This window comes from Phytophthora infestans, genomic scaffold (genome assembly GCF_000142945.1).
Source record: "Phytophthora infestans T30-4 supercont1.33 genomic scaffold, whole genome shotgun sequence".
NCBI lineage: Eukaryota > Oomycota > Peronosporomycetes > Peronosporales > Peronosporaceae > Phytophthora > Phytophthora infestans.
This window is the reverse complement of record NW_003303726.1, coordinates 406,720-476,655: the sequence shown is the minus strand read 5'-3', so window position 1 is coordinate 476,655 and position 69,936 is coordinate 406,720. Positions and strand designations below refer to the sequence as shown.

Genomic DNA, 69,936 nt, shown 5'->3' with positions numbered 1-69,936 from the left:
CTAGCCGAGCGCCGCCGCTACGCGGCGGTAATTTATGTTTAGTTCTACTTGTTTTGGCCTTCCCGTTTCCGCTACGCTTCGGCGGGATAACTATTGAAAAAAACGCTGAACAAATGTGAATTTTAATCGATTCTTTTTAATTTCATTAAGTTGGGTCAGCATGATGCTTACCGGGTTTAAGAAATAACTATTCTAATGATCTTGAATCACGATTTTTGATGCAATCTCTTTTTCCACCTGCACTTCAAATAACATTTATACAAACGCTACACAATATGTTTAGTTTAGCGTCGTGCTCGATATCACATAAACCTAGGTCACATGATAGTAATGGTCTGTTAGCTTGCACTACTTATCCGCTTGTACTGCCTATTTGAACTTGTAAGCAGATTGTTCACTTCACACACAAAACTAGAAAATATTCAAATTGGAATATTTTTTATGCGTTCATTTTGTGCTGATTCAAAATTAGTCAATAGACTATTAGTCATGATTAAAGCATTTGGATAATGTGTCGCAAGACGCCATGCTGTTGTTGTTGTTGACGGTACAGTAGTGCTTTCAATTTGATAGTTTAACGATAATTTCAGGATGGTTAACCCTTTTACAGCGCTATTCTGTATTCTACAGAATAAGAATTATGACAGGACATAATTTCCAGCAAGCTTGTAATCGTCGCAATTCCTCGCATGCTTGTGTTTGTAAAGGGTAGAGATGGGTGGTTCGATCTTGAAGGATCTACGAAGGGAAGATAGCCGGGGATAATTCGAATTGAATAGAAAAGACAGTATAAGATGACTGGAGGTTTTGAAAATTCAGTTTCTTGCTATTTTCGGCAGTTGTTGGTGACCACAGATTTCAGATTTATTCGAGAATGAACGCTCCCAACGAGAAACCGTTCAAGCAGTTATGGCGCGAGCTATCCAAGGCAGGATGGAAAGCGAGGAAGCCTAAAGGACTGAGTGTGGACTTCACGTACGTGATGCCCAGTGTGACTGGCCGCTTGGATGCAGAGAAGCGCGGAGTTAAATACTTCGTTGGTACGTTCTGCAGACAGCTCGGTATATATACTCACAGTACTGACAGATATGTGCAGGCGAACAAGAACTCATGACATTTGGACGTCGTCAGGGGTTGCTGGAGCTCTCACCTTTGCCATCACTCCCAGCAAGGATCCCCATGGGAAAGAATGCGGCGTATGAGTTGGCCCGCCGTCGTGCGCCGGTTGAAGAAGTGCTGCCAGCGGAAGAACAAGCGGCACCAACTTTGGAGGTGACGCCTACTCCTCCAACTCCTCCTTCGAGTTTCCCTCCGCGTACTTCAGCTTCTACACCGTCGACTCAAGCAGGTCAAGCAATTCAGCCAGATACGGAGCAAGAAGGTGGGAGCACCACTACTAGTATGGAGGATCCGGAATACGATGTACGCTCGGGTCATGAACGTGCCGACGAGTCGAAGAGTGGAAGAGACGATTTCAACGGGATTGATGAGTTTGATGGAGAGAACTTCATGGATGCGCTACGTGGGGAGAAGCTGTTCGGGTCAGTTGCTGTAGATGATGTGAATCTGTGCGATGAAGCCGAAGATGACAACGACAGTATTGGTTGTGACTTCGATGATGAGCTGGATTTGCCCGTGTCGCCACGAGAGGACTACGAAAGCGAAGTAGAGTCTGACAGCGACTGTGAGGAGGACAGTGAGCTATTGGTGCAAGCCGACGAAGACATGCGGCGCTTGGGAGCTTCTGGGTGGAACATTTATGACGAGCAAAATTCTGGTAAGTCGGTCGTCGACAGAATAACTCTTTTGATTCTTTTCTAACTCTGTATTATATTGAAAACAGGTGATTTGACTCTTGAAGCCGCGCAGTTGTACGACGGAAACTGGGGGCCAACTAGATCTGCAGCAGCATTTGCAGAGTCCTCATTAGGAATGTTTTTCTACTTTTTTCCCAAGAAGCTCTGGTTTGTGACACAGAAGGAGACGAATTTGTATCGCGAGGCTTGCATCCCGCTTGTCGCACGTCAGCAACGAGAAAAGCAGCTTCAAGCACAAGCAAAGGATCCCCAAAAGAAGGTCGACTCTGTCCAAGAGATTGAAGAGAAGCTACGGCGAGTAGAACCTATCCAGGCTCACGAAATTATCCACGTGATTGGTTCCCTCGTCGCTCGAACCCTTTGTTCTCATACGGATGGCCTGGAAAAACACTGGTCTACTCGAGAAGATGGCGCAGTCCCTCGTGGAACGTTCTCCAGGCTTATGAAGAGAGACAGATTCAAGATGATCACTCGTTACCTGCATTTCGCTAGTAACAACGCTGCAGATGCGTCTAAGGACAAGGCATGGAAAGTCAGACCGGTACTGCAGGTACTCGAGAAAACATTTCGGCGTGGCTACCGGTTGGGGCCGCGAATCAGTTTTGACGAAGGCACCATTCCAAACAGGAGCAAGTTCAATCCGGTGCGCGTCTACAACAAGGACAAACCGCACAAGTACGGGACTAAGGTTTACATGACGTGTTGCGCGGAGACTGGCTACTGTTCTCGGTACGTTGATACAGAATTGCTAGTAGTATCAGTAGTATCGGGGTGTTTCTCAGTATCATACAGATTGCCAATTCCTCTTTTCACAGAATACGAGTGAAGTCACTTACAATATGCTGTATCTTCTTCTGTATGCTACAGAATTGAAGTTTATCTCGGCGCGGCTAGCAATCCAGCGGCAGCAAAGGGAACGGCACAGAAGGCAGTTATACGAAACGTGAACAAAGCCCTCGAAGGACAACCCGCAAAGCGACTTGTTGTCGCTGACAACTTCTACAACTCGTGTGCACTGGTACTGGATTTACTTCGGAGGGGTTACTACTACGTGGGAACGCACCGCAACGACAGATTGGGATGGCCAGTCAACTTTGCGTTCACACAGAAAACGCGGCCCAAGCGTATGCCCCGAGGGACGTATCGCGTCGCTCAAGCCAAAGACTTCCCTGAGCTCATTGCTGTGTCCTGGATGGACTCGAAACCTATGTCTATGATTGCGACTGGATGTGCAACGACGATGACTAGTGTGAGACGCCGAGTGAAGGGTGAGAGTGTTCGTGCAGACGTACCATGTCCCCAGCTGGTTGCCGATTATCATACTGGTATGAGGGGTGTCGACCAGCACGACCAGCTGCGACTGCAGCGATATTCGATACAGCGATGTGTGGCTTTCAAAAAATATTACCGCCAGTTATTCTTGGGGTTTGTTGACATGGCGATTGTCAATGGGTTCATCCTGCACAAACTCAATTTGAAGAAAAAGGGAGAACGCATACCGACGCACGCAGAGTACATGCGAAGACTGCAAACGGAGCTTTTAGCAACAACAGAAGCCACATTGCGTGCAAACACCAACGCAGAGGATTTGATTACGGAGCCAATTCGAACGCAGCCACACGCCCTGCAGAATACGAACGACATGTATGATGGAAATGGGAAGAACAAACGTCGTCAGCACCTTTGCAAGGTATGCTCGGCAATGGCGACGCCCCAAACGAAAAGCTTTGAAAGCAGCTACTTCTGCCCCCAGTGCACTCAATCCCACGCCGGCTACGTACCTCTATGTAATCGCGTTCGGAGAGAGGATAGCGGCAACACGCTCACGTGCAGCCAGATTTGGCACCAGGTCTGGCGAAACGGAACTGCGATTCCAGCACACCTGAAGAAGCGCATACGCTTTCGCAAGCGTAAGCGCGCTGACGAAGAGAAAGAAGACAGTAGTTAGCTAGTTAGTAGTCAAATCAATCGACTGTTCGCTCACCAAACTTTTCGGCCAGTTCAAGCCTAGTTCTTCTTCTACTCTTGCTAGTCTAGAACTGGCCGAAAATTTGGTGAGCGAACTTCTGCCGCGTAGCGATGAAGCTTCGGCGGCCATCCAAAATGGCGCGAAGCCGCCAATCTCACTTATCGTTTTGGAGGGGAAATACCTTACAGAAGACATTGCGATCTTTTTTTATTTCGCAGTAGCCAATCAAAACCCCAGATAATAGCGTATGGTGGATACATTGCGAAGTTTTTGTCCGTAGAAACGATGTCTTTGCACTTTTTCGCAGTGTCTACCTCACATGATTCGCGAGACAGCTACCATTAGATAAATTGTTGCATTCTTCTGTCAATAGTTTAATCAAGATAAACCTTTATTCTGTATAATACAGAATAAAACCCCGCTTTAAAAGGGTTAAACGTCATTTAGGCTCCAAGTTTATTAGCGTTTCTTTATGGTGTCTACTTAGCCAACTATAGTTAACACCTCTCGTGTTTTGTTGTTGTGTTGCCGCTCCATTTCAAATCGTATCGTACGCCCCTGTCGACGACAGGTCGGCGACACGTCCGCCAGTTAAATAGTATCGGATATTGCTGTCTAAACAACTCTTAGAAAACAATGATTTACAGCAGTAACACATATGAGTTCATTTTATTCAATCTAAAACTATCTATCGTTATGGATCAAGTGACAGCGTTTATAAGTAGCGGCCAGCTTCTGTTGCTCAGTCAGTTACTTCACTCTTAGATAATTTATTAATGTTTCTACAACAAAACATTTGTAGTTATTACAGTCATTGTAACTTGCAGAAACTATTAAGTACAGAGTATTACGTATATTCCTCATTCCTACGTGTACGCTAAAGCACCTTGCAGCTTATAATAGTTTAGGTGCTATTTCATTTGAGAATAAGTAGCTCTGTCTGTTTATCACTCAAATATTACAAGCAACACGCATTATTAGAATAGTAAATACTTCGTAGTATAAAAACGATGCCGCCTTCGGATAATGGATAGCCTGGTGCAAATCTCCATATGAGACAACGTCAAACAAAATCATACTTACGAACCATTTAGATTTATCGAGATAATCGAGCTTAAAGTTGGCCAATTGATTTTCGCACTTAACCGAAACAGTGACATTTATTGTAAACTTCCATAAAAAAAACTGTAAAACTACCCTTATTCAATTGCTTTTAACAAAAGCTTTTAAATAACACTTAAATCTCTAAAATTGAAAAAATCACAACACTTCTAAACGTATCGTCATTTCGAGGGCCCATAAATGAAGATAATATTTTTGCAACTTCTTCAGTTTTAAGCATTCTGCAGCTTATAAGGGCTCAAAAGATAGAGGAGACGCCCCGCTTTCGTTTAAATGTGCTTAAATCGCGATTCGTACTTAGGTTCATAAGTATCATTTTGGTTTGGGTTGTCTACATATGTGCTCTGTGAATCACATGAATTTGATGTAAGCTACATATTTCAGTTTTAACCAATCGAAGCAGCCTTCGCTCCGCTCGGCAGCCAATGGGAAGGCTCAAAAATCTGAGCGTTTCGTGTGACGGACGGACGGACACCGAGCTAGTTTTGATAGTTTAGGATAAATGTGTTTTTATCCTGGTAGTGCTTCAGAATGAAGTACGTACAGACCAAAAAGCTTTAATTCCCCAAGTAAAATGTGTCTCGTATACCACGAAAAGATTTAAGCTTGGCAGCTTACTTCCTCCGTCCGAAAATATAAGCAGGATAGGCGGGCAAACTTATTTTTAGAATCCTGTAGAGATGTAGCGCGTGCGATTCTCTACTGAACGGTGCCACGTCGAGTGCTTTAATGTCTCTAGGGTCTGGTTTGCAGCGGCCGACAACAACAACAGCATTTGTATGGGCGTACTTAGGCGAAATACGAAAGTATTTTCAAATGACTTAGTTTGTATGCATACCACTTATATTTTCGGACACAGATTAAATAGATGCCCCGCTAATATTTTCGGACGGAAGAAGTACAATCTGTAAGTCACCTATAGTGAAGCCATGTCATCAGCCAATGGTTGGCCTCTGACGACCCTGGTACCATGTACCAGATATCCCAAAGTGTGACGTGACACACTTCATGAAACTGTGGAGTACACTTGGGGTTACGTACCCCGTTACAGAATCCGTAGACTGGCGAGGACGTACGAGGCTGCGAGACCTGTATGCGGCAATTGGTATCGAAGACGCCAACAACAGCAGCATCGATGATAGCAGAGACGAGGGTGCGTCTGCGAGCGAGGAGGAAAGCAACGCATAAGGGGAAGATTCCTTTTCAGAGTCAGAGAGTGATCAATCATTCAATCATTGAAGGCTGGTACGCACATTTGCTGTCATGTTAATTTTTAGCGATGGACATCTACCTATAATCGCTTTGGGGGGAGGTTGCAGCTCGCGTGCAGCGCAAGACGCTCCCCAATACAAAGAAGACGAGAAACGAGAAGACACACGCATGTAAAGTTGTTTTAAAGCGGTTGTGGTTGCTTTAGCGAACGCAATTTTTATTCTAATATGTTATCTTAGCCTCACTAAGAAAGAGAAGCTTAGCCGCAAATCACCGCACCTACAGTCGCCTTCAAGAAGCAGAAATTGTGGGACAGTCAGGTCCGTCGGAAGGTACACAGCGTGAGCGATTCAGACTTACACACCTGCCCAAATCCACTGCAGATTACACGCCTAGAATCCGAAAAAGTAAGCACCTTGAAGAGATGGATTCCATGAACGGTGGTGGTGAGGACGGAATAGTGAACGTGATGGAGCCGTTCAGGCCGAAGGCACCACTTCTGTCGTGGATTGATTTTAAAAAGGAATTCAAGAAATACATGGAGAAGAAGAATTCAGAGTTTCGTAGTCAGGGCTCCGAATGAACGGCGTCTTACACCACGTACGCTTGATTTTGCTGGTGTTATCTGTCTAAATCTATGAATGCTCTTATTCTGTTTTAATTTAGCGCGCATCAAGCACAAATTTTTACTTCGTTTGAGTACTCGGAAAGAATCTACCGGAGCACTCACGGTGTATCCCACCTATCAAGGTCCAAGGGGCATCGCAACCGAAAGCAGCGGTACGGCAAATGCACGGCACATTTAACGACCAGTGTGAGTTGCGTTTCGGGCAATCACTACGAAATCGTGCTACGGAACCAGGCTCGAGACTTATTATTAATGTGCGTGTGATAAAGAATCCAACTGACATCTATGAACTTGTTGCTGTTTCAGAACCATACACATTCGCACGACAACAGCAGAGTACAAGCTTCAAGCCACTTGACAACGGCGACGCTGCCGCTGGACGAACAAGATCTCGAGGATGTGAAAACATTGGCAGATGCGCGTGTTTCTTTTGCCCACATCACCAATTTCTTGAACGACAGCATTGGTTAGTAGCTTTCATTTTTTATCATGTGTGCGATTACTCAATCTAGCCGACTGGTATACGATATCTTACACTGTAAAGATTGTAAAGTGACACTGCAGCAAACCGGGAATCTTCTTCGAAGTATCATGGGGCAAGATTCCACTCAGGGTCGAATGAAGGATTTGCTGCATGCTCTTCGCCGTATAGAAGGTAGCGATGTGCTCGTTATCCAGGACCAGATAGACATCCCTGTGGAGCTATCATGCAAACGAACGTGCAAAAGATGATGTCTGAGCGGTTGTGTGGTGTAGTGCTTTCTCCAGAGTTGTGGATAATCGCCCGTCGACAAAGATGCGGTATCGCCCAAGATGTTCAAGCGACGAACCCTCGGTCACGTGATGTACCGTGATTCCAACGTGCAAGAGACTCGACGGCGTCACTACCGAGCTCTCAACGGATATTGGGTACGGTCTAGGTGCCACTCAATCCACGCTGTCTTTATTAATAATAATGTATGGCCAGATTCGCATTCAGTGGCTAAGAACTGACCATCTACGGTACGAACCCTCGGTGGCGGTTGGGATGAGTTCGCGGAAGACTCCGCGACCCATTGAAGCCACGTTCACCGTCTGGTACAGGGGCTGTTAAATATGCTCATGCGACGGTGCAGACGACGCTTGGCGTGCAAGAAGATCCATAACGGATAATTGTTCACTTGATATTTGTAAACTTGATTAGGACTTCTTATTAGGAATAGACCCGAAAGTAAAAACATAAATACAGAACAGAATTTCCACTCAAGTACACAGAGCGACGTCCGGCTTCAAGGTAAGCGTCGGGTCAAGATTGTTTGAGTGTGTTATGCCTGTCGGTGACTCGAAGCTCTGTAGCAAGGGTTCATTCGGCAAGGCCAAGAGACTGTGTGTTTTGGCCGATTACTATCGGGAGGTTTTACGTGACGGCTTATTGTGCCTATTTGCACGACTGGGATTGCTTGTGTTGCATCCCTTTTATTCTTCCAACCGAGTGTTGAACACTCGGTGCCCTCGTAAAAGGCTTACCCGTGCCTGGTACCCTACCGCCGGTGGGACCACGAGTTTAATAACACCTACTAGCTTTGCTCGTGCTCGTAGCGTGTTCTTATTTGTATTGGTTGGCCCATACAAGTGGTTTATAAGGTCCAGTCTGCCACGGTGCAAGGGCAGAACTGGGGGCTTCAGGTCCGCCCGAACGTTCGTTTGCTATCCTAGTAGACGGATTGCTGTGGGAGCATCCTAACTACATTTGTAGCTGTAGTCCACGTGGGAATTCCAGCACCATAACTGGTGCCGCGACCCGGGAACAGAGTGTGACCATTGTGAACTGTTTGTATGGCCTTCCAGTTTACGAGCTACCAAGAGAAAAAGAAGAAAAACAAGGAAACAAGAAATATGGCGAAAGGACAATCGACGGTACCAGCTACGACTGCCAAGTCTGGCGGAGCTCGCAACGAGGGTTCAAGTCCAGCTGCACGCTTTGCAGTCGCCACCGAGGTTTCGGTGAGCTTTGACGACGATGCGGTCATCGGTCCTGACGCCCACGATTATGAGGACTACGAGGACAAGACGCTGGCTCCAGAGCTAGACGCAGACACCAGAAACGGCCACGCTATCATCGGGGCTGAGCGGGGCGACCAGGTCCCTTTCGACGAACCTCGCCGACGAGCTAGATGACGTTGCGGGGCCAGAACCGGTCTATGAAGAATATGACGATGGGACTGAGGGTTCTAAACTTTCAGTGGCGAGTGCAAATCAGTCAGCATTGCTGAAAGCGCCTCGCCCACCAATCATCGGTGATACATCAGCCGCCAAGCGCGTTTACGAGCGCGTACAAGCGCTGATGAAGAATGATGAGTGGATGCATCTGCTTAAGTCCATCCCCTAGAGAAAGGCCGACTAGCCCGCGCTTGCTCAGGATTTTCAATACCCAGTCAACTCGGTGTCGACTAGCCAAGTTGCAAAGCATATGCGGGAGCTCTTCGACCATTTCCCAGAGGTCGTGATGATCGACGCCACGCACGGTACAAACTTGTCAAAGTACAAGGTTTTCTCGATTATGGCACACGACGCATTTGGGAAGGGCCAGCTCGTACAGCATGCTGTTCTCCAGAACGAGCGTAACCCAACGCTTCTGACGGCTCTGCAGTGTTATACATGTAGCTACAGTCTAACATCAGCATAGAAGGTTAAACAAACGACGGCTACACAGTAACAGCAATAGTGTTCATACCTTATCATGGATTGAGTCGACAAAAATGCCTCCAACATTCCCTAGCTCTTGCGTGAACTCAGTCATCCGTTGCTTCAATCGTTTTGCAGATGTCTGAGCTGTATGGGTCTGTTTCTTCAGCTTGCGCACCAGATTGTGTACGTCCTGGCTCGTTGGGTAGCAGCTAGAATTCTCGTGGATGAACTGCAGGATGCGTTTCTTCTTGGCTCCGGCTTTGACAAGCTCGCTAACAGTCCCGGCCAGCTCAGACTCAATAGCTGTCCGGTTGTGTGGATAATGGTCGAAAGTATGTCTGGAGAGCGGATGGTTATGCTCCAAACGGGCAACAGTAATTCGCAGCAAGAAAGTGAGATCTGCTGCAGCCGAGTCGGTCACTTGTTCGCAGGCATTGATCTACGTAGCGATACAATTGTACGTGAGCACATGCATGGCCAACCAACAGCACCATTCAAATCCATTTCAGTCCATCCGAACCCAACTGAGCACAACTGAGCCCGACTGAGCCCAACTGAGCCCGACTGAGCCCGACTGAGCGTCACACACCTGCGCGTCACACTCGAGAGCTCTCGACTCTTGCCGCTTTTTTTTGCCATGTCCACGCGGCTTGTACTTCCCTGCGTGGGTGCAGACGAAAGTCTTCGAATAATGAGTCCACCCCTCGGGAACAAGCGGCTTCGTAGACCCGGAGTCTCGAATCTTCTTATTTCTCGTCACGACCTTGTTGTTAGTGCGAACGCGGAAGCTCTGTACGCAGCAATTGTACGCACAAACCAGTTAGATAATGCGATACGGCTCCTGCTACCATATGCAGTGCATCAAACGTTACCTGGTATGTCTCGGCTGAATAGACTTTTAGATACGCGTCTAAGGCGCCCCAGGAATTAAACTCTTTCTTTTCGAGTGGCGGAGCTATAACCACTGGCTGCTCACCGCTCTGGATTGTCTGGAGACTGTCGGAAACATCCGATCGACGCTGCTTGGACGTGGAGCTGCCGGTACCCGACGACTCCGCTGACGAGTCGAACCACTCCTCGTCGCTGTCGACCCCCTCTTCACTATCACTCGCCCCTCCTCCGTGGCGCGGCGGTCGCACCGCCGCTTTGGCGCGCAGGTCGGGCGCCATGGCTTCCTGGCTGCTGCTGATTTGCCCCCGCTGCAAAAATGAGTGGGGGAGAAAAAAGTATACGCTACACGAGGTATACCCGCAAGCCGGATGCGGATCTCAAGCCCTCTAGCACTGTCTAATGTGCACGAGGTGGGTGCAGCACTCACTCCCAAGAAACAAACCACACAGAGCGGCCTTTTTAATTGCACAGCTCGGCACATCATCCTTTAGGAGACAAGACCTAAAGTGACACTGAAGTAGTAAACTGAGGTAATCATGAAGCTGCAATCAGAAAAGTAGCAGAAGAAATACTTGGAGAAGTAGCTATATTGTCTGTTACTTTTGCAAACTCCTTGCAATTCAAACATTCAAAAGCTCAGCAGCGTCAAGAAGAGCGGAGAGTGGGCGCTGCGGTGTGCGATCCATACAGCAACATGCCGGGTCTCAGCGGTGAGGGGCTCCCGGTGGAGACCCTCGTGGCAGGCGAAGAGATCGAATACTACTCGAGGTGCTTCGTGGCTGGCGACCCACGAGGTCTTAGAGTAGCAGTGGTACTAAGTGTCGACGATACTCTTGGAAATGAGTTGCCAGTATCAATCGACACTGAAGACCCGCCGCCCCTCACAATCTTCATGCGTCGCAGACGCGACGTTCTGGGGTGCGAACTAAACCTAGAGCACGTCAAATGGCGCAAATTACGGTCATACCAGCTCGAGGCCGGCAAGGTAGACCGACCGACGCTGGCAAGCGCTCTGTTCAAGGCAATGTCGAGCGCTGTGAGTGATGCAATTAATGCCACGATGGGTCAACTGCGTTGTGAGGCCGAACACACCTCCGGTGCGACCTCAGTGGCTCAATGTATCGACCAATCACCGTCGCCAAGGGTGTCTGACTGTGTCGACGCTCCCAGAGCTATGGAAGCAGACGAAAAAGGCAAACAAAAAACTGCTGAAAGTGAATCAAATACGTGTATTCAACGTGTTACGTGTGGGGGAAATCCTACTGGAGACGGCAAAGCCGGCGAATTGTCTGTGATCGATCTTACGTCTGAGGTCTGTCATGGAGAGGTGAATGACCAAGCTACCCGCGCGAGTCCACTTGATGATGGTGCCTTACCTGGTGAAAAAGCTGACGAGTCCGTGCAGCCATCTGATGAGCCTAGTACGCATCCCAATCGTACACAATTTACCAATAGAGGGCTGGTTGAACCTGACGAGTCCGCCAAAACTGTTCCTACGCGGTGGGAGCGTTTGAAAATACGCAATCAGGCGAAGCGACGCCCTGGCCTTTGGAGTGTACCTCGATCTAGGAAGAGGCGCCACCAAGCGACATGCGGTGTAACTCGGAGCGGCACAGAGATTTATTATACACGCTCGCTAAAAGCGCGCAAGGTACAGGCTATCCTACGAATGCCTGGAGTGCTAGAGCGTCTTCGTAATCTTCACGAACGGCGTCCAGTCGTCTCGCAGCCGGACGAGGACAAAAATCACGTCCCCGCCGAGGTTGAGTGGCCCTGTGACGTTGAAAAGACTGACGAGTGCCTAAATCTGTCCAAGATTAGATACAAGGACGTGGGAGACTACGGATCGTGTGACTGCTAAGGAGATTGCTTCCTGGATACCTGCGCGAACGTGGGTTCGGCTGTCTACTGTACTAAGAAGACATGCAACTTCAATGCCCGACGCAGTAAGGCTCCTGTCGTGCAGTCTACTCTTAAGCTGTTTGATACCCATCGCGTGGGACTGGGTGTATTTTACAACTACTGATTCGGATGTGGGCGATGTTGTGGGCGAGTACGCGGGCGTACTGCTTGAGTACGATGGATAAAGGGCAGCCTAACCAAGCTCTTAAAAACACAACAGTGGCTAGACAATGCTCTACAACGTGCGGTCTATCAAAAATAAGTTTGTGTACGTCGAAGTAGTCAATGCTGGCAGCATTACCCGTTTCATTTCCCTTGCGTGCGAGCCCCGACGCTGTGTTCGTGGAGTTGCGCAGTAGGAGAAATGAGAAAGTAATAGTCCGAGTGAGTGAAAATCTGAAGGCTTGGGCACAAATAACGGTTCATTTCGGAGATGAGACATGGTTTAAATGCGCTTGTGATAAGTGCTGGGTGGAGGCCGACGCTTTGGACGATTGAAGTAGGAAAATAGCAAACGCTCACAAAACGTGGATAACTGAACACAATGTAAGTATGTTTTACTATCACAGTGTTGATAACATTCTATATCCGGCTACTGGAAGATATTGGTTTAAGGATGTGAAGCAAGGTCGATTGTAGGGGTAAGCTCCCCCCAAAATATATTTATAGTGATTGACCGATATACTCATAGCGAGGAAATTGGTTCTCGAGCCTCCTATCTATTTTCCGTGCTTTGATAAATTTGTTGCTACAACCGTAATGTTAAATGAAGCCTTATTGATACGGGGAAACCTACCCAACCAATAGAGCACCTTCTTAAGAATTACTGATAGCGATTGTTCCTATTTTCGATCCCAGAAGCTGAAAACGGCAGCAGTATCTGCAATCCTTACTATTGACGATCGAGCTGTGACCAAAGCAAAATCATGTTCCCGAGGGAAAGAGTTCACCGCAATTTAAAATCTGTAGAGCGGTAATTTGTCAGACACCCTCGGTGAATGGACTATTTAATGCAGCTCACAAGCTATTTAGAGAGTGTGAACTTTTCTAGCTTCACCTGGGCGGCTTCCGGACTACTACCTGGTCCAATAAGGCGAGGCCTTCCCACGAACGGCGCTTCCTCACCATCTTGACGCTTCTTTTTTGCTCCTGTCGACGAGAACGTTTCGTCCCCGAGCATCCACGTGTTCCGTAGATCGCAGAGCGTACACCACATGAACACACACTCCAAATGCGTAGCAATACCCACACGAACAGCAGCGAGCATCTAAATCTACCGGTCATCCACCAAAGGGTTGTCCTTGGACCTCCATGCGGGCATAATTGCTGCCCGTCTGAGCCGACACGGCGATTCCTTCCTTAGAGCATTTGTGTGACGCCACTTGAACGCGGTTTGCCAATGTAGAGATAACTTAAATTATGTTTTCATGCCCAGAACTCGGAGCAATCGTAAGAACTGGTACGCATACCAATAAGAGAGTTCTTGACCATTTCACGCACTCTGCGTGTGAGGGTTGGCTGTAGGGTGACCTCGAATCTAAATTGTGGCATTACAGCCGACACGTCATGGCAGCACGCAGAAAGTTCCCGCAAAAGAGTGCCCATTTTTAGGCGGCGCCGTAGCGTATAGTCTCGTTTCAATCTGGCGTTAAATGGTTCGTTGCAGCGAAACCGGCAGGTGTCCAGCATCGTTGCCATTTCCAGAACCGTCCTTTTAACCATCGTTCGTTCGCGTAACCAGCGAAACCAGCCAGGCATGGCTTCTCCAACCGGTTTGACAGAATCTCTCCTCGAACTCGGTGGTAGTCGAAATCGGTGCGTACAAAATGCAAATCGTACACATCTCGTAGTAGACTAACGACTATGAGCGAGGGAATACTCTTAATCGCGTTTATGACGTTTTTAACGACGTGAATTAAGCACATCTAAAACTGGAACGAGGGTGTAGGCTGAATACTGCGCATAGGGCGTTCTACTGGGCATGGTCAGCGTCGGCCATGGCGTTTTGAACGACAAGGTCCCTACTCGTAATGTAGTAAAAAAACGCCGTAGAGACCAAAATACGGCTTCAAAATGAGAGTCGTCTCTTGAGATACGATAAGCAGTGCCACTAGATGGAATCCTCTAGCGCGATCCGAGATTCCTACTACCACTACAAGATAGTCACGCTGATTCAACTTGTACGTCGTGTCCACGTGCAAGATGAAGGTGTCTGGTGTGAGTAGCATCTGCTTCATTAGACCTTCCGTAGTAAGACCGATAATGAATGGTTTTCCATTCGATCCGTTGCTCACTACGGGCTTGCCTTGGTTTTCCACCTCCCATCCAAAAGTGAAAGCCTGATCCTTAGACTCGCCTCCAGTAAAACGCTTCGCATGGATCCAGTCCGTTAGCTCGTCCAGCAGGTCGTGGTTGTCGAGGTGAGCGAGAGTAGTTGTTAACAAAGTTCTGGACGGCACTCAATTGGGGCAAGGCCTAAAAAGGAGTGGCGAATTTGCGAGGCATGGCGTGGCGGATTCGCAATGGGCGAAGATGATGCTCTGCCATCTCTCGGCAGAATCCTTTATGCGCAGACGTCAGCTTCTTTTTCTTTGGTGATGAGACTTCCGTCGTGTGCATGCCAAACTCGTAGATAGGAACGCGATTCGTATCTTGACTGGTAATGAGCTTCCCCCTCCAGCGGCATTGCACTCAATGGCCCCGTCACAGATCTCAGAGCTACAGACTAGCAGTCTGTACCGTATCTTGTGGTGCCCCCCCCCACCCACCCAGACACATCGTGCACGCCATGGTGTGGCTCTTGGTCACGTCGAAACTCTTCAGGGCCTCCAGGTACACGTCCGCCTCGGCCGCGTCGGCTGCGACGGCCTTCTCGATCCACGGCTGCCGCTTCGTAATTTTTGGTTATACGAGTTGTGGACCACATAGCAGTATCACTGGTGCGAGTTAGTGAACACCAATCTAGTTACTAATTTTGATAATTTATGATTTAGTCGTTGCGACAAAGCCTGACACGGTCCCGCGCTGCATTGTCATTGGGGGGGATGGATTCCATCCTGATTCTTCATCTTCGTGTACACCCATAGACAGGACATATTTTCATAGAGTCCACTTCTTTTTGTGCTGCTACCAAAACATGAGATGCTGTAACACATTTGATGTGCAGCCACTGAGATAGAGTGCCAATATGCGAGGAAATACCATCGGTCAGTAGAAAACTACTGATCTGTCCCCAACGCGGCGCAGAAAAGACGGCAATCAGTAGAAAATGATAAAGTTCGATCCGTATCATAGCTACATTTCTGCTGCCTTCAGCAAAACCGCTTTTGCTAAGCGTACCATGCCTCGAAAGCCGCCTCCGAATTATGGGAGTTCTCCCTTCGTGGTAGATCTTTCTGACATCGCTACAGCTATAATCATGGGTGTTTTGAGGGAGGACGCAAAAGTTGATACCTCAGACCGCTCCAGCCAAAAGTATGGGGGAGTATACGTGACGCGAACCAATATTGCAGACACTGAGTTTCCAACACAAATAAGGAAACTAACGACACAAACAATTGCAACTGATTAATAATTAAGGTATTTCTTTTAAATAGATTATCTTACTGATCCTCACTCTCAATAAATATCAGCAGCAAACGGACTAGGGAGTCAATCTTTGTGAGTAGATAGAACTCTACTAACGTACCCTAAGAGTAACCAGTTGGATACGTCGTGTACCCAGCTACTTCAACGTCAACATGGTTTTTCGGTGTACTTTTGTTTAGCTGCTCAAAACGCCTTTATTTATATGGTTGTTTTTGTGGAGTGCACTTCGGTGGCATTCGCCATTTTGGTCGATGCCTCCGCTCAACCCCCGACAGCGTCACGCCCGAACGATCCAGCGCCGTCTGGACGGCTCCTTCTGGCAGCTTCGTCTAAGCAAAGAAGTTAGCATACCGAACGAAGTCGACCGAGAGCTAGACGCCGAGCGTGCATCGTCCATAGGTGGTGGGCTACGTGACGTTGTCAGTAGAGGAGGAGGTCTTTTTGCAAATGAGCGCCGAGCTCGTAGAGGAGACAATGCTCAGCTCTTCGAGGTAGAAAGAATATTCGCCAAACGGTGGGTCAATAACTTCGTATACTACCTTATTCAATGGGTGGGGTACACAGAGTTGACGCGGGAGCCAAGTGCCAACGTGCCAGCGCGCCTAAAGATGGTGTTCGAACACGAGTCAGTCAATTTCGTCTGGGTCTATCAATCTACGCGGGGAAGACGAACCCAGCGTCGCGAGCAGCTAACTCGCCGGAGTCAGAGACTGATAGACCAAACGAGACAGGACTAAGAGAAAATGCAAATGCGAACTTAGCACCAAACGAGGCAGGACTATGAGAAAATGCAAATGCGAACTTAACAGCACTCCAGTAGCTGTGAAATCAGTAGTTGTGCAGGCAGCGCCGCGCTGGGGACAGATCAGTAGTTTTCTACTGACCGATGGTATTTCCTCGCCAATATGCACTATTACATTATAGGCCATTTGCAGCCCAAGTTGTAATTCTGAAGAATTCGAGTTCTGATTGGCTAGAGAATCAGTACTAACCATATTTGAGGCATGTATCACGCCTAAAATGGAGGTGCCCTTTGCAACCAATGTTGCGGGCACCGTAGGATGAACGGCTGCGTTTTGCAACCCTCTCTTACAAATTTTTAGTCAAATCGCCCATAGTATAACTAAGTAAGGTTGCAAACTCAGTGGTTCAAAACGCGTTGTGGAACGACGCACAACAGAATCCACTGCTATGAGCACCAGTCGCTACAGGGAAGAGCATGTGAAGCTCATGTCATTCAAGGACGCCAAGACTTACGACGCCGCCCATAGCTTCACAACGGAGGAGCTCCTCAGAGTCACACCGACCGTGGTGTGTCGCTGGATGAACAAGAGAGCCTACGGAGATCCAGACCCAAACGAAGCCATGAAGCCAATGCATGTAAGATCAAGTACACTGGAGTTCGCAAAAAAAGGCCGTTTCGCGTTTATGCCTCGACTAAATACGACGTGGGACCCAGTGACAAAGCAAGGAAACCCAACGGGCTCAGATGAAGTCAACAAGCCGATAAAGAAAGTGAAGCGTTTCGAAGTCCACCGGGAAGGTGTCGAGTCGAAAGCACGGCGATCAGTTGAATTTGATGAATTTGTTAATATTTTAAAAATAATACGATCGCTGAGCTCACGAACCAGCGCCAGCTGCATGGTTATCAGTGTTTTGACACTCCAATGGCATATTATTTCGCGAGTAGACGACATGATCAAACTCCAGTTTAGTAATTTGAGTTACAACTCTCAGTACCCGTCCCCGCTTCTATGTCAAATGCGGTGGTCGAAGAATATTTCTGAAGAAAGAGATGCACCCGAGCAGATGATTAGTGGTATGGATCCGAGACTGTGCCTCTGCTAAATCGGGCAGTCTGCATTGAAGAAACGGCAAATGTAGCGAGCTCTTTGTTTCTTTTTGGCAATCCGAAAGATGGTGATCGTGTTGTGAGGCGATTTTTAGCGGACACGTTTCAGAGTTCAGCGCTTAAGACTCTGAAGACTGGAAAGCTGAATACACACAGCCATCGTAAAGGCGCCGCTACATACGCAACTTGTAGAAGGACTTTGTGAATCGTCGAGGGCGGTGGAGAACTTGTAAGGGGGCGTTGATGTGTACATCGATAACACACAGCCCTATCCTGACGCCTACACCGCTGCAGTCTTGGCCGGTCCTGCTGGACCTTGCTTTTACTACGTAAAAGGTGGAATTAGATGCGTTACGCCAAGTTTTCTCGTCGACGATATTGCGCCTACTATCAAGCAGGTCATGGGTGAGGCAATTGCGAGGACATTGGCACACCCGCTGTTGTGGCCAGCATTGGAGCCAGAATCCAGTTTTAATTATTGCGTGCCTCCTGCGAATCTAGAAAAACGGATTTTACAAGCATACATAAATGCAGGTGGAAGCTCAGATTTAAATCCAATCCAAAGAGAGGGATTTTATGTGTTGTGTGATGGATCGCTTCTCAGCCTCGCAATTATCGACAGTACTCGAAATGGTGAAATCGAAAAAGGTAGTAATACTTCGCCTTCAAGACAAGTCGCGACTGGAAGTGCTAATGGGCGTGGTTATCAACACGAATTTACTGCTCTATAGGCTCAAATTAAGTCAGGCCGGCGGTACCTGATAGGGACGATGAATGAGATTCAACGAACCCGAAACGAATTGCTGCGCGAGAATTAAAAGGTTCACGCCGTGATTAAACGACTGGCCATGCAGCCAATCGCTCGCCAAATTACGCCTTCTCGCAGTGTGCTACAGCCAGCCACAGATTCTACGAGCTCTCAATCTCGCGCGAGAGCTACCTCCGCTCGTCTCTCGAAGGAAAATAAGGACCTATACGAGCTGTGGTACGAGCATCAGCTCGGATGCAGCGGGTTGAAAGCCGCTAAGGAATTTACATCAGCTGAACGAGACGCAAACAAGTTTGCGTACTCCAGAAGGAAATTCTTTTGGGATCTAATTACTAAACTCGTACGTTCGGGATGCACAAGCGATGCTGCAATAGACAGGGTGTATCAAGCTTATAGTAGGCAACTGTCGGTGTCCAGCATTTTGGGTGCTCTCCGCGCTGATAGCAGGCGTGGAGGGCATCCGAATCTACGTTGGCTTCAACCTGTACACCACAATAGCTAATCGAAACACTAAGTTCAAATAATAAGCTAATCAAATACTGGTTGCAAACAGAGCTGCACAATCAGCCAATCTTTATACAGTGCCACTGTAGTGTGAAATTGCAGCGTTCTCGTTTTTCTCACAGACGCGGTTAAAACATATGGTAGTAAAACGAGTACTACTTTCCAGTATGTTTTCAATTGAAGAAATAGAATGAGTTATATTGATGACTGATACTCAATAGTAATATGAGCGTTTAATACCAAAGTACGAGATACTATTACCCTCTTGAGAACGGTTTAATGAGATTTCAAAGTCTGTGGTGTGCAGTGATTGCTTGCTTCGGCCTTCGACGAACTTATAAAGGGGTTCCCCAATTCTAGCTCGCAGAAGACGTGGGTAGGGAGTTTCAGTATATGTTAGGTCACAAATTACTCGGAGACACCCTGCTCAAAATCCCCTCCTGATGGGCCGGCCCAGCATGACGCCATAGCTAATGCCGACACTGACTCTCCTAGCAGCACGTCGGCGATGTACTAGGCGAAAGATCTGTTAGTTTTGATCTGTGGAAGGACACCGTATATTGAGAAGTGAGGCTCTTTATCTAATCTTCTTACATGTGCTCTCGCGCTTCCAGCAGTGTTCTCACCATCCGCGGGAGTGGTGGTCGACTCCGGTTACGGGACCGCGGCTACACGAGTGTAACCTCAAGCACAATTTTAACACTCCTCCTCGGCCGTCGCTCGCTACACTTTCTTCAAGCTGAAGATATCCGCAGCTCGGTCATCATGGGCGCTGGACGCGCCTTTGTTAAGAGGTCCACCATCATTAGGCGCGACTCAACGTACTCGAGTTTCACGATCCTCTTTCTCGCGAACTCGCACACAAATTTGATGCGTATATATATACGCATTTTGCGCTCGCTGTGCTGTCCTCGGAATTCAGCTGCCTGATGGCTGCCTGATTGTACATGTACATGGCCATGGGCTGTACTGCCTCAAATTCTAGCTCACGCACGAGCTCCCGCAGGCCAAGCCGTTCTCGTCCAACGTATGATGCTGAGATAAACCCAGCCTCCATGGTGGAGAGCGAGACACCCGTCTGCTTATTGTAGATCTACTGTACTAAGGCGCCGTCCATGGTGACGACTCCTCCAGCTACTGACTTTATGTCGCTTTTGTCCGCAGCGAAGTCCGAGTCGATCCAGCTCTCGATCCGGATTTTTTGCTCTCCGGTCACGTCGACGTGCATCCCCAACTTGAGATGCTTCGTGTCTTTCAGGTAGCGCGCGATCCTCTTTGCGAGCATCCAGTCGATCGTCGACGGCTGGTGTGTGCGTCGCGTCGCCTTGTGAACGGTGAAGCTAATGTCTGGTCTTGTACACCGCGCGACCCAGAGCAGGCTACCTACGAGCCATCGGAATCCTCGGATCGTCGGTTGTCCGCGGGCAGCTACCTTCGGTTGCAGCTCCAGTTTCTTGGGCTCCACCTCGTAACTTTCCTCTCCGATTGGCGCTCTGGCATCGTTCGCCTCCGCGAGCTCGTGTTGTTCCAGCCGCTCCTCGATGACTGCTTGCTGGTCGAGGGGGTAGTCTCCCTGCTCGTCCAGCTCCACGCGCATGCCGAGGACTTCCCTCACCTCGCCCAAATCCTTGATGAGCACAGTACTCATTTCATTTCCGAGAAGAACTCCTCGACTAAGCCGGAGACGGACGCGGTGACCAGAAGGTCGTCCACGTACACGCCCACGATCGTCATCTCACTACCCTGCCTCTTGTAGTACAAGCACATGTCTGCGACGCAGCGTGCGAAACCCAGCTCCTCGAGTTTGGCGTAGAGCAGCTTGCTCCACAACCGTCCGGCTTGCTTCAAGCCGTACAGTGACTTCTTCCGCCATAGTGCCAGCTTGGTGCTGCCACTCACGCTGAACACCCGCAGTACTTCTTCCGGGATCTCCATTCCCTCGGAATGGCCGGGTAGATCGCTAGGTGCTGCTTCTTCTCGCAGGCGCGCCTCAGCGCCGCGCAAACACCAAGATCACCTTGACGGTGCTCAATTCCATCACCGTGGCGAACGTGAGCCCGTAGTCGATACCGAACAACTGCTCGTTTTCGCAGGCCATTAGCCGAGCTTTGAATCGCTCGATGGCTCCATCGGCATCCGTCTTGGTCTTAAAGACCCATTTCGTGTACATTACATGGCTGCTCGTAGGCGTTACCACCACCGTCCACACCCCGTTCTCCTCGAGCGCTCTAAGCTCTTCAACCATCGCGATGGTCCACTTGTTCCTGAGCTTGCTCTTCATCGTATGCACGTAGCTCTTCGGATCTGGTTCACGCACGCTATTCACCACGTCGAGGCTTGCGGGCCCGTTGCTGTCAGGCTCACCGTCTCTGTTGCTCTTCTCATCAGCTGCTGCTGCTGCCTTTCGAGATGCCAATCTAGTCTGGCGTTTCTCTCGAGTCCACCGATTCTTCGCACGACGCTTCGACTTTGGCTTCGGCGCCTCAACGGGTCCTTGCGTCTCAGGGGCGGCTTCTTCCTCCTTGAACTCGTCCGAGTCCTCTGGATGCACGCGCCCCAGCTGCTCGTTCTGCACGTCCGTGAGGGCCTTCATATTCCTGACATGCTGGGTGACGACCACCACTTTGTCCTTCGGGATATAGACCCTGTACCCCTTCATCTCGTCGCTCTTGCCGATGATCATACCGGGCTTACCGCGCTCACCCAACGACTTGTTCGTGGCGTCCTGGTGCACGGTGCACGGGGAGCCAAACACCACAATATTACCGAGGTCTGGCGTGCTCTTTGTGAACATCTGCAGCGGCGACTTCAAGCTTGCGCTCCCTTTGCTTGGACTCCGGTTCAAGATATATCCGGCGTACTCCGCGGCGTCCCCCCAAAAGCTCAAAGGTAACCCGCACGCAAACAGCATGCTACGCACCATGTTCATCATGATGCGGTGCATGCGCTCCGCCTTCCCGTTGCTGGCCTGGTTGCGCGGCTCGTTAACTTGTCTAGCAATGCCGGTATCCTTACAGAACAAGTCCAAAGTCTTGTACTCTCCTCCGCCGTCGGTGCGCAGCACGTGAATGCGACAGTTGAACCGCATTTCGAAGAAGACCGTGAAGTGTTTAAAATTTTGCGCCGCTACGTCCTTGTTCTTGGCTAGGAAAACCCTGCAATAGTGCGAGCGATGGTCAATAACGTTGATCATGTACTTGTTCCCAAGCCGTCATGGAGCCCTTCAGGTCGGAGCAAATTACGCCACCGATGACGTCGGTGGGCGAGCTGGTCCCCATGTCTTCGCGCGACTGTTGGTCCTTCGTCTGCTTGCCTTGCGCACAGGCCAAGCAGTTTGCGCGCTTCTCGCCCGTCAGTGAGATCCCCGACGCCGGTCTCTCGCCATGCGCATGATCGTGTCGTAGTTGAGGTGCCCTAGACTGCGGTGGAAGTGCATCAGCGTCTGTAGGTCTACTCCCTTCTCCAGCAGGCTTTAGTCATTTACGAGATGGCGTCCCGACCCCGGTGTCGAGAATCCACACGCCCTTGTCGTTGGCCGAGCTGCCCATTGCCAAGACAAAATCGGCGTCGCCTCGCCGACCACCCTCCCTGAGTCCGTCTGGGCACAATGCCTTCAGGTGGCCCACCTTGCCGCATTTAAGTCACCCCCTGTTGTCCACACTGGTTTCGCTTACATCGCTCACATCGTTTCGCCCCAGATGTTTGCCACGTAGCTCTATCTCAGTCGACTGCGCAAAGTGAGCCATCTCCTCCGCTTGCGGAAGGTAATCCGTGCGTCCGAGGTTTAACCTCGATAACATTGACGCTCTCATAGCAGGATCCGCGTAGTGCCGATGTTGTAGAGCACCAAATTACTGGCGCCTCCACACGCCTCGCTGACGGCCACTAGGTAAAGATAGTGCTCCGTCCAGCTACGCTTTGAGTTCATCTGCGCTGTGAGCATCTTCATGCTCTGCGCCGGCGTTATCTTCGTCGCGAAGGTGTGCAGCAGTCGCTGCATCGCGTGCTCCAACGTCGGTTCCTCGCCCCACCAGCCTTCGACCTGCTGGTTGTACCCATAAGCTCGAATATTCGCTTAGGATTTGTAGTGACGCTCGGACATGCCGGTGAGGTGGTGTCCAAGAATGCCCACCTTCACCTCCGCTGTCCATTGGAAACTGCTCGCGCGCTCCGCGAACTGCATCTACCGAACGAACCTCTTGCCCCACGACAAGAAAACGATACCGAGATCTTGGTAGAGCTCCTTTCCGTTGAAATGCCAAATCCCGAGCTTACGCTGGCGCGTGACAGGCACTCGAGGGAAGTTGGTCACCGGTGCATTCATTCCTTGCTGCATGACCGGCGGATGCACAGGTAGCTGGGGCTGCCGATGTGGCACGTAGTGCTGAGGTAGCGTTGGCTGTGATGCTTGTGCCATCTCTACGTTCGCGGCTGTGTTCTCGTACCCGTACACAAGCTGCTTCACGCCGAAGTACGTGGCCGAGGATACTGGCTGGTTTCGCGGTAGCGGCGTCTGGTCCAACGCCTGGCGATCCATCGCTCGTCCAAGCCCAATGGCAGAGCCGAAAACACTTGACTCGCGGTCCGAGAACCGCTGTTTGTCCTCTTGTCGCTGCTTCGAGGCTTCCAGTCGCTCCATGTGCCCCACCAAGTCTGTGAGCAGGTCTAGCAGCTTCTCCTGTGGGTTCTTGGGCTTGGAAGCGTTTTGACTTCTTCAACGTCTCCGTACTGGTCGTCGTCCCTCTCTTGGGCGACCTTCTTGGCTTCCGGAGTTCCTGGAGCTTTGCTCCCGGCAACGGTGTAAACTGTTGAGAACGTAGCCTGTTAGTTTTGATCTGTGGAAGGACACCGGACACTGAGAAGTAAGGCTCTTTATCTAACCCTCTTTCCTGCGCTCTCGCGCTTCCAGCAGTGTTCTTACCATCCGCGGGAGTGGCGGCCGACTCCGGTTACGGGACCGCGGTTACACGAGTGTAACCTCATGCACAATTCTAACAAGATCTGTGCAGATCGACATGGCAGTGGGCTCACCAGAAGTCTCAGGAGTCGGTGAACAGAAATGTGCAAGGCGTCACAAGCGATGCGGTGCAAACCGACTTACATGACTCCAATCAGCGGTAACTCTACTGTGACGGGGTCACACAGCACCTTGCGCTAGAGGAAGTTATCTTCCGAGAGTATACAAACTCTCAGTGAACGGCAGTTCACTGGTCCCCTCTTTAATTAAAGAGAGCGAAGTGACCTAAATAAGGTAGATTGTAAACTGAGTATATTTATAGGTAGGTTAAGTTTGAGGTTAATACAAACTATCAGTTACCTATAGAAATGCAATGTCATTTAACCAATGGTTGGTTTTGAATGACCTTGGTACCTTGTACCAAATATCCCGGAGTATGACATGTCATACTCCTGAAGTGTGAAGTGTCACACTTCATGTAACCAGGGTACACTTAGTGCTACGTACCCTGTTACATCCTCCCCCACTTAGGTTCGGTTTACCGACCAATCAGAATGAAGAGATGTTCGTCACAAACTCTCATTCTCAAAGTCGAAAACCATCGACTCGGCCGCGCGAGCGCGGCGGAGGCTCACTTTACAGTTAGAGCCTCGAGCAGCAACCTGTGCGCTCTTCGTCAAGGTCTCCAATTCGACCGTTAACATGCCTCGTGGCACTGCTAAGAGCGGTGCTAAGACACGCTCCAAGGCTGCAGCCGGTAAGGCGCAGGCCAAGAGCACTAAGCCTCACGGCAAAGGCTCTGCACTTAAGGAGGCTACTCAGGTGGCCTCCGAGGCGATCGGATCCTCGGGTGACGCGGCTGCGGGCAAGCGCGCAAGCAGGCGCCGCAGTCCGTCGCCCTCGTCTTCAGACAATCGTCCGAACCCTCGGTTCGTAGAACGTGAGTTCAACTCGGGCAGTGAGGACGATGCCGAGTCCGAGAGCACTCATGATGCTCCTGCGGGCTCTGTGGGAGGGCACAGCCCAGTGCCCAGTGAGCACAAAGAAGACAGCGTGCAGTCGTCCGCTAGTGATCACGGTGATCACAGTCCCAGGACCTCTGTGCGCTCTGAGAGTCCGGCCGTTAAGGCTAAGGGCACTCCCAAAGCCGGTGGCGATGAGGAAGGGAGTCCTCGCAAACGTCTCTCGCTTGCCGAGGGTCTTGCGCGCGCTAAGGCCTCTAAAGCCGAAGGCGCCAAGCCCTCAAAGAAGCGTACTGCCTCTAAGTCTCCACTCCGCGAGGAGAAGGAGACTCGACGCTCCTATCAGAGTCTCTTCGGCTCCTCGGATGAAGAGGAGGAGAAGGAGGAAGAAGAGGAAGAGGAGGGTGCCATTGTTGAGCCCCGGGAGGTCTCGAATGACCTCGACCAGCAGCAGGAGGATTTCCAAGCTGCCCAGCGTGTGCGTGGGGGTTCGGTGGCGGCATCCGTCAGCCAGGGAGCTGCCATCAACTCAAGAGGGTATTGGCCTCCCGAGGAGAGCTCTGGGGCTGACCTCTTCTTAGAGCTTCTCGTCGCTCCTCGTGGCCTTGTGGGCGGCCACACTTCTAGGGGCATCTATGAACGAGCCCTTGTTCAGAAAGAACAGTTGTTCGTCGACAACGTGGAGGCTGCTCGGTGTGTGCTTCTCGCGCCACACCGCATTCCCCTTAAGGACTTCACGACTTGTCGTAAGAAGCCCGAGACCCGGGGTGGTCTCTATCCTGTTTGGGGATACCCCTGGGTTATGCCCGAGAACTGTCCCACATGGAGTTCTTGTGAGGACATGTTCTGGGCGTGGGTGGAGACTCTCAAGTACTCGCCCACGGAGTTATGGGAACTCCATGAAGATCAGCAGCTGTCCCACATCCTGGACCAGCGTGATCTTCGTGTGAGGTTTGCCCACTTGATCAGCAAGCGTATGCTGCCAAGGGACATCCTGAAGCGCGCGGCTTCTAGCGCTCACGATGAGCGCGGGTACGGTATGTATTCATCATCCGTACCCCGTTCGGGCAAGAAGCCCCGGACTACTTATGAAGCTGCCGCCGCTTCTGTTCCCAGATTGCGACAGCCTTCGGGCAGTCAATCAGGAGCCGTTCAATCGGCTCCCACGAGTTCTCGGAGTGGGCATAACCCCTCCACTTCACGAGGAGCTGTCGCTTCCCGCGACACCGTTGCTCCTGGAGGATCCGCTCCACGTGGAAGTGGACTTCTCCATTCCGGTCAAGCAGGGGCGGAGGTGCCCTCGTACGAGTACGAGTACTCGGCGCCTCCCGAGAGCCACTCTCGTTCGAGTGCTCCGTCTGCGGGTCCGACACGGGACCCTGAGGTTGACCGCCTCCGTCAACGTCTCCTCGTGCTTGAGATTGCACTTGGCCTTGGGACTGGCGGTAATGCTGCCGCCCAGGCCGGGAATCAGGGCGAGCTCGCTCGTCTTGCGGGTCGCCTGGACCTGGTGGAGCGAGAGGTCGCGAGCCTGCACCTGCGGGTGGACCGCCGGGCCTCTTCGTCCGATCTGGACGAGGCCTTTCGCATGATCCGACGGATCGAGGCTTTGTTGCCACGTCCGGAGCCGCCTGCGGCACACTCCCAGACGTACGCGTATGGTGCGTACCCGGCGTACTCAGCGTACTCGGCGTATGGCGCCGGGGTCCGTTCGTATGAAGCCCCTCCGGCGTACGGTCTTGACCGCAGCCTTGCCGTCCCGACCGAGGCTTGGGTGCCTGCTCCGACGCCCTCGTCGACGACTGTGACCGGCCCTCGCTTCGAGGAGCTGGGTCAAGGGGGGTCTGCGAGTCAGCAACCCCCTGCGGGTCAAAGTACCGCTTAAGACGTCCGACATAGAACGTCGGGTGCGTCGTCATTGACTTTGGAAGGTCGATGGTGTACGACGCACCATGTCTGGCCAGGACTGCAAAAGGTCCGATGAAGCGGTGCTTCAGCTTGTTGCTGCCGACAGAGCTAACAGTGTCTAGAGGTAGGTTCCTCGTGTCTAGTAACACTAAGTCACCAATCTCAAATATACTTAAGTTTCCTCTTCCTTGTTTGTCCGAGTACTCCTTTTGTTTATCTTGGGCTGCTGCCATGGCATCGCGGACCCTGCTGACAATGTTCAGCTTGGTATCCATAAAGGATTCCACCTGTTTCCGCAGCGAAACTGGCCTCACATCCGAGACCTGGGAGGAAAGGGCTTTCCGAGCCTCTCCCCCACTTAGAATAGAGGAGTCAGTGTTTCCTCGAAGAGTGAGAGGCACTCTGGGGTGGCGGAAGCCGTTCAAGTAGAACGGCGTGAACCCCGTGGACGCGTGCACCGCGTTGTTGAGCGCAAACTCAACAACTGGAAGCTGCGTCGACCACGTACGTGGCGCTGCCGCGCACACACTGCGCAGAGTGTCCTCGAGCACTCGATTGACGCGCTCTGTTTGGCCGTCTGTCTGCGGATGATCCGCAGTGGACATCTGCAGACGAGTTCCCAGTAAAGGGAACAGCGTTTTTCAAAACGCAGCAGTGAACCGCGGGTCTCGGTCCGAGACAATCGTCTCCGGGAGACCGTGATAGCGGAACACGCCATCGACGAACAACCTTGCGGTTTGTTCGCCCGTCACAGTAACGGGAACTGGAGCAAGATGTACCATCTTGCTCAGCCGACACACGAACACCAAAATTACGGTGTTGCCGTGTCCGTCGGCGGGAAGCCCAAAGATGAAGTCAAGACTCATCGACTTCCAACAATCAGCCGGTACGGGCAGGCTCTGTAGTGGAGCCGAAGAGTGCCCTGCGGGTTTAACCCGCTGACATGTTTCACATGTCTTGACGTACCGGGCGACCCACTTGTACATGTGGGTCCACCAGAAGGACTGAGAGACCGACAGAAAGGTCTTCTCGCGGCCCAAGTGGCCGCTGGAGGGCGCGTCATGCGCCTCCGCGAGGATGTCGAACTTCAGATCCTCGTCGTTGGGTACGACCACCCGTGGAGGATCAGTGGGCTCCACCCGATAATAGAGGAGGCCCTCCTTCAACTCATATCGGTGGAGCCGTGAGCGCTGTCGCGACGAGAGCCAGTCGGACTTCGCGCTCGTTCCGGCCTTAAGGAACTTGACGATAGGCGCGACAGCCTCATCGTCCCGATACGCCATGCGTATCCGATCATATAGATCCGTTGTCACCCGCGTGATGTGGGCCAACTCATAGTCGGGACGCCTAGAGAGGGCGTCCGCAAGCACGTTGAGCTTGCCCGGCTTGTACTCGACGCGGAAGTTATATTCCGCGAAGAAGGACAGCCACCTCGCCATCCGTTGGGAGAGGTGAGGCGAGTTAGTCGCCGTCCTCAAAGACGCGTGGTCTGTGTAGATCACAAAGGGCGTAGAGCCCAGAAGGTGAACACGGAACTTCACAAGGGCATATTTCATTGCCAGGAGCTCCTTGTCATGGACAGGGTAGTTCCGCTCGGCGGCTTTGAGCTGCCTGGACTGGAATGAGATGACTCGTTCCTGTCCAGCCGTGTCGTCCTGCAGCAATGCACACCCGATGGCGTAATCGGAGGCATCGCAGACGACGCTAAACGGCTTCGTCTCGTCCGGCAGAGCCAGGACAGGGGCCTCTTGAAGACTAGCCTTGATGCTGTCAAAAGCATCCTGGTGCTCTTGCTCCCAGCGCCAGTCGACGTCCTTCTGAAGGAGGCTCGACAAAGGCTTAGCGAAGCCCGCGTACCCAGCGCTGTACTTGTGAAGGTAGTTGGCCAAACCCAACCACTTTCGAAGATCCTTCTGGGATCGGGGCGTCGGCCATGCTGCTATGGCCTTGACCTTGTCTGGGTCAGCCCGAACGCCCACGTTGCTTACGAAGCAACCGAGAACTTTGATCTCTGGTGACGCGTAAACGCACTTGTCGATGTTGGCGTAGAGCTTGTTCGCTCGCATCACGTCCAACACTCGACGGAGGTGTCCTAGATGCACCTCCATGGCCGTCTTGCCTCCCTCGGCACGGCTATGGACGAAAATGTCGTCGAAGTGCGTCTGTACGAAGGTACGCAAAGGGCGGAACAATTGCGTCACCAGGCGATTGAACGTCGCCGGGGCGTTAGACAAGCCCTGTGGCATGACGAGCCACTCCCAAAGCATGCCGCTTGGAGTGCTTACCGCGGTGAGCGGGATGTCACTCTCTCGCATCAGGATTTGGTAGTATCCGTCTACCAAATCCAGCGCACTGTACAGTACGCTCCCGGCCATGTTGTTCAACAACACATCCTTTCGTGGGATCGGTGTTTGGGCCGGCACCGTTGCGTTGTTCAGCTTGTTATAAGCGTGAACCAGACGCCACTTTCCGTTCGGCTTACGAACGCAGAAAGTCGGCGTCGAGTGCGGGGATTTCGACTCCCGCACCATGCCTGCCTTCGCTTTCGCGGCGAAGAAGGCATCAATGACCTCGCACTGTTCGCGCGGGAGAGGCCATTGCCTCGTGACACAATACTTTGTGCCGGGCACGAGATCAATCTCGTGCCGTACGCCTCGATCCGGTGGGAGTTGGGTCGGTGGGTGTTTATTCACCACGTCCGCATACTCCGTCACCAAATGATACACCGGATCCTTGGGGTTCTTGAGAATCTCAGAACCCAAGCGCGCCTGACGCTGCTTGTTCATGTCTTCCAGGACTATCTCGTCCAAGACAGAGGAGGAGTTCAGCTCCTCCTGAGTGGTCTCAGGTCTTATGAGTACCATCTCAGCGATCTCTCCAGCCTTGAGGTTGGCCAGGAAAGACTCAGCCGTCATTTCCTCGAGGTTCAGTATCTCTGCAACCTCTGGCAACTGTTCCAAGTGGACACCAGATGCCTTGACGGGTAAACCCGTCTCGCTATCGAAGATGTGATAGCACTCTTCCACCGGCCTTGTCGGAGGAGCCCGGGTCCTGGACTCCGAGTCGCTTGAAGCGACGTCGATCGGAACGAAGTTCGGATCCGACTTGAGGCGGCGGCGGCGTCTTTGCCGACGGCTTCTGTGACGGGGAGCTTTGCTGCCCACGTCTAGGGATGTCGTCGCTACGACATCCGAGGCACTCGTGGCCTCGTGTGGTACTGTTGTACCCACACAGGAAGCGTGTTCAACGCCTTCCTCTTCAGTTAAGGTCTGGGCGACCGCGTGTGGCACTGTGTTACCCACACAGGAAGCGTATCCGACGTCTTCCTCTTCAGTTATGGTCTGGGCGACCGTGAGTGGAACTCTGTTACCCACTCTGAACACGCTGTTCTCAGTGTTCATGACAGCTGCAGCTGTCTGCGGAACTAAGTTACCCGCCTGTGGACCTACGTTACCCACTTGGCCGGCGCCTCTTCTGGGCGCGGCCACCATCAAAACATCCTCGGAGTCTTCATATACGTCGACGACTCCCAAGCATCTGCCGGATGCTTTGGTACCCTGGCAGCCCTCGCGGGCGCCCCGGGTCCTGACAGAGGTGGGAACATGACTCACCAATGCTCTGTCGGACTGCGCAGGGCGGCTGGCACCGATTGCCTTGCCTCGCCAGTCGACCCAGGGCTCGTGCTTCTCAAGCCAGGGCATGCCCAGGATCATATCATATGGATCCATATCGAGAACAGTGAACTGTTCGAGGCTGTCAAAGTCTTTAAACTTGACAGCCAGATCCACTTGGACGTTGGGGACAGTGACGACCTTCCCGTCGGCCAGTCGCACTGACACCGTCCCGTTGCCCTTGCTTTCTCGCAAAGCTTCGGACAACTTGTTGCTGTTACGAGCAACCGTCTGGCGGCGTGCGAAATTCTTCGACGCCCCAGAGTCAATCAAGATTCTAAAGGGGTGATCGTACCCCCGTACACATCCGTGTACTACGAGCAACCCGCCGCTGCTCTTCGCCGATTCGAGAGTGCGAAGACTCTCAGGGGCTAAGTCCCCGTGGTACGCGCCACCCGCGCACCCATCACGAAGACTTAGTTCTTCCCCAGTAGGGCGCCCCGCCCCTACTGGTTCCCTGCGTTCCCCTGTCCCCGGGATCCTGGCTTCTGCCAGCGACCCTTGAGGACGGGCTTGGGGAAGGACCGTCTGCGGAGTCTTTCCGCGGGACAGTCGCGCTTGAAGTGGCCCATCTTCCCACAGCCGAAGCAGCGGATGTCACGCTGTTCGGCGGACCCGAGTTCCATGGGAACTGGTCCGTTGGGGCTTGTTCGACCGGGAGCCGACAAGGAACTCCCAGGCCACGCTGAGGCCGGCGTACGCGCCTGGCGATGGCTGTATTCTTCTTGAAGAGCCACTTGAATCGCCTCTTCAAGGGTGCTTGCCTGCACCCGGAACAGCTGAGTGCGTGCGGGGCCCACTCGAAGGCCGTCCATGAACACAGTCATCTTGATGTGTTCATTGAGTGGGTTTCCCACTAGGGACGCCGTGAGCTCCCGTATCTCTTGCACATACTCGTGCAGTTCGCGTCTTCCTTGTTTACACGCGAGGAAGCGCGAACGCTGGCGGTACTCGTAGTTCGCCGGGAGGAACGCGGCTCGGAGCTGTTCGCACAGCTGAGCCCAGGATGTGAAACATCCAGGGGATGTCGCTTCCCGAGTGTACACCCAACTCTTAGCACGACCGCTAAGGTTGGAGAGTGCAAAAGCAACACGCAGTTGCTCGGTCGAGATCAGAGCCGCGTCCATCGCGAGCTCTACTTCTCGGACCCAGAAGTGAAGGTTCTCGCCTTCCTTCCCTTCATACGGCTTTACCTTCAGTCGTATTGGCTTCGGGTGAGGCGGGTTTGCTCCCGCCGCCGGAGCCTGCAGGTTCTCCCGCACATGCGCGATGAGGCCCTGCTCGTACGCGTCGAATGCATTGACGCGCTCGAGCTGCTCAGCCGGTGTTGATACCACCAGGCTCTGCAGGGCCTCCATCCCGAAGATGCCTGCCATCTTCCGAACCGACTCGAACTGAGAGTCGTTCATATGGGAGAAGTCGTTCCTATCCATGGCAACGAACTTCGGAGGTTCAGGTAGTCTACCCGCGATGGCGTGGATTGACTACAAGTGCTACCAAGTGTGACGGGGTCACACAGCACCTTGCGCTAGAGGAAGTTATCTTCCGAGAGTATACAAACTCTCAGTGAACGGCAGTTCACTGGTCCCCTCTTTAATTAAAGAGAGCGAAGTGACCTAAATAAGGTAGATTGTAAACTGAGTATATTTATAGGTAGGTTAAGTTTGTGGTTAATACAAACTATCAGTTACCTATAGAAATGCAATGTCATTTAACCAATGGTTGGTTTTGAATGACCTTGGTACCTTGTACCAAATATCCCGGAGTATGACATGTCATACTCCTGAAGTGTGAAGTGTCACACTTCATGTAACCAGGGTACACTTAGTGCTACGTACCCCGTTACATCTACCTTCTGACGATGGCCCGGATAATATTCAAGAGGACTGTTCTGAAAATCCAGCTTTGGCTTCGCTGGACTCGTGTTTCTCGACAACGCCCACCTACCTTACAGCAATGTGTAAAAGCTCTCGGATTTATCAATTTCTAAACTCTCAAAGGAAAATGACTGGTCTTACCGAAAAGGAAATTTGCCTCAAGATTGAAAGTTTAGGTATCCTTACTTTTTTAAGTACGAAGCTGTGACACACTGCGCCCAAGGCCATCGATGCTGTGACGAAGACGCTGTATTGGATAGCGAGCGTTGATTTCAGCGTGCCCGATAGTCAAGAGCTCGTGTCACAAGAAATCCCGGTCTCGAGGGAAAGCTAAATGCAACGCCTCTTTGTTCTGCTCAAGAATGCCTGTTTTCTAGAAAGGTTTTCGTTGAGTGTGTATCAAATCGAAATGAAGAAGAGGAGTTTGTGAAAGCTGTTGCAAAAACTCCTCGAGACAGCATCGTTTACCTTATAATTGTAAGCTCGCTGAAGCACAGCTACTTCTAAAACAGAAGCAGTGACGACGATGATGCCTTAGCTACCGAATTATCGGCTTTTCCGTGCAACTTCTAGCCTGGTCATCTTAATTCGAAGATCTCAAAAGATAAAGGTCGTTCATGCATATGGGGATAGGATTGAGACGAAGAACTCTCTTTACACGTATCGCACTGCCAATGATCCGAGTGCAACCAAAGTGATCATATTCTTGAGCTAACTCATTAAATTTAGATTAAAAAACGTGGGATTTTCAAATATCACATCAGAAACCGCGTCGGATATCAATCGTTGTCTTTCGCTTGAGTCGGTCTGTATACAACAATAGTAATGTTAACACTAGGCCCGATCGATTGGTGCAATAGCGCGACGTACTCAATACTGCAGCCGCACGACGTCGCACATCGGGCGGATCCCGTAATAAATCCTTCAAGTTGGTGGCAACGCCAGGAGGTGATTTAATCCCATTAATACCTTCCTGGCCATTTTCTCTCTTGTCAATTGCTACGAAGTCTTCCCGTCGTTTGTGCAGTGTACACTGGCCACTGCGTAGTCGAGAAATCGCCACGTGAGCATGGGTTCCGCATACCAGTACCAACTTCACCTCGTCACTCGCAATAGCTGACACAAATCCATGGAAATCCTCTTCGGTTAACCGGGAAATCAACACCACCGCGTCCCCTACTCCGAACGTTTCCTCCACCAACTCTTCGCTTTTCTTCAGTCGACAACGTAGTTTCTGTCCGTCCTCAATGATATCCACGTGGACATTGAGACTCCCGCCTTCTTGCACCGTCATTTCCTCCCTTTCTTGGAGTTCGCGGTTGCGTTGCAGCTTCTCACATTCAATAGATACGTCGTTCACGATCCTTTCAGGGGTCGGTAGTACGCCGTCCGACAAGTGTCGGAAGTTAAAGTCCCTCCTCGTCCTTATTTGAGCCTTTCGGAGTTGATTTTCCAGCAACTTACGCTGCAATTTTCCCTCTTTTTTGATTGTGTACTCGGTTGTTGCGCGTACGTTCAAGTTGCTCGTGGGCAATGGTTTCTCGTCCAGTGTCTTGAGTCGCTTGTCGATGATCGCTCGTCTGCGTCTCGTGCTTTCCAGCAACTTGCGCTTAAGTTGCTCTCTCTCAGACCGGAAGACGTCTTCCGCTTGCTGTAGATCGAACTGAAAGAGACTGAGCGCGTCTTGTTGCGAGAGCTGGAGCTGGTTTTGCGCCACTTGTAACTCGCGCTCGCGGACCTCTTCGAAAGGTCTACAGCGTCGTACAAAATCATCCAATACACCGGTATTCAGCTTCTCCTGCTGCTGTAGCACACGGTCAATGCTCTCCTGGTAGATCTGGCGCTCGAGCTCCAACAGCTCGCGCACATTGAGTTCAGCTCCGGCCATAAGCTCTCAAAAGGACTATTTACCTAGTATCTATCATATACCTAAATAGTCATTTCGACAGTAAAACAAAACATCCTTGCTATTCAGCATACCATAATTTCTACATTCCAAATGACGGTTTTCAGCCAGTTTCGGTTCTCATAATCGGATCATGCGTCTCCCCGTCTCGGCGCTGCTCTTGCTGCTCCAGCTCTGCGGCGCGGACGCCTCGTCCGTGACTGCGGGTGCGCCCGAGCACTTGATGACCACAGGAGGCGAATGTGTGCGTTTGTTTCACTCCAGGGGGAGCATCGGCTGCCGCAGTCAAACGGCTTCCGACATGGCACCTTTGTACCCGATCACAAGCGCCGACGAGCTTCAGAGCTTCGTATCAGGCTCCGCTGACCAACAAGAAGCCGACTCCAAGTACGTTCTGGTAATGGCCGAGTCGCTACTGAGCTACGACGCCATCGAGACTGGAATCGACCGTATCGCAGGCCTGTTCCTCTACCCAGACTCCACCAACGCTTCGTTCGACGTCGCAACACCGCAAGGAGACGGCACAGTGGATGGAGTATTGAACCCTTTCGCTAGTGATAAGACTAAGTGGAATCCAACCGGTAACGGGCTACTAATCGAGTCGCTGCCCTTCTCGGTCGCCATGCTGGAGAACTCTACGATGGGAGAAGAGTTCACGAAACGTGCGCAAATTAACTTAAAGGACTCCGCTGGGGCGACATACAAAGCCTTTATGAACTATTATTTCGGACCGGAAGAGATGGATTCCTTGAAATGCTTGAACTTCACCAATATTTACGGAAACCCCAGTCCAAAGTGCGACCCTATTGGAGGACAGAGTTCGTGGGCTATGCGAGGGAATTTAAAGTCCGGAGAGATCGTCATGGCCATGGCAGGTATGGATGCCGCCTCACTGTCCCACGTACTGTCACCCGGAGCCAACACCGGTGCGTCTGGACTTGTAGCACTGCTGGCAGCCGCCCATGCACTCAAAAGCTTACCAGACTCGTCGTTCAATAAAAAAGTCGTGTTCGCAGCCTTCCAAGCCGAGAAATTCGGATTCGTCGGATCGAGAAAGTTCCTTTCGGACTTGCAGAAGTTCACGAAAGACCCGGAAGGAGCGTGTGCATACCCCGTGGACGACTCCTCGTCTCCTATGGGCTCGAGTTTCTGCACGAATCCGATGCTCAGTAGCACGGAGTTCGCTAACTTAAATCTCGCGAACATCTCGTACGTTATTGCTGTTGATCAGGTGGGTATTCTACCGAAATCCGGCAACTTCACGCTGCACGTGAACCCAAATGCGAACGACTCTAGTGCTCTAGTCGACGCTGTACTTAACGCCCCATCCAGTGCTTCTGTTGCTGAAGGTAGAACGGCTTCGCTGCCTCCTACACCGCTGACATCGTTCGTAAACGATGGCGAGTACGGCCAACGTGACCTGGTGGGTGCAGTACTTGCTGGCTACGACGACAGCTACACCTCTAAGAAGACATACAACAGTCGCCACGACGAGTATAATCTTCTAGATGTCGACGCTGTTGTACAAGCAGCTCAAATACTGGCTGAGAGTGTTTTTACGCTGGCCTCGAATAATGCGACGACGGCACAGATGGACAAGATCAAGGTGGATACGTGGCTAGTTGAGTCCATGTTGTCATGTATCAGTACGGACTGGAACTGCGATCTTATGAAGAAATACTCACAGTACATGGTCTCGACGTTAATTGAGTATTCGAGTCTCGTGGACTCGGCTTCACCGTCGTACTCGGAGCCGGCTACCGTGTACCCGGGTACACTGAACCGTGATCGCTCTATGATGGTGCTGAAAAAAAGTGATGCCTCGTTCTACTCGCTCTTCAACGACTCGTGGTCAGACGAGGACTATGCTGTACGGCTCTTCCCGAATGCGTACGAGGTCTTCACGCGCGCCTTCCTGGCGTCTGCTATGGTGCCTAACGCTACAGCTGACGGTGCTCCGTCATGCTCACAGAGTCAAGGATGTAGTGACGGTGGGAAGGGCATGGAGTGTGTCTATCCTGGAGTCTGCGTTAAGAAGAGTGCGTACCATCACGAAGCCAGCTCACCGGCGATTAAGCGAACAGACACGCCACTACTGTACGCTGTGGTGAACTCGTCGATGCCTATCTGGACTGAGCCGCAATGGGCTACGGGGATCGGTAGCTACTCGTTCCCGGACCCTGGCGCTTGGATCGGCTGGATTACACTTGCTGTCGGCGTTGTGGTGACAGGACTTGGCGTCGGAGCGTCGTTTATGGTGCTAAACAGCGTGCAGAAAATGAAGCTGATGTAAGAACTTTACAGGCATGCAATTCTGCTTTTTCGGTAGATTCTAACATTCATAAGAAGAAAGCTAAAACATTAAAAAAAAATATCCAGGGATATGTAGGTCGAGGCTTTTTACTTTATACTCAGTAGATGCATGATAAATACTACGGTACTCTTAAGAGTTAACTTACGTCCTTCAAAGCTACACAGGGTACATTTTTTTTATTTTAAGAGAATATAGTACTACGTAGTATGCGGCTCTGCTGTTTCCATGACCTCACCACCGTTCTCAACTTCGTCGTCGTGTATTTCGTCATCATCATCGCCACCACCACCTCGTCCGATTGGGACAATGTCCGCAGTACCGTAACATGCGCAGTCACCTTCGCAAGCGAAGCAGGCTACGAAAATGATGCTCAAAAATAGCAAGAAGAGCACCATATCGGTGTAGAAAAACACCATGCCTTGCATGTATTCGTCCGGGGAGAGTCTTTCGTTCATACAGGACGCATCGTAGGCGAACCACATGATAAGCAGCAGCATCACCGCGAGAGACGCGCTGTATTGTAGCGGCGAAACCACATCCATCATGTAGAAAAAGTAAATGAAAAGTGAGGTCACGAAGCCTAAGAAGAAGGAGATTAGAAGCACAACGGGGTAGCTGATCAACGTCGACTGGACATTCGGATCGAACGAGCGTCTGATGATCGTTGTACAGAGTAACGTAGTGATTCCCATGATACCGAAGAGGAAGGTAAAGATAAAGATGCTGGCTTTCGTCTGGAAGAAACAGTCGAACGCGGTGAAGAACAGACTCTGCGTGACCGTGTACACTCCGAGAACCGTGAAGTTAAGCGGGAAGCGGTATTTGACCAGGTACAGCCACAGAAGCGCCAATACCATGAGCACAAACATGACAAAGACGTAGTGCCAATTGGAGAAGGTATTTTCGAAAGCGTCTGCGATTGCTGGGACGTACGAGAAAAATGCAATCAGAATGATAACTGCAAGTAGCTGCAGTGTGAAGATCGAGAAGAGTTTGCGACGAAAACCTTTCTGGATCTCCACGGGCATGTGAATGACTGCGAAAGGGTCGTCCATGGGATTCGAACCCGTTTGAAAAACAGAGAGCGAGATAATTGTTCGAGACTCCATGAAGTTGGCATCGAACCTCTTCTTGACTACCTCGAAGAACTTCATATCGGTCTCCGTTGCTCTGCCTGATGCCTGTTTCTCCTCTAAATGCTTGATCAGAATAGAACCTCGTCGGTAATGTGCCTTGCGTTTTGTCGGATCTAATTCATCTTCTGACTGGAACAAATTCGTCATTCGTTTGATCAAAGCACGCACGGATCCTTGCGGTGGGGTGGCGCGGGTTTGTTCAGGACTACTCACTGCGTTTGTCGACAGATCTCCAGACTCGTCATTGTCAGCTGCTGGTACTGGGTCAGCCCAATTTTGCTCTTGCGAGCGATAGCCATCTACACTGGGGGATCTTCTGCCAGCTTCGAGTCTCCGTTGTGGTAAATCATCTGACACCACCGAGTTATCGGATGTCATGTCCATCATGCTTGCTTTCGAAAGGTTTGCAGTAAGCTTACCGCTTAAAGGTGCTTTCCCACGATGGGAAGGATCAATTGAGTAAAAGTAGCTCCAACAACACGCTATTATAGTTTGCTGACTGTGGTTTCATGCCACCATTTATGGGGAATGCAAAGTATTTATAGAGCGTAGCACCACACTCATCTTATTTCTAGACTGCGAGCTTTTCGTGATGTATTGTCGAGACAGGACACGATTTTTATCACGGCGAGGAGAGTCCAACGAGAAGGCATCGCTGCGTATCTTCTCACACGTGTAGCTCTCGCCCTTGTTTCATCAGTGCACATCTCGTTCACTGTAGAAAGAGGAAAGTTCAACTTTGCGACCATCACTCCTGGGTGTAATTGGTGTACGTACCGTCGTTTTCGGCTCAGAGGCAATAAAACTAGGACGTGAAATGCACTCCTTCACTATTATAGGGTTAATTAACGTCATTTTGGTCGCGAATCCAGTGAAACTAGGACATGCAAATGTGCATAGAGAGCCGGGAACAGCGATACGGCGATCACGCTGCGCAATTGAGCGAAGCATCACTTGCTCATTCGCATCACTCAGATCCCTTCCTAGATCTACGCGTAAGTGGGTGCAGCTCCCTCAGTGATCAGCCAAGTATGGGCGAGGCAAGCGCGGCGGTAGTGCTCGCAACGTCTCCGCCGGCAGCTACAGCTGTCCCGAGTGCGTCCCCCGCGTCCACAAGCCGCAGTGGCCGTAACTTGCGTCAGAAAATGGTGGACGAGCTCAAGAACGTTAAGTTGCGCAAAAGTCCGGCAGGAAAGGACAAGAACTCGACGCGTGGGACACCGCCACCGCTTGAGCTCAATGAGGACGTGGATGACGAAGAGGACGACGTGGTGCAGGACCCCCAGGCTGCTGGCAAAGCCAAGGGCTGCAGCATCTGCGAGCGCTCGTTCACGGTGTTTCGAGCCAAACACACGTGCAAAATCTGCGCGCAGAAGATCTGCGACGACTGCAGTAAGAACCGAATGAAGCTTAACCGTAGACTGGAGCGCAAGAAAGGCTCGAGACTGTGCGACCCTTGCGCCAGGAGCTACATCCACGCCGACAACGGCAGCGGTGAGGATACGTTCCCGGACTCGTCTCCGACGCTCATGTCGATCCACAGCGAGGACACGATGACGCACAAACAGGGGGACTCGAACGGGTTGTCGCGTCGTCACTCCGTGCCGGCCAAGACGCTGTCGTCACTCATCCGTAACAAGGATAAGACGTCAGTGTCGAACGTCTCTACCGCCATACAGGTTAACAATGCAGGATCCTCCAAGATGCAGGCTACGACTCGTACACAGGTTAAGCGTATCGTGCATTTGTCGCATCTCCGCACGCGTCATTGGATGTCACTCTTGGCTATCGCCGTGCTGGTTACTTTGCGTGTAATCTACTACAACCGGAGGATTGGCGTCGAAGGAAGTGCTGTACCTTCAGACACTGCTTCACCTTCATCATTTGTGGAGCGTGCACTCGACAACTTGCTCTCTATGCGTACGTTGGGTACGTACTTACTGGGTCTGGTACTCTTTGACGAGTTATCACGTCCGAAAGGAAGTAAGATACAGGTTAAGAGACAGCATAAGAAGCGTCGTCGACGTCGCAGCAGCGGTCAACAGCGAGAGCGCACGAAGTCGTCTCTGTCGGACACCAGTGTGGCCAGTAAGCGCCACGCTGTCGACTCCTCCGCTCCGCCGTCGCCTCAGACGTCTCAGGACGACGATCTGGAGGTGACTTTGATCGAACAGAACCATGAGGAGGAAGGATTTACACTGGATAAGCTGGTTGGAGCACTGGACGAAGGTGCCAGAGCTCGCGCTCCTGACGGCAACTTGGGTCTCGGTTGCTTTATGGCTACATGCAACGTCATCTGCGGGTTTCTGGGCGTATTCGGCCGAGCCACATCGTTCGCTGGCAGCACGGTAGGTGCCTACTTCACGTCCATTGAACACAACCTGGAAGCGTGGCCCGTTCCGAGCTCATCGAACACGTGGAAGGAACAAAGTGTCCGGTCTGTGATCGAACACGAAGTCGTCCTTGGAGTGGCCGATGTGGGTGGGAAAAAGAAGCCCTCGTGCTCGCGCTGTCTGCTGCGCTTGCTGTGGTTCGTTCAGTTCGTGGAAGCTTGCGTGCGTCTCACGTTGATCGAATCTACTGAGGACAATTGCTACAATGGCGCCAGTAAAGCGTACGAGGAAACGCTTGGCAAACGCCACCCGTGGCTTGTGCGTAAGGGTGTCAACACGGCACTTGGATCGATCCCCACGCGTAGCCACATTTTGAACGAACTTCACACGGGCGACGGCGACGTGATGGAACTGTTGACTAAGGCGCATGCCCAACTGGTGATCGTCATTACTGAGCTCAAGGCCGTCTTCGAAGAGCACGCGCTCACAGATCTCAAATAAACTACTAACGTTAGATACATGTCATGAATTAGCTGCATCCGTTCAAAGAATACTTAGTACTTACAAAATACACAAAAGATGAGCTAGCGTTTATTGCATTGCATTGTTAAGGAGACACGTTTTACTTGAAGCGAGAGTTACTGATGTACCGTCAAGTTCAGCTTTGGGTCCCCAACTACAGTGCTGTAAGCTTAGTAGTAAAGTTACCCGATCTGTCCAGACTGGACTCCAGTAGATTTCGTTCGGGTAGAGTGCTGCACTGCAACGAATTTCTTTTTTAAGTGCCGCGTTGGAAATTTCAAAAATTCTTACTTGCACTGCGAGTTTCACTTCTGTTGTGGCAGGCTCACGTTCATCGCATCGAACAGCAATGAAAGCTGCACAACAGGAAACAGTGGAGATGCTCGACCAACACAAAAGTCTCCATCCTACTGTTCCTGTTAGGTGACCCGCTCTCAGTTAATCAAATCGGTACTGACGGGGATACTTAGTTTTGCACTCTTGCGTTCACAGAGGCAAATTGCTTTCTTTTTTATTTTATTGAGCGTTATTAAACGGTTATGTAAATACAGAGGTGAACATGACCGCGAGCAGGTTTCCTCGCTGCCAGATGTGTCTGTTACTTCTTCAGACGTGCTTGGCCATATGACCACTGGCCAGTCAAGTGTGGCGAGTTTTTGCTTCGACGATGGACCAGGTGAGAACACCGCACACCGACTTTCGACCCTGTTGCTCGAGTCGCTCCATTCTACGCTCCGGCAAGAGACAGGAAAGTCGGGAAGCGCGAAAAGGTCGGCCTGCAAAGCCCTGCGAATTGCGCCGAGATCCCCAAGCCGCTTTGCCCTTCTTCTCTCTTCTGGTCTGACTTGACCTCCTCGCAATCGCTGATCTTGGCAGTCGAGAAAAATCCTCCAAGGCGGTGGATGTGCGTGTATCTGGCGCCGCGATGGCGGAGACGCGCGTCGCCTCTACTACTTGTAGCGGTGCTCGTGCTGGCACTTGCACTGCTACTGACGGCTGTAGACGGCCGTATACTGCGTAGTTTGGGGACATACCCCCCGTCCACCTTAATTAACCAACAAGTGGTCGGAGTCGTCACGACAGACACGCAACAGAGCACCACGACGGTGACCACCCGGGCCTGGAAGTCAGGTAGCTACAGCGCCAGTCAGCTCGGCGATTATAAGTCCGTCTCTTTTGACAGTTTAGTAAAGACAACTTCAGCTCCCATGGAGCGCAGCACGGAACGTACGATGGGGTCGGCCTCTCAGGTTAATGCGATTCAGACCCCGTGCAGCTCGATGGCAGACAAGAGCTGTTCGAGATCAGGTGATACCAAGCAGGGTGATAGCGACAACGAGGATGGATCAATTGACGCTGATGAAAAGGATGAAAGCGATGAGAGCAACGCGAACAGCAAGTCGAACGACGCAACTACCGGCGCAAAGGGTACCACAAACAAGGCGACGACCCCGGTATCAACTCCGGCACCGACTCGAGCTCCGACACCAGCTCCGACACCAGCTCCGACACAGGGACCACCGCGGCCTGGTTCATTCGATGCCAGGCCTCAGAGCCGGTCATCATCAGGCTCGACTGAGGAGACTGTGGAACAAGAATTCGCTTCAACAAACGCTGCTAAAGCCCTTGAGAACAAGTCGGCAGCATTTGGAACGGACAACAGGTCTTTCGATCAAACGCTGGTGGTTGTTATCGTCGGTGTCGTAGGAGCTATCGGTGCGTTGCTCATGGTCGTGTCGCGTAAGGTGCTTAAGGAAACAAGAGACGACGACCTGGAGGATTCTAGCATTTTCTAACTCGAAGGGAGGTGACAGAAGGGATGGAATATCTGTAAACTTTACTGCGTCGGGTAGTCCATAAAGCAGCACACAGGGAGCAATAAGAAGCTATTATCAAATAGACTATGCGTACAACGCACAATATTTTCTTGATCTCCACTCCCACAACGCCTTTATCGGGTTCTAAACAGCCTGTGTGATCTACGCCGTCTTGACCTTAGTCTTAGAGTACGCACGGTTACGCTGTGTGAGCATGTGGCCGTACATGACCGGCAGACCGGGAATGTACACGACCAGCACGAGGATGACCACCACATACAGCGAGATGGAGACATTGTGTGCGTTCGGTTGCTGGATCGCGTACACGCCCGTGGACAGGAAGCTCAACGAGCTCACCATGCACAGCACCTCGCCTAGAGATTATCATCAACAACGTCAGACTCTACCGGCAGGTAAGACGAGTAGGATTAACGTACCGAGCACACCCGACGGGTAGAGCACCATGAAGAGATGGTAGCGCAGGAAGAAGAGAAAATTGGGCACTGCATTGTACAGGTTAAGGGCGTAGAAAGAGTAGCGCGGAACTTCCACTAGACCCCAGCTGGCAACCATGAGAGGGAAGCCGAACTGGTAGCGGGACACGGGGCACAATACGTTGATAGACCAGACCAGCCAGAGACGCGAGCTCACTTGCATGAGCGTGGAGCCCAGCGGCGAGCGCACGAAGCCCACTGCAGCGTGTACGATCTCCATCACAGCCATCGTCTGCACGATCTTGAGGGGCAGTGACACTACGATCCACGTGCTCTGCGCCACCTGATTCCAGTCCTGTCCGGCGCCATACGCCTCAAGCACCGTCGTCACGGTCAGATAGAGCACGTAGGCCCAACCAGCGCACGAGGCGCCATTAAAGGCCAGCAAATACAGATTCAGCAGCGCGTTCTTGGCCATGGCGAAATGACACGCAAAAACGGTCACTAAACAAAACGCGCTTTAATGACCAGACACCGTTGATTGGCCGTGAGCGGACTCAGTGTTGATACCGGTATTTTGGGCGGTACTGACGTAGCACCAAACGAAACGCAAGCTGGCCTAGAATGGTATAACACGTTAACCGCCTTGACCTCAACATCAACTACAGCAAATGCATCTTGTACTTAAGTATTCGATATCCATGCAGCTGTGGGTAAAAGATGCTTGGAGTTTGAGCTGCCATAGCCAGCAACGTCCAAGCATTTGCAGCTCTATACAAAACTGCCATAGCCTGCTCTACTAGCGACAATCTAGTCCGTGCCGAGGCTCTTGCGGATCTGCTCCGTGACCTTGTCCATGTCCGTGTGGGCGTTCACCTCGGTGAGCTTGCCCTGCTTACGGTAGAAGTCGATCACAGGCTGCGTCTGCTTGTGGAAAGCCTCGAGACGAGAGCCCAGAGTGGCCTCGTTGTCGTCCTTGCGCTGGATCAGAGGCTCACCGGTGATGTCGTCCTTACCCTCCACCTTAGGCGGAGCGAACTTAACATGGTAGCTGCGGCCACTGGCCGGGTGCACACGGCGACCCGAGATACGCTCCACCAACACCTTGTCCGGCACGTTGAAGTTCACGACAGCGTCCACCTGAACGTTCTCCTCAGAGAGCATCTCGTCGAGCTGCATAAACAGCAGAGTGAGCCTCTAATCCACACGTGTTCGCGGCATTAAATGTACGCACCTTCTTGGCCTGCACGACCGTGCGCGGGAAGCCGTCAAGGATGAAGCCACGACGACAATCGGGGCTCTTGATAGAGTCCTTGATGATGCCGACCACGATCTCGTCGGTCACGAGAGCACCCGACTCCATGGCGGCCTTGGCCTTCTTGCCCATCTCGGTGCCAGCGGCCACAGCGGCACGCAGGATGTCACCGGTAGCCAAGTGGCACAGGCAGTACTCGTCCTTTACACGAGGCGACTGCGTACCCTTGCCGCAGCCAGGGGGTCCTGTAAACGCGATAATAAGAGCGAGTTAGTCAATTGATGTCTTCGGATCCCCGTGGTTAATTGGAAGCATGGAGGCTGTTATTGCATACCGATAAAGATGGTACGGCGCTCCTTCTTGTTGGCGCACTCGATGCGCTTCTGCAGCTCTGAGAGAAGCGAGGTGGTGGGTACAGCGGCGAGGGACATAGCGACGAGATGCGAGTCAATGCACGTGGGGAGGAATCGGAACTGACAGGACACCATCGCCACGTTTTCGATCCCTAACCCGCTCAGGATATTTGGAATCACCGATATTATACCGGTTTGTTCATTTAAGTGCGACTAAGCGTATTTACGAGTTTTTACGACATTGAAGTTGACCTACACTCTGCAGTCTAAGATCACTCTGATTGCAATCTGTACGATGCGCTCGAAGGCGACGTCGGAGTAGCGACGCCAGCGCCACTGTCGTGTCGGGAGTTGCGGCGTCGTAAGCCCGTGAAACACCTTGGCCACCGCATAGCTCGTCCACATGATCTCCTCTCTGTCCTCGGCATTACTTTCCTCCATCGGACTCCCACCAAGACGCAGCTGTATCAGCGAGCTCGTGTCTCGCTCAATTGCCTCGATCAGAGATGCGGTAAGAGGACGTAGCATCTTGTGTAGTAAACGTTCGTCTTCTTCTCCTTCGTCACTATCTTCGTCCTCGAAGTAGTGCACGAGTTTCGTCTCCAGAGCGGCGCCTTACTCTCAAGATCTTCTTCATTCTCGTCGTGCGGTCTGGACGGAGATGGCGCTGGCAGCGCAGCTGCGTGTAGTGCACTGTACAGCTGCGCAAGACGAGCGAGCTGTCGGGACTCGAGGTGTTCGTGCTTCGCGTATAGACTGGCGGTCCATCGTTCCGCAGCCTCGGTCTTCATCTCTTCGGTCTCGTCGACTCGCCAGCTCAGCTGCAGCTGGAACGCTGGCTGCGACAACGTCAGGCGCTGGATCTGGCCAGTCTGTTGCGAAGCTCGCAGCTCCTGTAGCATCCGCCGTTCATTGGTTGCTGCAGCCACCGCAGCAGCGTTCGTCTCTCCCTCCTGTTGCGCATTTGAAGTCGCCAAAGGCGTTACCGAGTGTAGTGTTTCCCGGGTCCGAATACCAAAACTCCAACACAGCGATGCGGGGGCCAACCCGCACGAAATAGTAGCCGAATGTATTGATGTGTTGGTGACTTGGAAGATTGGAAAGTGAGTGCCTTGGGAGACCGTAAGTCTGGTGCTAACCAGCCCGTGCTCGCCAAGGTGAGCCCAAAGAGAGAGAGGCAGACTATCGTGGACAGACTGCTGAGAATGTACATGCAACACACCAAAGGAAACATGCAGTTGGGCTTACTAGATCCTAATACATCTTGGTAAGTCAACTTGCTCACCAAGATCACAGAGCTGTACCCATTGTCCACAGAGGAATGCCGTCGGACACATGCGGGTACTTCTGTGATCTTCACTGTCGACATCTCTCGATTACTGAGCCCGCCGCTCAGCACCAGATCTGGATGTCTGTCAGCCAGCTCGAAGTTCCACTGCGGTGAATCCAAGCTGGAAAACCCGGAATCCATTACACAGCCCCCGAAGCTTGGTTCACCGCTCTACTCAGTCGGTCACCGACAACAGCATGACTAGCTGCGCTGGCCACGGTCCCTACGACGTCGTGTAGATCGGCTCGAAATCCTGCGAGGTGTCGCTGTGACTCCTGCACTTGCGGCCATTGACCGAGTTTGGCGTCCTACAGGTTGGTCCAGTCCGTGTTCCCTGTCCAACCCAGTCGCGGCCTGCCCCAAACTTGACTGTACTCCTCGTGGAGCACTACCCTCACCGAGGATAGTTTCATTCTGCTGAATGCTCTGCTCCTGTGTAGATCGTCGTCGCTTCCTGCCCGTGTGTCGTCGTCTTGCTGGACGCTTACCACGAACGCCACCGGAACCCGGAGCAGTTGAGTCAGCCTGCTGCTGATCAACACTGGCATCTGAAGAGCCAACCTGCCGCTGGTCTCCACTTGGATGTATCTTGTCCCAGGCCTTCCGAAGTTCTTGGTCGTCTGACTGCTTCACGTAGCTCTCCACCAGGACACGAATCTCTTTCGCGAGGTCCGACATCGGCTCGTACGAATCCTCGATGGGTTGTAAGCCCTTCCATCCAACTTGTATCTCGAAATCCTTAATCTCGTTGTTCCACTGATGACCCTTCAGTTTATCGACAGATAACACGATGCCTTGAGATGATACGTGTTCTAACAGCTCGTCTGTTACCTCCAAACTTTCATCCACATACATCTTCAGTCTCGACGCATGTACATCCATTTCGTCGCCTGTGACTAAATGCTGTAATCGGAATGAATGAGCATCAGCGCGTATCACTCGGTATGGGCCAACCCACGTCACTTGTAGTTTATTCTTGTGCTTCTCATCAACTCGAGAACGAAGAACGAAATCGCCGACAGAAAAGCTCACCATATTCTCGCCACGTTCGCGCTTCTTGTTTAAAAGACGCTGCTTCAATCGCTGGTCCTCCACTGCACTATGCATGGCCTGGATACTTCCCCGTAGCTCGGCTAGATATCCATCGATCTCCTCAGATTCAGGAATCGTCTGCAAGTTGTTGCCATCAGGAAGATAAAATTCACGTAAGGGAGTTGGGTTCTGCAGTCCAGTGAAAAGCTCCAATGGGGAATGGTTTCCGAGGGATGGCACAGCAGTGTGATTTAGATTTGCCTGCACCATCGGAACCAGATATACCCAATCCTTCTGACTTATCTTGTACGTGATAATCATTGCCCTGACGACTTGAAGAATGTCCCGATTAACTCTCTCGACTGATCCATTAATCCATGGACAGTATGCTGGTGTGAACGTCTGCTGCGTCCGTAGTCTGCGGCTCAACTCCGCCACCACTTCATTCTTGAAGTGCGTGCCTTGGTCCGACATCCACTCCGGCGGAATGCCGAACCTCGAGTGCCATGCTAACAGAGCTTCCACCGTCACTCTGCTGTCAGCCGTGTCTACCACGACTAACTCACAGTAGTGAGTAGCGTGGTCCTTCAAGACCAGGATATATTTGCTATCTCCATAACTTGGTCTCATAGAGAGAAAATCAAAATGTAAGACTTGGTTGCGTGTACTGCAGTCGATCACTTCGCCCCACGGACGTGGGATAATTTCCCCCCCTCGACAATGCAGGCACAGCAAACAATCTTTCACGAATTTCTTCACGATAACTGCAACGTTGTCAATCACAAAAAGTCGCTTGAGGTGAGTGATCATAGCCTTCTGGCCTCGGTGGCCTTGGGCTCCACAATGCGCGACAATGCATAGTCGCTGGATCAACTCGGAAGCTTCCGAAGGCACCCAAATGCGCCCTTTTAGTGTAATCGTTCCGTCTTCTGTAGTTGACGACCCTGCCGGTCGCTCGTACTGAGCTTGAACAGTAGAAAGTTCCTCCAATGTTGGCCAAACGAAATCTTCATCGTCCAGTGGTCGGAGTCTCACCTTGGTTGGTGCCGTTTGCTGCCGTACAGCTTTAATACGTTTCATTATAGCCACTGGAGTGTGATTTCCGGCCCATCGCGAGATCATGTCGGCCCATACATTGTCAGGACCTGGTACATGTTCGATGATGTACCTGACATTCATGAGTTTCATCGCCCACCTGAGAAGCTTGCCTTTCACGTACTTCTTGACACTTTCGTGTGGCGCGAAAACATGGATCAAATTTCTATGATCACAAAACATTTGAAATGGTTGAGGCCGTAGCAGCAAATAGTCCATCTTCTCACAGGCCAATACAATTGGCAGGGCTTCCTTTTCGATGACAGTCCAGTTCAACTGGCTGCCAGTGAAAGTCCCGCTCATGCACTGGATGAGGCGGTGCTGCTGCTCGGTGACTGGCCGCTTCGGGTCGTACTCCTTCACTTGGGTCACGATAGCTTGCGTCTGTGAATAGGCACGTCGTGGCGTTATCGTCGGGAAAATTCATTGTTGTCGACGTCGCCAACAACTCCTTCACTTGGTCGAAAGCTTGCCGTCCCTCCTCGTTCAACTTGATCTCAATTCCCGCTGCGGCGCGTCGTGTACGCCTTGTGCTCGCAAGGGCTTCATCGAGACGGCGTTGGATGTAATGGGCTCTCCCCAGTTGCATATGTAGGTAGTTTTATAGGTTCTTTGTAGTGGTTCACACCATTACATAGGTAGGTAGAATTGCATTACAAAAGTAGGTGCAGCAGCACACGAGTAGCGTGTGCTGAACTGCCGTCACCTTATTGGTTGAAATATGGGGAGCCAGACCCATAATCAACCAATAAGGAGTTGACGTGTATTTGAGTGGTCAGGGCAAGCTGCCCTGGACCTAAATAAAAACAGAGTTAATTTTCCTTCAGACTAAGTACTTGGTTTCAGTATCACTGAACTTGTACGCTTCCTCATCACTACGTGTAAGCAAGTAACGGACACCCCAGGCCCGTTACACCTGGTAGCACTTTGGAGTCCTTCCCATGACCAAGTTCACGATGAGCCAAGGTATGACGTCTGAAACTCCAGGGCCGACCCTGACACATGCGGCTTTCCCTCATCTCACTCGTGTCGAGTGGGAAGCCCTTCACCGCCTCGCGGCGGTGTCTGGTGAGGCTGTAATCGCGTCGCTGCTGAGCTCAGCGACGTCCGACCAACAAAGCCAAGCAGCCCAAGAGTTCATGGAACGCGAGCTAGCCGATGCGAATCGGCGAGCAACAACTCCCGCGCGTTCCTCGAAAAATGATGTCGTGAAGCTAGAGACGTCTACCTACTCCGGTGAAGGAGCGAATCGCCTCCCGCTGAACCGGTGGTTTCGCGAGGTCGACATCGCGATTGCTTCGAGAATGATCGAAGCGCAAGGGACAGAGGTCAATTTCTTATTGTCCCGGTTGTCCGGGAAGGCCAAGGAATGGGCCCTCGGTAAACTTGTCGTTGATCACGACGCATTCCCCACTCTGGAGTCTCTCCAGAAAGATCTCAGGCTCGCGTTCGAGCCACATCAAGACGAATCCCGCGTGCGTGCCGAGTTCTTCGCCCTTCGTCAAGGCAAAATGACTATGCGCGACTACGTTCAAAAGACTCGCCACCTCGCGTCATGCATCGTGACAAATCCGATTGACGCAGCATCGCAGGTCCATGTATTCGTATTCGGCATGCGTGAAGGCATGACACGGTACTGTCTGACCCGAGCGGAACCTTCCTCTCTCGAGGAAGCATTCGCCCTCGCGCTACGCGAAGACTACGTTGTGGCGGCGTCTTACGCGCGCGCGATGTCAACGGCAGCTCGTGAGTCAGCCCCCGAGCCCATGGAGATCGACGCGATTGACGCATCGAATAATCATCGTCAGTCGACTTCTCGTGGGCCCAACGGCCGTCCTAATCGCCCGCTCACTTGCTTCCGCTGCCGGAAGATCGGTCATCGCGCGGCGGAATGCCGCGCGCCAGCGCCGGTACTCGCGCACACCGCTGAAGTCTCACCTGCCGTTCAGTCAAAAAACGGTCAGGGCCAGTAGGTGCGGGGCGCCCTACTGGCTGGAATGGAGGTCCGGGCCCCCCGGTGGCTACCCAACCTTCTAGCTCTCCTGTGCTCCACGCACACTTTAATGCCACCACCACGTCGGGCGACTCGAGGCTGATCATCGTCAGTCTTATGTCGCCGGCGCCCGGCGACCACTTCGCGCGCTCCTGGACTCAGGAGCGTCGAATAACTTCTTTCGCGAATCGTGCTTATCGATGCTTCCAAGAGAGATCGCAGTCCGTGATGGTCGAGGTCAGGTCGTCGTCAAACTTGCTGACGGAAAGCCACGCCGCGTTGCGCGGCGCGAAATCACGTTGCCATACACATTCGACGGCTTCCGCAGCAACGACGACTTCCTCGTGATTGAGATGAACTACGCGTTCGACTGCATCTTGGGTATCCCGTGGTTGTCACGATATCAACCAGAGATTGACTGGTTGGCTCGGTCGGTTAAACACCGCTCTGGCTTCGATGTGAGTGAGGTGTTCACACACCTCCTGGTTGCCCAGAAGGACTGGCCCCATGTCAGGGTCGTGGACCGGTTGTCCACAATGCAGGTTGAGCAGAGAGCGAGCGATGGCCCCCTCTGGGGGTTTGTCTTGCACAGCGCTGTTGCGCGAAAACCCCTCGCTGCGAAGCGAGGTTGTTAACACTTTGGCGGTAGAGCAGGGGCTCCCGCAATCCGAGCAGTCGAGCATGAGTTCCCGTCACGCAACACGGCGGTCGAGCATGAGTTCCCGTCACGCAACACGGCGGTCGAGCATGAGTTCCCGTCACGCAACACGACGGTCGAGCATGAGTTCCCGTCACGCAACACGACGGTCGAGCATGGGTTCCCGCAACACACCAAGGCGGTTGAGCATGGGTTCCCGCAAAACACTCTAGCGGTTGAGCAGAGGTTCCCGCAACGCGATTCGGCGGTCGAGCAGTTGGAGCTCCCGTCATCCACAGCGGTGGTCGAGCAGTTGACACTCCCACCGGCTACGACGGCGATCGAGCAGGGGCTCTCGCCAGTCGATGGCGCGGTCGAGCATCGAGAGCTCCCGCGCACTACCGACACGGTTGATGGTGCCCCTCCGTGTCTAGAGGGGGGTGATCCCTCGTCCAGCGATAGCGAGTCTTCTGTCTCGAGCAGCGGTTCGAGACGCCGCAAGAAGAAATCCAAGCGACGCCGCCTTAAGCGACGTGGTCAGCCCACCGCCGATATCGCAGTGAATGAGTCCATACACGTCCTGGAACACGTGGAAGGAGGCGTCGTTCGCTCACGCACACTTGACATTGAGAGCCCACCTCGCGAAGCTTCTTCCATGACACGCCTTCCGGGTCTTTCCTGGAAGCATTTTCTGCGCGATCTGAAGTCAGGAGACATCGAGCAGGTCTGCTTGATCACCGAGTCTGCCTCGGCGGAAGAGATCCACACGGTCGCTACCGACAATCTTCCACTTCGTCCAAAGAACGCTGAGCCGAAGTTGGCGCGCAAAGAGCGCTTCGCTGCCCAGTCATGGGAGTCACTCCGCGACTCGGGCAATCCAGTATACGACACCGTCCGCGAGTTCGCGGATGTTTTTCCCGACAAGATTCCAGCTGAGCTCCCTGCTGACAGAGGCATTCGCCATGAGATTGATCTCACGCCGGGTTCCAAGTACTGTGTGACGCGACAGTGGCCCCTCCCACGCGATCAGGTTAAAGCCATTGACGACTTCTTCGAGAGCCGCCGCAAAGCGGGTCACGTGCGCGAGAGTACCTCGCCACACTCGAGTCCGACGTTCTGCGTGAAGAAGGCCACGGGTGGTTGGCGCATTGTTCACGCTTTTAACAAGCTAAACGACGCCACCATTCCAGCACAAACGCCGATCCCTCGGAAGGATATGGTACTTGACACCATGGGCCGCAGTGTTATTTTCAGCACCATCGACCTGACCGATGGCTTCTATCAGATCTTGATGCGACTCAGCGACGTCCCGCTCACAGCGGTGAGCACTCCCAGCGGGATGCTGTGGGAGTGGCTTGTCATGCCGCAGGGCCTGAAAAACGCACCAGCCACGTTCAATCGCATGGTTTCCCACGTTCTGCGCCCACTTCGCGACTTCGCTCCGAGCTACTTCGTTGACATCTTCGTTCACAGCCGCGCTGAGGGCGATCTCAGCGCCACAGAAGCTCACTTAAATCACTTACGACAAGTGTTCCAAGTCATGCACGAAAACAAACTGTACGCGAACTTGAAGAAGTGCATCTTCTGTGCCCCGGAGATTCCGGTGCTTGGCTGTTATGTGAGCAAAAATGGTGTCCGAGCGGATCCTGAGAAGGTCTCGTCCATTTGTGCGTGGCCCACGCCGCAGAATCAGACTGAATTGCGTCAGTGGCTTGGCCTCGCAAATTATCTCCACAAGTACACGAAAAATTATGCTGGTCTGATCCAGCCATTGTCTTCATTGCTGAAGAAAGACATCACGTGGTCGTGGATTCCCGAACATCAGTCAGCCTTTAATGCAGTGAAGAAAAGCTTGGCGGAGGCCCCAATCCTGGCGCTTCCAGATGATGCAAAGCCATTCCACGTTGTTTGCGACGCGAGCGACTTCGCCATCGGCTGTGCACTGATGCAGTTCGACGACGAAGGTCGCGAACGCGTCGTGAGCTACCAATCCACACAGATGAAGCCCGCTGAGAAGAATTATCCGGTCCACGACAAGGAACTCCTTGCGATGCGCTACGCACTGATCAAATTCAGAGTGTACTTACTCGGTGAGCAGACATTCGCGATCTACACAGATCACGCGTCGCTGCGAACAGCGACGAAGAGCCCTCATATCTCTCAGCGCATGGCACGATGGCTGTCATTCTTCTCCGAGTACAACTTCGTCGTTCACTGCAAGCCAGGCAAGAATAACATCCTTGCGGATACCCTATCTCGGCGCCCCGATTACGATCCACGCCGAGATTTGGGTCGTCAGTCACTTGAAGACGCGGACGACGACGAATTGGACTGCGCCACATGTGTGGTTACAGGTGTGAACCTGATGACGGCGGTATCTCCAATACTTCCCCTGCGGGAAGAGATCTCTGCCGCGTATCGAGATGACTCGATATATGCCGGTATCCTGGAACACCTTCGCACACCAAGTGAGGCCACGCTAAAGACACTGAGCCGCTCCACGCGCGACCAGATTCACAGATACCAACTTGACGGTGATCTACTGATGTACAGTATCGATCGATTCGATGCTCCTCGCGTCGTTGTCCCCAACGACCCCGATCTACGCGCAAGAATTATACACGAATTCCATGACGCTCCAGTGGGTGGCCACTTGGGCCGTGAGAAGACTTTCGCAGCGGTATCCCGCGACCTCACCTATACAAGTGGGTGCGCAAGTGGGTCCGCTCCTGCGAAACTTGTCAACGCGTTAAGCCGTCACCGTCATCGCAAGCTCCGCTGCGTTCTCTCCCTCTGGCGACAGAGGCGTGGCGCTCTGTGTCAATGGACTTCATATTCGGTCTCCCACCCGATACTGACGGTCGTACTGGTGTTCTGGTCTTCGTGGATCGCTTTAGCAAGATGTGCCATCTCGTTTCGGTTCCGGACTCAATCACCGCGGCCGATACCGCGGTGCTCTTCATCGACGCTGTCTTCCGACATCACGGCCTTCCTGAATCAATCGTCTCTGACCGCGATCCCCGATTCACATCGGCGTTCTGGACGAAACGCTTCGACCTCCTGGGCACCAAACTCCTCATGTCGACGGCGGCGCACCCGGAGACTGACGGGCAAACGGAACGCGTCAACCGCGTGCTAGAAGATGTTCTGCGCAGCTATGCCCCGTCCTTCGAGAACTGGAGTTCCTTCCTGCCTCTTGCGGAGTTTGCACTCAACAATGCCGAGCACGCGTCGACGGGATTGACTCCGTTTTTTGTCAACAACGCGCGTCATCCACGTGTCCCCGCACAACTTGCTGTGGGCCAACCCACGGCGACTGATGGCTTCACTCTGGAGGGGGAGGAATGTGATAACCCTGCCCAACCGGTTCCGATACTGGTTCAACCACCGGTTTCCGGTGAGACAACGGTTCTGCCGTCTACGAGTTCAGCTACTCCTGCAGTAGATATCAACGCGGTGACGCGTTTACAGTCGAAGAAGATCCTCGCACCCGCGCAATCCACGTCGTCGCCGTTAGTTGATTGGACACACCGAACGCTGATCGCTCCAGCACAGCCACACTCGACTGTGGCTAACTACGCGCCGAAACCCCCAGCACGACCCGCTGACAAGGCAGCGGTATCCGACTTTGTCCTTCATCGCCAATCGGTTACCCGATTCGTCCGTGACGCGCTACAACTCGCGGTTGACAAGCAGAAGGAAAACGCTGACAAACGTGGCCGCAAGAACACAAGTGCATTCAAGATTGGTGAGCGGGTATTACTCTCAACGGATGGAATTCGTACCTCTGCTATTACGAACCTAGGCGCGAGCAAACTCGCGCCGCGCTACATTGGGCCATTCCAAGTACTACGAGTTATGGGTGATGCCTACACGCTAGACATTCCTACGTCGCTACGACTACACCCGACGTTCTACGTCGGGCGACTTAAGAAGTATCTTCCCGCGATGATCCCGGAGGCGGAGCAGGAGCATGCGTTGAGCGGCCCTCGCGATGAGCCTGTCGAGCCAGCGTCCCATCTGTCCCAGTTCCCCGCTCGCGCGGAAGAGCTCCACCCCTCGGTCCGCCAAACACCTGCGCCTCCAGACTACGCAGTCGCTGCAAGAGCTCACGATTCGACTGCCGCAGACTACTCGCCGTCGCCTCGGCGTTCCGAGAGCTCTCAGCCGCCCGCTCGGCCTCCTCCTGTGCGTGCCGAGAAGTGTTCAGCGCCTGCTCAACGTCGTCCTGGTCAACCAGGTCGCGTCGAATTCCACCGCGACGGTCCTCCGCCCATCGTTGACTCGAATGGAGATACGTGCTGGATTGTGGACCGTATTGTTGATCACGAAGATCCTCCCCGCGCGCGTCACTCGACCAAGTCGTCAGCTCAACACGCGGCTCCCGCCGCGCGGAAGTATAAGGTACGATGGCTCGGGTTTCAACCTGCTGATGATACGTGGGAGCCTCGCGCCAACTTGCTTCGTGACGTTCCTGATGTCGTCCACGACTACGACTCCAGCCTCGAGTCAAACGCGGCCGCGAGCGACCTCGCGGCGATCGACTACGTGCCCTTCGAGACGTCGAATGCGCAGGAGACGGGCTCCGTCGCGAACGCTGTCGGCGCGAGCCGCCGCGAATAGCCGCTTGGGTGAACTCGGAGAGTGAGCGCTTATACTTCTCGATCCAAGCGTGCTCGGTCGGCATGAGCGGATACTCGACAATATGCTGATCCCACTCAGCTTGCGTCGGGCGTCGCCCGATGTCACACGAACTGCAACCTTCGCGTACGTTGACATAGCACAAACGGTCTTCGGTCCAAGCGTCGTCGCAGACTTTCAGGCGCAGATCACCGAGTGAATGCTCGGCTTGTAGGGCTTCGCGATCACCGAGCCAGCCGACGACACTTTCTCCAGCCTCATGCATCCGATTCCACCGTCGGATGAATGCGCACCATGATCTCTGCAAAGCTTCGTACGTCGCGCCGTCGAGTGTTTTGTTCCGGAGACGCCTGAAGCGCCGAAAGTGGTCCTGCAAGGTGTCCAACGCGTCCGGGGTCACCGCCCCGGACATGTCGTACAGCGCCCACGGCTTCATATCCCTCGTTCAATACGCCGGGCCGAACCCCAAGTCGACTCACGCTCTCAGGTGCGATATCAGCGGTCCACCCATTGTTCAGCGTCGTCGCCGACGCTGGAGCCGTCCGCGTTGTTCCGCTTCCTGCCTGGTTCGCCGCCCCCGTCTGCTGCGCCATGTTGTTCTCGTCCGCGCAAGTTGTATTGTGCTGCTCCTGGGCTTCGCAGGAGCTCCCGCCCGTCATGTTCTCAAGCGTTCTCTTCTCCGCCATTTCCCAGTTTTTCCCGATTGTTCTCCGAAGCGCACCCCCGTTAGGTGATTGCTGTCTTAAGAGGGGGGTGATGTAATGGGCTCTCCCAAGTTGCATATGTAGGTAGTTTTATAGGTTCTTTGTAGTGGTTCACACCATTACATAAGTAGGTAGATTTGCATTACAAAAGTAGGTGCAGCAGCACACGAGTAGCGTGTGCTGAACTGCCGTCACCTTATTGGTTGAAATATGGGGAGCCAGACCCATAATCAACCAATAAGGAGTTGACGTGTATTTGAGTGGTCAGGGCAAGCTGCCCTGGACCTAAATAAAAACAGAGTTAATTTTCCTTCAGACTAAGTACTTGGTTTCAGTATCACTGAACTTGTACGCTTCCTCATCACTACGTGTAAGCAAGTAACGGACACCCCAGGCCCGTTACATTGGAGCGGCGCGACCTTCCGAGCAAAATCCACTAGGCTCTCTCGCATCCAGTTAATCGCACAAACGAATTGTTGTAACTCCCCAGCAGTTGTCGGGTACGGCAGCGATCGTAAAATGTCGATCCGTGCTGGATCATGTCGAACACCTTGGTGATTGATCACACGTCCGCACCATTTTACTTCTGTCTGGTAGAGACTTGATTTCTTGACGCTCCAAATTGATTCATCAAGGAGAAAAGCTCAGCTAGCTTCTTCAGATACACCTCAATGTCATCAGCGTACAACAAGAGATCATCGATCCAGATCAAGAGATGCTCATACAGCAAACTTGCGAAACACTCCTCCATCGTCTTCTGGAAATGAATCGCTGCATCTGCGCATCCTTGGGGTATGTGAAAATCTTTTCATCAGTCATGCAGGACATGAATTCTTGTCAGAGCTCAGCTAGTGGCAACTGCCAAAAACCTTTAAGGAAGTCAAAGAGTCCAAAGTGCTTCATATCACGTGCATTTTCCAAAACTAATGAAAGAATCGGCATCACAGCTGCCATCACTTCAGTCTGCTCATTCCTTGCTCGATAGTCCGTTGTTTGCCTTAAGTCCATAATGTCAGCTGACTTCTTGACTGGCAGAACGGGGCTCGCCCATCGACTCTTGGGGTTCTCGTAGACGAGTCCTAAATCCACAAGACGAGCATTGAATTCACGTAAGAACTTTCGGATGTGCGGAGGATATTTACGGGGCTTACACTTTGTAGGACGAGCCCCATCCTTCAGTCGTACTTCCAGCGGTGGCACATTAGATGGGGAATCATCACGGAGTTCAAGTCGCCAAATATCGTAGGCGTGCGCCGTCGTCCGCAATTTCTCCACATACTCCACAGGAAATCCATTCTGCAATGCACGATCAATCAGGTGCTCCACAGCGGCAAAAATTTCATCATCTCCACTGGGCTCAGAAACATCCAAGTTCACAGGTATCTCATCTGCCTCCAGATCAATCGGGTCACCACTGGTTTCGTCATCACAGCGCGTAGCTAGTTGTTCGAGCTGGCGGTCGACGTCAATCCCTAGCGAGGTTAATGGATCATTTCCCACTATGAATTCTCCGTCGTCAATATCAACCACTAATACGTCCACCATGTTCATTGGCTCAACGGGTCCAGCGGCTGTGTGTAACATCAGATACAACTTGGCCTTCAATTTGGCCGTCACAGTCGTCGATCCAAATGTCTGGTTTAAGATTGGAACCTCGAGTTCCTCAGTCGTTACACTTGGGTCCAGAGCCTTCAATTGCTCCCAGTGTGAGTGTCCAATAACTGTGTAGTCCGACCCACTATCAGGGCAATATGGCAGCTCTAGCACGCCATTTAACATCACCACACGTTCAGCAGACGGAAGTAATTCACCAAGTCGCTTCAGCTTCGCCTTCTTGTTCCCACGACCATCACGCATCTTCTTGTACAGCTCTTCTTTCTCCTGCCGAGAGGCTTGAGTGCACTCGCGCAACCAGTGCATCTCCTGGCACTTCGGACATGGTCCTGGCGGAGGTTTCGTCGATCCAGAAGTCGTAGGCTTGGTCTTGGAATACAAAAACTTAGGCTTGGACTCGGGGTCTGCTTCACCTTTGGCTTTCGCGGTGACAGACGGCTTGGGGTCCCAACGCTTCTTCTTGTCTGACTGATTGAACTTCGGTTTGTCGTTGATTTGTCCAGTTACGTCTCGCTTCTCTCGCTTCAGACGCACGTGTTGACGCTCCAACTCATTCGCCTTCTCCAGGATGAGTCGAAACAAAATCTTCGGGTCCTTCGCAGCCTCCGCATGGGTGAAACGGACGCACTGCTTAACTCCCTGCTTTAATGATTGGGGAAGCAGGTTTGCGATCAGCCGCTTGCACTTCTCTTTCGTGCCATTGGGCCCGCTGAAGCATTCCGTGAGACCGTTCTCATCCACTATAGAGTTGAAAGTCTTGTAGTAGTCCATCAACCGAGCATTCACATCGCTTTCACGTAGGTTAATGACCAGCTTCCGCTTAAACAACTCCTTGATGTCGGGGAGCGTGTCGTTCTTGATGCTGCTCACTATGTGCTCGATCTCTGCGAGTAGCATGCCTTCCGTAGCGTCGACCGACTGCACATTGAGCTGTAGATCGCAGAATACATCAAGTAGTTGAGGTTGAAAAGAATCCTTGATACTCTGCACCACTGCCTCGTAGTCTTCACCAGTCACTCGACAGCGGGCTTGCATCTTGGATTCGTAGTCGCGTCTTTTCCGCTTCCATCGAACAAGGGCCTCGTGCGAGACTGACTCGATCATGGGTGGCAAGATTGGCGTAAACAGCGGGACGGCACCAGTGGGTCCATCCACTCCAGCAGCGCGCACCATTCTGGTCACAGCTGGGTCTTCGAGGGTCCAACGACGGTCTTCAATCGAGATATCAGGATCCTCGTCTAAGTAGATATGGCTTCGGTTCCACTGTAGGCAGCCAAACAGTGGTAATTCTTACTAGAGAATTCTTTGTAGTGTTTCCCGGGTCCGAATACCAAAACTCCAACACAGCGATGCGCACGAAATAGTAGCCGAATGTATTGATGTGTTGGTGACTTGGAAGATTGGAAAGTGAGTGCCTTGGAAAACCGTGAGTCTGGTGCTAACCAGCCCGTGCTCGCCAAGGTGAATACAAAGAGAGAGAGGACTATCGTGGACAGACTGCTGAGAATGTACATGCAACGCACCAAAGGAAACATGCAGTTGGGCTTACTAAATCCTAATAAGTCAACTTGCTCACCAAGATCACAGAGCTGTACCCATTGTCCACTCGGACACATGCGGGTACTTCTGTGATCTTCACTGTCGACATCTCGGGTACTGAGCCCGCCGCTCAGCACCAGATCTGGATGTCTGTCAACCAGCTCGAAGTTCCACTGCGGTAAATCCAAGCTGGAAAACCCGGAATCCATTACACCGAGCCTTCTTTCTTGCCGCCAACACGCGCGTACCACTGCGCTGTCTCGTGCAAGTGAAAGTCTACAGTCCAGGAGCTCAAGTACCCGTCCTTGCGATGTGAAACATGACCATGAGGCAGCTCCTTGCGTCGCACAGCGTCCAGCAACATCTTCACACATGAGCGAGGCGCCAATTTCTTTGCCTGTGAGTCCAGTAGCTGCAGCGTGCATCGACTCATACTCAGAGGCTGCAGCGTGACACGTAGGCCTGTCCTGTCTTCCTTGACAGCTCGTTCTCGCTATGTCTCCAGTGCCAGCAGCGTCAGGAACGTCTCGATGGTAGCTGCCTTCAAGTCGAGATGACGTTCGAGCCAATCTCGAGCTAGCGACACCAGCGTCAGGTCCCCACCCGCTCGTGCTCGTTGACTCGCGTACTTGACCGCCACAACATGCGTCTCGTTCGTCTGCTCTTGGAAGACCAATGACAGCAATCGTCGGAGCTGATCTCGATGCAGAGCCGTCGAGAAGAGCAGCGAGCGGAAGTGAACCGCGTCTTCGTCCAGCAGATACAGCAGTGCGCGGGCCGCTTTCCCGTCTCGACCAGCTCGTCCGACTTGCTGCACATACGCCTCCACGGACGAGGGCATGTGGAAGTGCACCACTGCACGCACATTCTTCTTGTCGATGCCCCATGCCGAACGCCACCGTGGCCACCACCACACGCACGCGTCCTCTCGCGAAGCCAGTGCGGACCTTCTCCTTGGCGTCAGACGCCATGCCGGCATGGAACGCCAGCACTTTGCCCGAACTCCGCCACGTAGACGGCAGCTGTTCTCGAAGTAGAGCTGCCAACTCCTCGGTTTGTCGTTGCTGGTGGACGTACACGATGACACCGCCACCGCCTTTGGAGCCTCTGCTGAGTTCGGGGAGAATGTGCACGAGATGTCGCAGTCTCTCCTCGTTCGAGCGCACAGATCGAACCTCCAGCGCCAAGTTTCTGCGTTGCCACGGCATCTGGAGCACCATCTCGTCTTCGTTTTCAGGGCTTTCGACTTGATATTGACGACGTGAACGTAGTTGACGCAGAACATCATGTACGACGCGTCTGGAGGCAGTGGCAGTCACGCAGAGAACGCACTGAGCGTGGCGGAAGACCTCTGCTAGCCGCAGATAACTCGGTCGAAAATGATGAGACCACTCGGATACACAATGAGCCTCGTCGACGCAAACCAGAGCCAGACGCGCTCGAACTCGAGGCAGGGCCAGCAGTGCCTGCATTCCTGCGCCCAGAGCCTTCTCCGGCGACAGGAAGATGAGGGAGAGTTTGTCTACCAGTAGATCACGCACAAAGGCCGCATGCTTCGCCTTGGAAGTAGCGTCGGACGAGCCCGAGAGACACACAGCACGCGCCTTCAGCGCAGCAGGGAGACTCTCGTATTGGTCGTTCATCAGCGCGATCAACGGAGAGATGACGAGTGTAATGCCAGGGAGGAAGAGTGCCGGGAACTGGTAGCACAGAGACTTACCGGCACCTGTCGGCAGCACCAGTAGCGTGTCTTTCCGACGTAGCACTCGCGAGATAGCCCACTGCTGACCAGAGCGGAACTCGGCGTGGCCGAACACCAGACGCAAGTTCGTGAGCATCGCTCGTCTCTGCTCTTCTTCGGAAGCCTCGATGTCTAAGGGCACGCACTCAATAGCTTCTGCTTCAGCTGCTGACTCACTGAACCGAGTCGAAGAAGACGCCGTGAAGAGAGTCTGTAGCGCCAGCGGGACGTGGTCGTCTTCCCAGAGGAAGAAATCGCAGCGACCTTCGTCGAAACTCAGCGGACAGGCAAAGAATCTGCGACCGTGGTTCTTGTTCTTCTTCTTGACTTTTAAGCTCTGACAGACCAGCGCATGATGACATCTCGGGGGTTCCAATCCCTGCTTAGGGGACTTCGAGTCAGTTGCCTGATTAGTGAGCTCATGCGCCTTCTCCGCCTTGTCCAACGCCTCCAGACATTCCTTAATGAAGTCCACTCCGTCGTCAGCCAGCAAAGACTTGTCCAGCTTGCGTTGTTGACTGCCATTGGCATCGACAACCGGCGCGATTCCTGTCTACCAGGGGTGTCGGCCAAAATATGGCTCTGGAGCGTCGGGGCTAAGGCCGTATCTACCTTCTACGGACGCATTGCGGACTCTATGCGTATGGACCCGTTAGCGAGGCTACATGAGGAGGTGGAAAGCGTCTTCGTCCAGTGAGTTCTCATTCCGAGCTCTTTGTGCGTCCTCGGCCTTCCATCGCTCAAATTCTGCAGCGTTTCCAGCTTTAAAGGCACCAGAATCCACATTGTCACTGTCTTCTTCAGCGTCAAAGTCATCGAGACTTAGTGCACTGTTCTCAGTCGAAGCAAAGCCCCAAGAGTTTTCTTCTACGTCGTCTGGAGCTCTGCGTTTCCCTGTTTCTGTAGTTTCCTTCGCGTTGCCGTCATTGGTAGCCATCAACGACGCTGTCGTAGTAGAGAGTCCCAGAGAGGACGCCTTAGCAGCGCCAAGGATGCTGTCCATCTCTTCCTCGTCCGCTCCTTTCTGTCCCACTTGATCCTTGCCGAAGACCCGGCAAAGCCTGTTTCCTGGCGTTCTCGTTCCTGCTGTTTGGTCCGCTCTGCAGCTTCATCCAGAGGCTTCTTGGCCGACCCATTGCGCCACAACTGCTGACGTTCCTGCACGGACATGGAGAGCCCAATGACGCCCACTTTTCGCTCATTTTCTACTTTCTGCTGCGTCTTCTTCGCCGATTTTTCGGTTTCCGAGGTTCTGACTGCATTGGTCTCCGCTGCATTCTTGCTTTTCTTCTTTTTCTTCTTGTCTAACGCTCGTAATAGCCACGCAGCATCGTCGGTGCCAGAGTTCGAATCTTTTTGAGACTTAGCAGGAGTATTTGACGCTTTGACAGCACTTCTGCGTGGCACAAAAAGAGATGTGGATGTCGAAGAAGATGTCGAAGAAGATGAACTAGGTGCTGGAGTTGTTTGAAGCACTTGCGCATGTTTGACTTCACATAGTTGTCACTCACGGCACTTGGTGCGTTTTCTGGCTTCCATCGCTCGGGTCTTTTCAATGACAACTTTTCAGCTTCCGGAAAAATTGTGCTCGGGGATGTCAAATTTTTTAATTTCTTGCTGTTCAGGGAAAGTCCACCATCTGTCCTCCTTGGACGTAAATTCCTCATCGTGGACCCTTCTTTAGCAGCTGGCAAATCTTCACCGCACGTGTCCGATACAACGCCCAGAGACGTGCCTCCTGTTCGTCCTGCGTCCGATTTGCATCGGACAGTCTTCAAGAGAGCGAGCCTGGTCTTGCGATAATAACGAGACGACCAACTTCGTTCTCTCTCTCGACACCTTTGTTCTAAGTGACAGCTTTCGACTGGCGCGACCACGGCATTCGGTCCTCATTGGCAGTCAAACGCCAACATCACTTGTGCACCCGCGTCTTCTTGTGCACGCAGAGCAACGCGAAGCATGCCATCCACACGCAGAGCTCGATGCACTTTTTGCATGGTCACACACGGGGCTGAAGCTAGCTTCTTCTGGGTGAATAACCGGCAGCATCTCGCTCATGTGTGTGATGGTCAGACGCAGTGTTCAGGACGCCAAGCTCTCCGCGTCGCTCCACTTTGTGTCCACGCAGCGTAGAGCAGCATTCCCTCATAGCGTCCTACTCACCAGACCTGGCCAGCAGCGGCAACGGTTAATGCTGCGTGCACGACCACGTCCAGTGTGTGTACTTGGTTGCTCTTTGTCGTCTGGTGATTCGTCTTCAACCTGCCCCCACCTTGTCGTCGTCGAGCATTCCGGCACACATCCAAGTACGAGGAGTACAGGACTCAGCACCGCCATGAGCGGAGCTTGGGGTGTACTTAATGTGGCCGAGCCGGATAACGTACAAGCCACTCAGTAGTTGCGTAGACAGCATCGTACTCTCCGACGCGCTCGTCTTCACGACGAACATCACGTGGGCCGCAGCGCACGAGCAAGAAAAGGTTGACTTCAATGTACGCGGTGCCCAACCGTACGACCCCGTGTGCATGTACACACTGGTCTCCGAGCCGCCAGTCGGTGCTTCAGTGTTCGCCACCGTCATGGAGTAGAACATGTACGTGCCACAGTGAGAGCACCGAGTAGAGCGGCTCCCACAGCACCAGCTCAACTGTAAAGACTTCGACAAGATACAGATCATGGACTGTGTGAGGATTGTCAGAGGATTGCACAGGTCTTGACGCAGGCAGTTGGGCCACCGCTACTGGAGGATTCACCACTTGGGCGATGGGCAACTGGAAGAATTTGAGTGTGTCGGTTGAGTCGATTGTTGAAGTCTAGAGGTGACAAAACCACACGGACAATTAGCGTGTGTAAAGTGTGTGTGGCACGATGTGCAGTACTCACCCAGATGCAGAGATAGGCATGACTACCGAGCTGGAAAAGTGGGGGACAGTGTACCGGTACACCGGTCCGGTAGTACCGAGCGAGGCACAGCTTTAGGGATGGGACTTTAGCTACAGGAGGCAACTTGCAGCGATTTGAGGCACTTGTTGCCTCCGAGGCCGATTCGTAAATGAAGCCGAATGATCAACCGGCGGCTGAGAGCGAGTGGACGCCGACCACCCACTCAGCCACTGTGTTTTCCACGGTTTGCCAGGCATCCCATCCGGGTTCGTGCACTGGGCTCTGTCTATCAGCGAGCACATGCTCGCCGATCGCACTCACATTGGCAGGTTCCTCTCTTACTTTATATCTCTATATCTTTAAATTTATTGTTTTTTCAGTTTTGACAGAGTGTAAAAAAAGAAATGTGGTTGTGATAGAAATATGAAGGCAACCCAGCTCTATCGGCATAAGCAGATTTGGTCCATCTGCAATCCCCATCTCGTCTTGCATCCTGCGTCCGACTTCGCGCAGTATAAATCGGTGCTGGGTTCTCAGTCCAGCAAAACCCGGGTCTCAACGTAAGCTAAGCACAGTGTATGCCACACCCAAGTTGAAGCTCTCAATAGTGGCCCCTTCACGAGCAAAGGTGAAGCTACTACAAGCTGGATTCCGACGGCATTATAGTCACATCATTCCATCAACCGGATCAGTAACTGCGCTGCTGTTCGTACCCAGCTACTACAATACAGAACACGCACTGCACAAATGTTCGGTCCAACTCGATGCTTTCACACTGTCAGAACTAGTAGCCTACTTCCAGTGTTCCGATGCATGAGTGCCCGACGTCGGGCATGACTACGCGAAGCGCGCTGGAAAGTAACTCACAGCAAGCTTAGTAATTTATCACCCATGAACAGCTTTATTCTTCTATAGACGCTAAATCCTTACTTGCTGTAGCTTGATTCTCCACTAACACTCTGTTTGCAATCTGTACGATGCGCTCGAAGGCGACGTCGGAGTAGCGACGCCAGCAGACGTGGTCGCGCCACTGTCGTGTCGGGAGTTGCGGCGTCGTAAGCCCGTGAAACACCTTGGCCACCGCATAGCTCGTCCACATGATCTCCTCTCTGTCCTCGGCACTACTTTCCTCCATCGGATTCCCACCAAGACGCAGCTGTATCAGCGAGCTCGTGTCTCGCTCAATTGCCTCGATCAGAGATGCGGTAAGAGGACGTAGCATCTTGTGTAGTAAACGTTCGTCTTCCTCTCCTTCGTCACTATCTTCGTCCTCGAAGTAGTGCACGAGTTTTGTCTCCAGAGCGAGGGCCTTACTCTCAAGATCTTCTTCATTCTCGTCGTGCGGTCTGGACGGAGATGGCGCTGGCAGCGCAGCTGCGTGTAGTGCACTGTACAGCTGCGCAAGACGAGCGAGCTGCCGTGACTCGAGGTGTTCGTGCTTCGCGTACAGACTGGCGGTCCATCGTTCCGCAGCCTCGGTCTTCATCTCTTCGGTCTCGTCGACTCGCCAGCTCAGCTGCAGCTGGAACGCTGGCTGCGACAGCGTCAGGCGCTGGATCTGGCCAGTCTGTTGCGCAGCTCGCAGCTCCTGTAGCATCCGCCGTTCGTTGGTTGCTGCAGCCACCGCAGCAGCGTTCGTCTCTCCCTCCTGTTGCGCATCTGAAGTCGCCAAAGGCGTTACAGAGCCTTCTTTCTTGCCGCCAACACGCGCGTACCACTGCGCTGTCTCGTGCAAGTGAAAGTCTACAGTCCAGGAGCTCAAGTACCCGTCCTTGCGATGTGAAACATGACCATGAGGCAGCTCCTTGCGTCGCGCAGCGTCCAGCAACATCTTCACACATGAGCGAGGCGCCAATTTCTTCGCCTGTGAGTCCAGTAGCTGCAGCGTGCATCGACTCATACTCTGAGGCTGCAGCGTGACACGTAGGCCTGTCCTGTCTTCCTTGACAGCTCGTTCTCGCTGTGTCTCCAGTGCCAGCAGCGTCAGGAACGTCTCGATGGTAGCTGCCTTCAAGTCGAGATGACGTTCGAGCCAATCTCGAGCTAGCGACACCAGCGTCAGGTCCCCACCCGCTCGTTGACTCGCGTACTTGACCGCCACAACATGCGTCTCGGACAGACCAGCGCATGATGACATCTCGGGGGTTCCAATCCCTGCTTAGGGGACTTCGAGTCAGTTGCCTGATTAGTGAGCTCATGCGCCTTCTCCGCCTTGGCCAACGCCTCCAGACATTCCTCAATGAAGTCCACTCCGTCGTCAGCCAGCAAAGACTTGTCCAGCTTGCGTTGTTGACTGCCATTGGCATCGACAACTGGCGCGATTCCTGTCGACTTCTCGCCAGTAGCTTCGTCCAGTGAGTTCTCATTCCGAGCTCGCAGATAAGCTGGACGCTTCTTGGCACGTCCAGAACTTCCTTTGAAGCGCTTGCGCATGTTTAACTTGACAAAATTGTCACTCACAGCTCTCTGTGCGTCCTCGGCCTTCCATCGCTCAAATCCTGCAGCGTTTCCAGCTTTAAAGGCACCAGAATCCACATTGTTACTGTCTTCTTCAGCGTCAAAGTCATCGAGACTTAGTGCACTGTTCTCAGTCGAAGCAAAGCCCCAAGAGTTTTCTTCTACGTCGTCTGGAGCTCTGCGTTTCCCTGTTTCTGTAGTTTCCTTCGCGTTGCCGTCATTGGTAGCCATCAACGACGCTGTCGTAGTAGAGAGTCCCAGAGAGGACGCCTTAGCAGCGCCAAGGATGCTGTCCATCTCTTCCTCGTCCGCTCCTTTCTGTCCCACTTGATCCTTGCCGAAGACTTCTTGGAAGACCCGGTCAAAGCCTGTTTCCTGGCGTTCTCGTTCCTGCTGTTTGGTATGCTCTGCAGCTTCATCCAGAGGCTTCTTGGTCGACCCATTGCGCCACAACTGCTGACGTTCCTGCACGGACATGGAGAGCCCAATGACGCCCACTTTTCGCTCATTTTCTACTTTCTGCTGCGTCTGCTTCGCCGATGTTTCGGTTCCCGAGGTTCTGACTGCATTGGTCTCCGCTGCATTCTTGCTTTTCTTCTTTTTCTTCTTGCCTAACGCTCGTAATAGCCACGCAGCATCGTCGGTGCCAGAGTTCGAATCTTTTTGAGACTTAGCAGGAGTATTTGACGCTTTGACAGCACTTCTGCGTGGCACAAAAAGAGATGTGGATGTCGAAGAAGATGTCGAAGAAGATGAACTATGTGCTGGAGCTGTTTGAAGCATTTGCGCATGTTTAACTTCACATAGTTGTCACTCACGGCACTTTGTGCGTTTTCTGGCTTCCATCGCTCGGGTCTTTTCAATGACAACTCTTTCAGCTTCCGGAAAAATTGTGCTCGGGGATGTCAAAAATTTTAATTTCTTGCTGTTCAGGGAAAGTCCACCATCTGTCCTCCTTGGACGCATCGTGGACCCTTCTTTAGCAGCTGGCAAATCGTCACCGCACGTGTCCGATACAACGCCCAGAGACGTGCCTCCTGTTCGTCCTGCGTCCGATTTGCATCGGACAGTCTTCAAGAGAGCGAGCCTGGTCTTGCGATAATAACGAGACGACCAACTTCGTTCTCTCTCTCGACACCTTTGCTCTAAGTGACAGCTTTCGACTGGCGCGACCACGGCATTCGGTCCTCATTGGCAGTCAAACGCCAACATCACTTGTGCACCCGCGTCTTCTTGTGCACGCAGAGCAACGCGAAGCATGCCATCCACACGCAGAGCTCGATGCACTTTTTGCATGGTCACACACGGGGCTGAAGCTAGCTTCTTCTGGGTGAATAACCGGCAGCATCTCGCTCATGTGTGTGATGGTCAGACGCAGTGTTCAGGACGCCAAGCTCTCCGCGTCGCTCCACTTTGTGCCCACGCAGCGTAGAGCAGCATTCCCTCATAGCGTCCTACTCACCAGACCTGGCCAGCAGCGGCAACGGTAAATGCTGCGTGCACGACCACGTCCAGTGTGTGTACTTGGTTGCTCTTTGTCGTCTGGTGATCCGTCTTCAACCTGCCCCCACCTTGTCGTCGTCGAGCATTCCGGCACACATCCAAGTACGAGGAGTACAGGACTCAGCACCGCCATGACCGGAGCTTGGGGTGTACTTGGTCTGGCCGAGCCGGATAACGTACAGGCCACTCAGTAGTTGCGTAGCCAGCATCGTCCTCTCCGACTCGCTCGTCTTCACGACGAACATCACGTGGGCCGCAGCGCACGAGCAAGAATAGGTTGAGTTCAACGTACGCGTGGCCGAGCCGTACGACCCCGTGTGCATGTACACACTGGTCTCCGAGCCGCCAGTCGGTGCTTCAGTGTTCGCCACCGTCATGGAGTAGAACATGTACGTGCCACAGTGAGAGCACCGAGTAGAACGGCTCCCACAGCACCAGCTCAACTGTAAAGACTTCGACAAGATACAGACCATGGACTGTGTGAGGATTGTCAGAGGATTGCACAGGTTTTGACGTAGGCAGTTGGACCACCGCTACTGGAGGATTCATCACTTGGGCGATGGGCAACTGGAAGAATTTGAGTGTGTCGGTTGAGTCGATTGTTGAAGTCTAGAGGTGACAAAACCACACGGACAATTAGCGTGTGTAAAGTGTGTGTGGCACGATGTGCAGTACTCACCCGGATGCAGAGATAGGCATGACTACCGAGCTGGGACAGTGTACCGGTACACCGGTCCGGTAGTACCGAGCGAGGCACAGCTTTAGGGATGGGACTTTAGTTACAGGAGGCAACTTGCAGCGATTCGAGGCACTTGTTGCCTCCGAGGCCGATTCGTAAATGAAGCCGAATGATCAACCGGCGGCTGAGAGCGAGTGGACGCCGACCACCCACTCAGCCACTGTGTTTTCCACGGTTTGCCAGGCATCCCATCCGGGTTCGTGCACTGGGCTCTGTCTATCAGCGAGCACATGCTCGCCGATCGCACTCACATTGGCAGGTTCCTCTCTTACTTTATATCTCTATATCTTTAAATTTATTGTTTTTTCAGTTTTGACAGAGTGTAAAAAAAGAAATGTGGTTGTGATAGAAATATGAAGGCAACCCAGCTCTATCGGCATAAGCAGATTTGGTCCGGTCTGCAATCCCCATCTCGTCTTGCATCCTGCGTCCGACTTCGCGCAGTATAAATCGGTGCTGGGTTCTCAGTCCAGCAAAACCCGGGTCTCAACGTAAGCTAAGCACAGTGTATGCCACACCCAAGTTGAAGCTCTCAATAGTGGCCCCTTCACGAGCAAAGGTGAAGCTGGATTCCGACGGCATTATAGTCACATCATTCCATCAACCGGATCAGTAACTGCGCTGCTGTTCGTACCCAGCTACTACAATACAGAACACGCACTGCACAAATGTTCGGTCCAACTCGATGCTTTCACACTGTCAGAACTAGTAACCTACTTCCAGTGTTCCGATGCATGAGTGCCCGACGTCGGGCATGACAACGCAAAGCTGGAAAGTAACTCACAGCAAGCTTAGTAATTTATCACCCATGAACAGCTTTATTCTTCTATAGACGCTGAATCCTTACTTGCTGTAGCTTGATCCTCCACTAACACTCTGTTTGCAATCTGTACGATGCGCTCGAAGGCGACGTCGGAGTAGCGACGCCAGCAGACGTGGTCGCGCCACTGTCGTGTCGGGAGTTGCGGCGTCGTAAGCCCGTGAAACACCTTGGCCACCGCATAGCTCGTCCACATGATCTTCTCTCTGTCCTCGGCACTACTTTCCTCCATCGGATTCCCACCAAGACGCAGCTGTATCAGCGAGCTCGTGTCTCGCTCAATTGCCTCGATCAGAGATGCGGTAAGAGGACGTAGCATCTTGTGTAGTAAACGTTCGTCTTCCTCTCCTTCGTCACTATCTTCGTCCTCGAAGTAGTGCACGAGTTTCGTCTCCAGAGCGAGGGCCTTACTCTCAAGATCTTCTTCATTCTCGTCGTGCGGTCTGGACGGAGATGGCGCTGGCAGCGCAGCTGCGTGTAGTGCACTGTACAGCTGCGCAAGACGAGCGAGCTGCCGTGACTCGAGGTGTTCGTGCTTCGCGTACAGACTGGCGGTCCATCGTTCCGCAGCCTCGGTCTTCATCTCTTCGGTCTCGTCGACTCGCCAGCTCAGCTGCAGCTGGAACGCTGGCTGCGACAGCGTCAGGCGCTGGATCTGGCCAGTCTGTTGCGCAGCTCGCAGCTCCTGTAGCATCCGCCGTTCGTTGGTTGCTGCAGCCACCGCAGCAGCGTTCGTCTCTCCCTCCTGTTGCGCATCTAAAGTCGCCAAAGGCGTTGCAGAGCCTTCTTTCTTGCCGCCAACACGCGCGTACCACTGCGCTGTCTCGTGCAAGTGAAAGTCT

At 52.5% G+C, this 69,936-nt stretch overlaps 10 protein-coding genes across 10 annotated transcripts in view; 2 read left to right on the top strand and 8 right to left on the bottom strand.

Annotated features, from left to right (window-relative positions):
- Positions 1-33,056: 33,056 nt before the first annotated feature.
- On the bottom strand, positions 33,057-34,184 carry PITG_14836 (uncharacterized protein; the record flags this gene model as incomplete). The annotated part of the gene is made up of 2 exons (XM_002898991.1): positions 33,057-33,103; positions 33,167-34,184. The coding sequence occupies 2 exons, from the start codon at positions 34,182-34,184 to the stop codon at positions 33,057-33,059; spliced, it is 1,065 nt and encodes a 354-aa protein (XP_002899037.1).
- Positions 34,185-34,335: 151 nt separating this feature from the next.
- On the top strand, positions 34,336-36,495 carry PITG_14835 (uncharacterized protein; the record flags this gene model as incomplete). The annotated part of the gene is made up of 1 exon (XM_002898990.1): positions 34,336-36,495. The coding sequence occupies one exon, from the start codon at positions 34,336-34,338 to the stop codon at positions 36,493-36,495; it is 2,160 nt and encodes a 719-aa protein (XP_002899036.1).
- Positions 36,496-36,713: 218 nt separating this feature from the next.
- PITG_14834 (uncharacterized protein) lies at positions 36,714-38,039 on the bottom strand (the record flags this gene model as incomplete). The annotated part of the gene is made up of 1 exon (XM_002898989.1): positions 36,714-38,039. One exon carries the CDS (start codon positions 38,037-38,039, stop codon positions 36,714-36,716), a length of 1,326 nt encoding a protein of 441 aa, XP_002899035.1.
- A 644-nt stretch (positions 38,040-38,683) lies between these two features.
- PITG_14833 (uncharacterized protein) lies at positions 38,684-40,575 on the top strand (the record flags this gene model as incomplete). The annotated part of the gene is made up of 1 exon (XM_002898988.1): positions 38,684-40,575. The coding sequence occupies one exon, from the start codon at positions 38,684-38,686 to the stop codon at positions 40,484-40,486; it is 1,803 nt and encodes a 600-aa protein (XP_002899034.1).
- Positions 40,576-41,234: 659 nt separating this feature from the next.
- Positions 41,235-42,043, bottom strand: PITG_14832 (uncharacterized protein; the record flags this gene model as incomplete). Its single annotated transcript, XM_002898987.1, has 2 exons — positions 41,235-41,642; positions 41,978-42,043. The coding sequence occupies 2 exons, from the start codon at positions 42,041-42,043 to the stop codon at positions 41,235-41,237; spliced, it is 474 nt and encodes a 157-aa protein (XP_002899033.1).
- On the bottom strand, positions 41,958-43,238 carry PITG_14831 (uncharacterized protein; the record flags this gene model as incomplete). Its single annotated transcript, XM_002898986.1, has 2 exons — positions 41,958-42,698; positions 42,762-43,238. The coding sequence occupies 2 exons, from the start codon at positions 43,234-43,236 to the stop codon at positions 42,487-42,489; spliced, it is 687 nt and encodes a 228-aa protein (XP_002899032.1).
- A 14,698-nt stretch (positions 43,239-57,936) lies between these two features.
- Positions 57,937-58,585, bottom strand: PITG_14829 (uncharacterized protein; the record flags this gene model as incomplete). The annotated part of the gene is made up of 4 exons (XM_002898985.1): positions 57,937-57,973; positions 58,037-58,039; positions 58,098-58,267; positions 58,337-58,585. The coding sequence occupies 4 exons, from the start codon at positions 58,583-58,585 to the stop codon at positions 57,937-57,939; spliced, it is 459 nt and encodes a 152-aa protein (XP_002899031.1).
- A 574-nt stretch (positions 58,586-59,159) lies between these two features.
- On the bottom strand, positions 59,160-62,231 carry PITG_14828 (ATP-dependent DNA helicase, putative; the record flags this gene model as incomplete). The annotated part of the gene is made up of 5 exons (XM_002898984.1): positions 59,160-59,227; positions 59,817-61,152; positions 61,477-61,687; positions 61,726-62,044; positions 62,204-62,231. The coding sequence occupies 5 exons, from the start codon at positions 62,229-62,231 to the stop codon at positions 59,160-59,162; spliced, it is 1,962 nt and encodes a 653-aa protein (XP_002899030.1).
- A 2,245-nt stretch (positions 62,232-64,476) lies between these two features.
- On the bottom strand, positions 64,477-67,912 carry PITG_14827 (uncharacterized protein; the record flags this gene model as incomplete). Its single annotated transcript, XM_002898983.1, has 5 exons — positions 64,477-65,618; positions 65,666-66,691; positions 66,851-67,119; positions 67,495-67,574; positions 67,604-67,912. The coding sequence occupies 5 exons, from the start codon at positions 67,910-67,912 to the stop codon at positions 64,477-64,479; spliced, it is 2,826 nt and encodes a 941-aa protein (XP_002899029.1).
- A 1,180-nt stretch (positions 67,913-69,092) lies between these two features.
- PITG_14826 (uncharacterized protein) overlaps positions 69,093-69,936 on the bottom strand; it is a gene marked incomplete at both ends in the record, with an annotated part of 3,445 nt that continues 2,601 nt past the window's right edge. The window contains one exon of the mRNA XM_002898982.1: positions 69,093-69,936. This exon is cut by the window's right edge and continues 298 nt beyond it. Within this exon, the coding sequence (XP_002899028.1) occupies positions 69,093-69,936 (844 nt within the window).